General features: G+C 41.2%; 4 protein-coding genes across 12 annotated transcripts in view; 3 read left to right on the forward strand and 1 right to left on the reverse strand.

Moving 5' to 3' along the window:
* The window catches only part of NEK9 (NIMA related kinase 9), a 38,740-nt gene extending 38,137 nt beyond the window's left edge, over nt 1-603 (forward strand). The window contains exon 22 of the mRNA XM_049612460.1: nt 1-603. This exon is cut by the window's left edge and continues 1,888 nt beyond it. The gene's annotated coding sequence lies outside the window, so the exon portion shown is untranslated.
* Nucleotides 1-11,795, reverse strand: part of ZC2HC1C (zinc finger C2HC-type containing 1C) — a 12,955-nt gene extending 1,160 nt beyond the window's left edge. Inside the window, exons 1-5 of one of the 6 annotated variants that reach the window (XM_049612465.1) lie at nt 11,686-11,795; nt 10,910-11,019; nt 9,476-10,820; nt 4,629-4,712; nt 1-1,247 (exon numbers count right to left, since the gene is read on the reverse strand). The exon at nt 1-1,247 is cut by the window's left edge and continues 1,160 nt beyond it. In XM_049612465.1, the coding sequence (XP_049468422.1) occupies nt 1,140-1,247; nt 4,629-4,712; nt 9,476-10,801 (1,518 nt within the window). In that variant the 5' untranslated portion in view covers nt 10,802-10,820; nt 10,910-11,019; nt 11,686-11,795 and the 3' untranslated portion in view covers nt 1-1,139. The other 5 variants (XM_049612466.1, XM_049612463.1, XM_049612461.1 and 2 more) reach the window with 5 other exon arrangements.
* Nucleotides 11,796-12,043: 248 nt separating this feature from the next.
* ACYP1 (acylphosphatase 1) lies at nt 12,044-25,389 on the forward strand. Of its 2 annotated transcripts, XM_049612467.1 has the most exons (4): nt 12,044-12,225; nt 16,767-16,823; nt 17,616-17,713; nt 24,976-25,389. In XM_049612467.1, exons 1-4 carry the CDS (start codon nt 12,063-12,065, stop codon nt 25,189-25,191), a joined length of 534 nt encoding a protein of 177 aa, XP_049468424.1. In that variant the 5' UTR covers nt 12,044-12,062; the 3' UTR covers nt 25,192-25,389. The 2 variants fall into 2 exon arrangements, with proteins under 2 accessions (XP_049468424.1, XP_049468425.1); XM_049612468.1 differs by lacking the exons at nt 12,044-12,225; nt 16,767-16,823 and adding an exon at nt 17,098-17,195.
* Nucleotides 25,390-27,067: 1,678 nt separating this feature from the next.
* On the forward strand, nt 27,068-54,477 carry MLH3 (mutL homolog 3). 3 transcript variants are annotated; one of them, XM_049612469.1, is made up of 13 exons: nt 27,068-27,099; nt 28,421-31,776; nt 34,935-35,033; nt 35,723-35,808; nt 36,564-36,668; nt 38,034-38,106; nt 43,679-43,750; nt 45,061-45,172; nt 46,172-46,331; nt 51,541-51,564; nt 51,675-51,753; nt 52,978-53,129; nt 54,106-54,477. In XM_049612469.1, exons 2-13 carry the CDS (start codon nt 28,485-28,487, stop codon nt 54,226-54,228), a joined length of 4,377 nt encoding a protein of 1,458 aa, XP_049468426.1. In that variant the 5' UTR covers nt 27,068-27,099; nt 28,421-28,484; the 3' UTR covers nt 54,229-54,477. The 3 variants fall into 3 exon arrangements, with proteins under 3 accessions (XP_049468426.1, XP_049468429.1, XP_049468427.1); XM_049612470.1 differs by lacking the exon at nt 34,935-35,033 and having other exon boundaries at nt 27,078-31,776; XM_049612472.1 differs by lacking the exons at nt 38,034-38,106; nt 45,061-45,172; nt 46,172-46,331; ... (2 more) ...; nt 52,978-53,129; nt 54,106-54,477 and having other exon boundaries at nt 27,077-31,776.
* Nucleotides 54,478-60,948: the final 6,471 nt, after the last annotated feature.

Here is a 60,948-nt window from a genome sequence, read left to right on the forward strand (position 1 = left end):
AGTTTGGGTGTTAATCCTGAGTATTGGTTCTGCTGTGGAACGGAGGAACAGGGACACATTGCTGAGACAGGGATGAAAGTAAGCATCAGAGGGAGGGGGAGAGCCCTGCTCTTGTTCCAGAGGGGAGCCATTCTCTAGCAGGGGAACACTGGTCATTTTCTCTAGCATGTTCCCTTGGGAAGTCTAGTTTGCTGGTAATCTGGCTGAGAATCTGAGTTCTGTGCCTTAGAGACAATTTGCACTTTCCCAAATTGTGCCTGGGACAGCCATATGATTTTTCCCACCAAATAGCTATGCAAGTAGAAACCAGTTCAAAGGTGGCAGCCATGCATTAGATAAAAAGCGAAAGGTTAGGCAGCAGAAATGCCTTTGAATGGTTTTTTTTATAGCTAATTCTCTTCAAGTTTGTCCTGCCGTTCTTTCTGCAGCGCTAGGTGTTTTCAGTTTTCGAGTAGTATTGCTTTTGAGTTACAATATAACCTGAGTTACTCCGCTGCTCTGACATTGTTGCTGAAGAACTAGCTTATTGTTAGCCAGATGTTTGAAAGGTTGAGGGTGGAGTGGTTTGGCATTTCTGTTTTAAATAAACATTTAAACTCTCAATCAGTGCTATGCCTGCTCACGGACCTTAGTCACTGGGGATGAAACACCCAGATTCTAGGCCTTCATGAATCTTTGATTCCATGAGTCTTTATATAAATAAATAAATGACCTTGTAATAGAAACAACACAAGGGACATTTGCACAAATAATCTTTCGCTTTTTTCCAGTTTCTTTTTCTTGCTAATAGAATCGTTTCTGCTGCTACAACTTTTTTCCCCAAACTTCTCAAGTGCTTAAAATGCAGACGGAAGGGAAAAAATGAGCCACTGAAAGAGGAAGGATCATTTCTTATACTTACCCCTCAGTCACAGTGGACTTTTTCAAGTGATAATGTGTGTCTATGTTTATAAATCTGTTTTCCGTCAAAGAGGGTGAACTGTATTTGGTCTCCCTGGCATAGCCAAGTTATCACTTCTCTTGGCTGAGCATGTCATTAAAGTTTAAAGCAAAAGCAGCCTTAAACTCAAATTTCATTTGATTTGCCATATATTTGGAAACATTCATAAGAGAAAGAACAGCTCTGGAGCGAGGATGTATTATAAATAAATTCTTTCAGATGAGTATCCCTGGGCCTCCAAAGTAGTATTATTCATTAGTGTCAAGGCAGGCTGGGCTGTAGTCAGGACTACAAAACATGTTCCTTCCTGCCACAAAGCCAAAAATCATTTATTACTTCAATGATTAACTATGGAAATAAACATGCTGATCACTAAACCTCACAGAATCAGGAACATTAGAGAGAAAAACACTTTATCACATCTGCGCTACCTCCTTTGTAGTTGGGAAGAACGATAAGTTAATGACCAAAAGCAAATGTTGGCCACAAGGTACTAGGCTGCATTAAATACACTGCTGTTAGGAAATACTCTCTCAGCACGTCTGCGTATACTTTTATATGAAGTGAGTTTCACCATGAGATTTTTTTCCCCATTGTTTATTAACCTTTTGAACTTTAAAATTCATAACATTTGCATGTACTGAAGTTTCTTGGATAAAGTAGTATAACACATGGACATTAACAAGCAGCATTTATTTATCCACTATTCTCTGCTATCCAGGAATGGACTTAGATAGAAAAAGGGTTCTGACCTCTTCCCAAAGATCAGATCAAGCTAAATTTAAAAGACTAATAGATATTCCTAATATAAGCAAGGCCTAAACATGTTGAGAGTGGAGGGAACACTAAGGCATTGACTATTGTTTTATTTCTCTAGCAATGTAAGAATGAATAACTGCTTCCTGTGTCTAAAGACAGCACTCCCCACACATACATTTGTTCCCCCGGAGGACCCTGATCTGTGAACTTAATAACATCATTCAGGGATCCCAAACCCAAGTGCCTGTTGAGCCAGGCAGATAAGGCAGATAAGGCAAATAAGTGAAGCAGGCCAGGAGGGGCTGTGGTTATCTGAGTGGTGAGCCTGTCTGAAGGACACTCAGTGGTGCTATGCAGGGTTGCTGGCCTGGTGTTTCCAGAACTTCTGCCTTTTCAAGAGATTCTCCATATCCCAATTTTTATTTTTATTTATTTTTAATTTTTTTTTTTTAACACTTATTTTTGAGAGAGAGAGAGCACGGGGAGGAGCAGAGAGAGGGAGGCACAGAATCTGAAGCTGGCTGTGTAGGCTCTGAGTTGTCAGCACAGAGCCCGACATGGGGCTTGAAACCCACAAACCATGAGATCATGACCTAAGTTGTAGTTGGACACAGAACTGACTGAGTCACCCAGCTGCCCCTCCATATCCCAATTTTTAAATGTCAATCCAGTTTCAGTTCCGTACCAGCCAAATAAAACACATCTGTAGGACAAAGCAGTCCATAAGCTACCACTTTGCGGCCTTGGCCACAGCTCATTCTTGCCATCTATTGCTTTTACCATCAAGTGTGAAACTTACAATTTGTACCTCACTAGGCTTGCCTGGGGAATGAATGTATATATCGGTTTAAATATCCACTGTGTGTGAGGGTTCTTCAAGTGGCCAACCTAAAGCTCCATTATGTGATCCCTCTTTGCAACAATTAGGAAGAACATAAAGCAATTTAATATGTACTGTTTTTTAAGTATGTAAATTTTTTTCAGCTTCACAGCTAAAATTTTAAATTCATATTTCATATTGGTCTGATCTGTTAGCCCAATCAGCAGAAGCTGCAGAGGAAATGGAACAAGAGTGAGTGGCCATTTATTGTTTAGTAAAATATGGCTTTATTGTCTGCCTAGTCACATTGGCCCAGGTCAGGTTGGGTGTTTTTTTTCCAGTATTTTTTTTTAATGTTTATTTATTTTTGAGAGGGAGAAAGAGTGTGAGTGGGGGAGGGGCAGAAAGAGAGGGAGACACAGAATCCAAAGCAGGCTCCAGGCTCCGAGCTGTCAGCACAGAGCCCGACGCAGGGCTCGAACTCACGGACCGTGAGATCATGACCCGAGCTGAAGTCGGACGCTTAACCGACTGAGCCACCCAGGCACCCCATTCTTTTTCTTTTCTTTTAAGTTTATTTATTTTTGAAAAAGTATGAACGGAGAAGGGGCAGAGGGAGAGGTGGACAGAGGATCAGAAGCAGGCTCCAGGCTCTGAGCTGTCAGCACAGAGCCCGATGTGGGTCTTGAACCCGCAAACCGTGAGATCGTGACCTGAGCCGAAGTGGGATGCTCAACTGACTGTGCCACTGAGGCACCCCTCTAATATTTGAAACTAACAATTTGAGTGATGGTCTCAGGACCATAATCAGATCAGTTATTTCAGATCTGTCGTGCAATCTTCATCCTATCTGAACTGATACTACCCCTGACAGGCATTACCTTATCACTTCTCCCATTTGACCAATCTAGGACTTCCTCTTTTTATTATTTAATTTTAATCTCCAAACCCCATTTATTGAAGGTCTATTTATGAAGGTTACTTGCAGTATGCACAATTCTGCATAGGGAAAATTAAAAAGATCTGGTATCTTTTTCATCTGTTTACTTGCTAAGATAGATGTTTGCTGTGGTGTAATGGGAGAGGGACGTGTGCCACGGGAATGTCTCAGCTTGCTTTGATGGTAGATTTTGTTCTCATTTGAAAAAGCCATACAAGCAAACTGATTTCAAAGCAGAATGCTAGCAGTGGCTGAAACTGAAGTTTCTTCATTTTTTTTTTTTTTGACATGAAATCCATTAGAAAAGAACAACTACTGAGACATACTGGGTCCTCCCCCCCCCCCCTTACCCTGTAAAGCACATAAAGATGAGTTTCCCTTTAGTACACAGTAACCACAGGAGGATTTAGGATATACTGGCACCCTAACCTTACCGACTTGTATTAGCTTTTGGCAGGACCATGCATCAGGGAGGTCAAGGATAAATTTCCATTTGCCTTATGGCAAAATCGTATTATCTTTCATAAGATACCACCTGGGTGATCATGATCCTCTGACCCAACTCAATGTAATGAACCAACTTCCTGCAAGAGAAGAGTTAACTGGAACCACAGACATACATGCAGAGGCAGTGGCAAGAAGGCAGTGCGAATGCAGGCACTTAACCAGCACACATCACAAGTCGGGCTTGCGAGAAGAGAGCTTTAATGTAGCCCGCTCGCCTCTCGAGTGTCTTCCTTCAGCCATCCGTTCTTAGGGCAATAACAAGGCACTCCAGCCTGAGCTGGTAATTTAGTGGGAAGCTGAGGCTTCCTTTTGCCTCCTGCTGCTTAGCAAAGGGTCTCTCCTCACTGATTGAAGCTCTGCAGGCAGATGGGGGAGGTATAAAACTTTTAGTTCTGTTTTCCATCAAATTATTCTACTCCCATTTACTGCTGACGAGAAGCAGAGCCTTCTGAATTATCAAGGAGGCTTCCACTGTTGTCCGCTCAACTGGGATGCTTCCTTGGAGGTGGAGGCCGGTTCTTGATGGTCTTACACTTGGGAATGTGCCGCTCAGCCACGTTGGGGGCAAAGCGGCGACTACAGTGAGGACACTGAATATAATCTGGATTTTCTGCAGGCAGGATAGGAGGCAAGTCTGAGGGGTTTCCACCTTTGGCAATTACCTGCTGGACTTCTCGAGCCTGACGGAGGGTATAGATGAAAGACTCATGCTTCTGTCTCCAGTTGCTCTTCCGAGGAGGTTCAGCCTGTAAGGAGGAAGGCTGGTCATTCACCTTGGAGTTTACCTCATCTCCTGAGTCGTCATCAGAAAGACAGCAAGGAAATGTAAAGGGTGTTCACCCATAAGGTCAAAGAGAACAGGAAAGGGCAGCAGAGCTGACTTGCCAGAGTGGAGGCACTTAAGCTAAGGGCCTGCCAAGGAGGATAGTACTGGGAGGCTCGGTGCTCACGAGAATGTGCATGGCAAGAATAAACTGGATCCCGGGGCCCCTCTGCCATCTTGCACAACCAAGTTTTCATCACTTCCAGCACCCTCACAGGAGAACAGGGCTTTATTCTCTGGAGAAACTGAACCAGACAGGTTGTGGACTCAGGAAGTCCGGGCACAGTGGCGAACAGGGTTAATATTGGGACTGAGAATTGGGATTAAGTGCAAGTGTACATGGCAAATTACGGAACTGTTGGTCTGTTTCCCCCACTCTGCTCCCAGGATATCAAACACATTGGCACCCTTGTAGGAGACAAGAGTTCTCCGGATGCACCAAGCAGTTGAGAGAAAAGCCATTAGATGCTGACCCTGAGTGACCCCAATGCAAAGGTTCACTGTTTGATAACCCTAATATGAACAAGCCTCACTTAAATATGAATGGACAGCCTAGGATCACCAGATATTTGAGTAAAGCTCTAACAAGAGAGAAAAAACAACAAGTACATGAACTCGTTCCTCCTCCCTCAGGAAACAGCAACAAAGCAGGTAAAAGAAAACTTACAACCAGAGAACCAGAAGGAACTATTATAAATTAAAACTATGATATGGGAATGCAAGCTGGTGCAGCCACTCTGGAAAACAGTATGGAGGTTCCTCAAAAAACTAAAAACAGAACTACGACCCAGCAATTGCACTGCTAGGCATTTATCCAGGGGATACAGGTGTGCTGTTTCGAAGGGACACATGCACCCCCATGTTTATAGCAGCACTATGAACAATAGCCAAAGTGTGGAAAGAGCCCAAATGTCCATCGATGGATGAATGGATAAAGAAGATGTGGTATATATATACAATGAAGTATTACTCGACAATCAAAAAGAATGAAATCTTGCCATTTGCAACTACGTGAGTGCAACTGGAGGGTATTATGCTAAGTGAAATTAGTCAGAGAAAGACAAAAATCATATGACTTCACTCATGTGAGGACTTTAAGAGACAAAACAGATGAACATAAGGGAAGGGAAACAAAAATAATATAAAAACAGGGAGGGAGACAAAACAGAAGAGACTCATAAATATGGAGAATAAACTGAGGGTTACTGGAGGGGTTGTGGGGGGCGGGGAATGGGCTAAATGGGTGAGGGGCGTTAAGGAATCTACTCCAGAAATCATTGTTTCACTATATGCTAACTAATTTGTATGTAAATTTTTAAAAATTAAAAAAAAAAACTGTGATAGCTAAAAATAAAAACAAATGTTGTAAAATACTGTCATGAAAACTACTCCAAATGAGAAAAAAGATCAAGATAGAAAGTAGATAAGATTACAAAATTAAAAAGCCAATCCAAGAAATCCAACACCTGACCAATAGGAGTTTCAAAAAGAACAGAAAAAGCACAAGGAGGAAATTATTAAAGAAATAATAACAATAAACATTCCTAGAATTAAGGTGACTGCTCATGAAATTGAAATGGCCTACCAAGTATCCAACGCAATCATTGTAAAATTTCAGAATTTCAGAATAGAGAATCCTGTAAGCTTTCGGAAAAAGAGAAACACCAAAAGAGGTTTCATATTGGGCAGTGGAAGCAAAACAGCATCGGATTTCTCAAAAGTAACATTGGAGGCTAAAAGCTAGTGGAAAAAATGCCTTAGAAGTTCAAATAGAAATTCATTTTCTACCTAGAATTCTATACCTGGCCAAGTCATCCATCAAATATAATGCTATTATATAGATATTTTCATTCATTCCGAGACAAAAAAACATGCCTCCCAAGCACATTTCTTGAAAGCTTCAGCAACGCAAAGAGTAAGGCAAGAGAAGGAAGACATAAGAAGCTGGAAATGGGACCCAACACACAAGAGGAACAAATAGAAATCCTAAAACAATAGGTCTGCACCAGGTCTAGAGAATAACCAGTCCAGACTGGTACAGGAGGAAAAAGAGTGGTGGGAGGGAGGTTTCCAAAATTAAAAAAAAAAAAAAAATCAAATTGATGGATTATAAGAGGTGTTTGAACATTTACAAAAACATTAACAGGCGTCTGACATCAGATGGATCATTTAGGGGAAAAAACTAGAGACCGGTATGCAAGAAACCAAGCAAATGAAAACATGAGTCAACTACTAATTCCAGGTGCATGTGGGCAGAGGCAGAATTTGTTCACTGATGAGTGAACAACATTTATGTGGTTATTATAATGGAAAAGCTGATTACTGGTTTAACGCAAAATTGTGATTCCACTACAATGGAAGGAGAAGGGAAAGAGAAAAGTAAGAAGAGAGGAGATGTGAGAGAAAGCTTTACCCACAGCACTCATAAGAGGAAGTCAACAGATGATGTGTAAAATGGGTTAATCAAGAAAATAAGCATATTGAGAAATATGGAAATACATATCGAAAAAGTCATCTTTCAGAACTGAAGGCTGCTGCTGGGGGCCAGTTTAGGATGGAGGGGTGAAGCAGGATCCTGCTTATCTACCTTATACGTCACTCAGTACGTGATTTTTAAAATGTATTCAAGTATGATTTAGATTAATGTAAAATTCTTCAGAAGAAAGAAGGCAAGTAGCCGCTTGGTGATCTGACATCATTAATGATGAATAACAGGAAGAGATATTATCAAGGGAAAAGGATCCTTCAGGAGAGAGCCTTACTGAATGAAACAGACAAGAAGACAAGAGAATCTGAGTGTTAGAGATGGAATCCAGGAACTTTAAAGAGAATTGAATTAGGGAGAAGTTCCTCAACTATATGATAGTTACACTGAATTCATCATATTGAAATTTTATTCAGTTAACACTCATCAATCACAAAGCACAAAGATGTTGGCCTTGTGCTCAAATGCTTAAGGTCCAGTGGAGAGACTGGAGAGTCTCCAGACTGGAGACTGGAAGTTATGGGAACATTAAAGGACACAAGGAAAATCACCTACTCTCATGAGTACACCAGACGAGTAAGAGGGAGATACAAACCACTCAGCTTCCAAAGGCATAAAGCTTTCGAATAAGACTTGGGACATTCCAAGGAGCGGAGCGCATCTCAATCTAGACCCTTTCTGCTTTGGTGTCCTCAGTGCAACATACTGCCCCAAATGAGTTTCCACAAAGCTAGGGGGTCTGATCTCAGAAACTCAATTCTTTTGCTTCACTCACTCCTAATGTATTTAGGAATTTAAGAAACACAAGATTCTTTTAGGTGCTGGCCAGAAATAACCGCTATAGTGGGACAGAGAAGACCCCAGTGGGTTATTGGGTTGACCAGAAAGAAAACAGGAAAGAGCAGGAAAACTGGTGATCATATCATTATCTGCAAGAGCAAAATGTTGGAAACTGGGCCTCAGGCAGATTATCTCTGAACCCAGAAGGGACTTTCTTGTGGTGATCTTCCAAATAGTACTGAAAGAAATAACTACCAATGACTTCTCCTAACAGCCACCACATAAGTTTGAGTTTTCAAAGGCCCCAGCAATATGCATGGAAACTGTAAAGTGCTTACAGACAAGACGTGCTAGTGCAGCAAAGGGAGTGTTGAAAAGAAATGAAAACAGAATATGCTCTCATATTTTTTTAGAAAAGTAGAGTTGGATGGAGCTTTGAGGTCATATGGTCTAGGCTTTCCCAAACTTTGATCATTTGCCTACCACTTTCATTTTATTCCCCTTACTATAGATCACTTCATATTTTTCTTTTAAGTTCATGATTCCTAGACACCACGGGCTTCATACGATGTTATATTTTTCTAATGCACACTAAAACTACTAAAATAAAAAGCGTTTGCCAGCACGCCACACTTTGGCAAACACTCATTGAAAAACCAAGGGGCATAACCTTGGCGGTGTGGTGGACTGATCCATGAGACAGACAATCTTCTCCAGATCTGACTGTCCAGATGTGCCTGTGAGGTACCCCTAACCTTACCACGGAAGTGTCTCATGGTTTTTTTACAACCTAGTTTTTCTGCAGTTGGAATGTTAACCAAAAGTGCAAATTTAATTGTGTTTTATATACTTACTAAGAAGGTATATCAAAATTGAGCTAATCTTGGAAAAGTAGATATGGTTATAGGAGTTAGTAACAAATCCTAATCTTGGGAGCTGGCAGAACATATATTGCAAAGAGCAAGGAATTCTCTCGGGGCGGGGGGCGGGGGGGTTGAACAGCTGCATGGTTTTTCCTTATATTTTTCCCATCTTTTACATTTTCTGTAGTAAACATTTATTACTTTTATAATCGATAGGACATAATATTTTTTAAGTCTAGATTTTGAAGTCATTCCAACCCAGATTTATAGGCTGACTCAGCCATTTAAAGCCTTTTGTGATCTCAAGTAAGTAAAATTCTCTGAGACTTGATTTTTGAATTGATAAAATAAGAGACCGTGAAACCCCCAAAGGGGTGTGGTGGGGGTCTTATGAAAAGCTCCCATTACAGTGCCTGGCACGCGGTTGTAATCAATAAATGTTCATTCTCACTCTCTCCCTATATGACACATGAACTTTTTCTAAAGAAAACTGATATAACAGTCCCTTTACAATGATCCCCACTCAAAGTCAAATCCATAAGGCCCTGCCCTTGTTACCTGGACTGAGGCCGATCCCTTCCAGTTCAAGTACTGCTCTAGTTCTGTGCCCTTGGCCCGGGCCTTGGAGGAGTCAAACACTTTCCTCTTGGAACTCTGCATCCTGCTGCAGGCGTTGGAGTGTCTCTCCAGTCTGAGCAACAGGAACTTGCGTCCACAATGGCTACATTCGCCAAGTTCTGGCTCCTCGGTAGAACAGCTGGAAACTGAGGAGTCTGGTGCCCTAGACAGACTAGAATTGCTGGTGGATCCCCGTGAAGCACGGCCTGGCACTCCTGAAGACTGAGAGAACTCTTTTGGTGGCCCTGAGACTAAGTCTCGGATTTTGTTATTGCTCGCCACCAGTCTTTCCCTTTTGAGCTTCTGTATTCCATAATCAGAGAACTGGAGTGGACTAGAATTTTCTTGAGGCCATCCTCTAGTTTCATCCTCTCCCCTCTGTCTGCTGAAGACCTCCTCAGCCCCCAGTTCTGGGGAGAAGGTAGATTTGTATGTGGTGTTGCTGTTACCTTTAACTCTCCTCCTGGGGAGTGTCATTCTCTGTAGCTCTCTTTTTTCATTTTCCTTAGCCTGTTCCTTTTCTTTCTGGATCCTTCTGAGTTCCTCCTCTGTCTTCTTCAGCTTTTCCCTTAGGAGGGTCTCTTTTCTTCGGATTTCCTCCCGTAAGCTCTCCCCTGCAGCTTCTAGTCTTTGGATCTGCACCCGTTCAGTCCTGTTGGGATGTGCCACGGCCCTCTCCTCCTGTGTGGCAGCAACAGCACAAACCCCAGATGAATTCTCCCAGTTCCTTGAACCAGCGCTGCTGTATGGAAACCCTCTTGGTTCAGGGGGTCTTGGAGAGACATTCTGGTCCCCATCAATGGCAGCCTCACTCATACTATGAGACTTCCTGTGGAACACAGGTTTCAGTGGGTATGCCCGGTCCACCCCAACTCGCTTCTTTGTAAAGGGGATGAATTCCTGGTTATCTGCTTTGGGATACCAGGACTGAGGATCTGATGAGTAAAACAAACCCTTTGCTTGGCCCTGGGGACTGCTTCTGGAATCCTGCTGGCTGATTCCAACACACTGGGGATAGGAGTAGCTCCAAGCTTTGCTGTACGTGTTCCATTTGGAGGGAGTGTAGAGATTCTCCGGCATCAGCTCTTTGTTGCTCAAAAACTTCTGCTGGAAATTGTTCCTCGGGTGCCCCATTGAGGACCGCTGAGAAGAGTCACCTTTTTCACAGGGCTCTTGCTTAGCTGAGAGGAGCCCTGGAGCTTCCGCTTTATTATATGGGAGCATAACGCCCACAGGCAGATGTGGCGCCAACTGGAGACCAGCCATTCAGGGACTGGACTGAAGCCTAGGGGAGATTTAAACCAGATATCTGTAAGGAGTTTGTCTGAGGTTCACCCCAGCTGCTAAAGTAAACTGTTTCCACATTTGTCCTACCTACATATTCTCTCGAACTTCTTAGGAACAGTGGTGTTGGGTATGCCAGAGCTTTCCTCCAATAAGCATTTGGTGAATGCTTATTATTTCCTGTGGGTACTTACTAGGTCCTGAGAATAGAAAAACGAACGTGACACGGGTGTTCCTGCCACCTAGCTTTATTCCAGTACCAGCCTCTGCCATACACAGTGATGCTCCTGCCATACGCAGTATGGATGGGTGGAAAGATTTAATGGCAAGAGCTATCGAATTGAAAGTCAAGGTTTAGGCCTGTGACACAGCACAAGCAGCTTCCCCTTGCTGGCTCGGTTCTTCACCCATAAACCGAACGTTTCGCTCAGTTACGTGACTGGCATTTAGGGACCTTAGGACTCTGAATCCAGCCCTATCATTTCACAGGTGGGTAAACTAAGGCCCAGAGGTAAGTGGCTGGCACAAGAGAGCTCTCAGGGCTTGGCTCTTGCTGGCACCGTGCTTGACTCCAAACACAGAGGCCGCTCAGGGCCTGCAGCAGGTGCCTGGCTGCCAAACTCTCACCCAAGAAGTCCCGGCGGTGCGGACGGCGGAAGGTCTGTAACCTGAGAGCTGGGGGCCACCTGACCTGGCCGCTGCAGCTTTTAGATCCGGAATGCCGAAGTCACGCTCTGTGCTACGAGGTCAGCCGGGGCGCCCCCGCTGGGGATTCCGCTGTGGGAACAAGCCCTCGCTCTTCTGTCCATGGAGCCCTTGGGGGGGTCGAGGCGCTGACCCCATGTCTGTCCCCCCCTTCCGCGTACCTGAGTCACTGGCGACCGTTCCTGCTCAGGGGAAGCACCAGGACTTAGTTTTCCAGACCAGACCCCCACCTCAACCGACCGCCGCGCAGGCGCTCTCAGGTGGCCTCTGTTATTCCCGTTGCCTGGAGACGGGAGCGCGTGCGCGCCCCTCCCCTTCTCTAGCCGCGAACGCAGCCCGGCCAGCGCGCGCAGGCGCAGTCCGCATGCGGTCGGGAGCCGCCCGCGGGGGGAGGGGGGTGTGGTCAGTTTGAGTGTCACTTGACCCGCTGTCCCGCCAACTCTGCAGCTCTGTCCCGCCCTGCCCTTGGGGAACGGGAGAGGGGGTGGGAGAGGCTCTTCTGGGGCTCCATCAAAGAACTTGTATTTTTCTGAGAACGATGCTCCCAGACCCTGGGGTGTGCCCTTCTCTGGCAAAAGACAGAGCCCCTAGATGTGCCTTGGAGTCGTTCTGCCGCAGGATTCCGGTGTCCGCCCACTTAGCGGGAGTGGGCCTGCTGATAGCCTTTCTTAGCACGCTCGGCTGCTTTGTACGGGCCCCAGGTATGGCTGTCCATCTGTGCTTTTCTTCCCCACTAGTGTGGAACTTGCGGTCAAATTTTAGCAACTTGGCTAGGTTTTGCTAGTCAGTATCTCTCCGAGGTAGTTTTTGTAGCCAAGCTAATTATTTTGATATAATGTTTTACTCTCACGTGGTAACTCTGGCTGTCTCTCTGTGGGGCCCAACAGTGACTCAGCCAAGTGTAATGATAATAAAGTGAACTACCAGATCGAAAATAATCTGTATAACTTGGTTTCAACACTAAATGATATTCTATAACTTGTTAACATTAGAAGAGCGTTTATTTGTCTTCATGCTTCAGTTCATTTGTGTAAGCTGTTTGAAACAGGCAGTTTACTTTTTTCCTGTAACTACTCAAAAGATTAATGCACATGGGAAATAAAATGGACAGCAGTAGTCGGTGTTAATGCTTCAACATGTCATATTACAGCTTTATATGTTTCAGAGAAATTCCTTGGTGGGCCCTCCAGGGCAGTCCTTTCTGATTCCTTCTTTTCTTTCCTAGCTGATTCTACTGCCTTCTCTATATATGCAGTTTCAGGCATTTCCCGCTACTCCGACGGTCCCAGTTATCTCAGCATCTGGCCTGCCTGTCATCAACTCCTACAGCTCCCCTCCAGTCTGCCAGAATTTCCCAGGGTGCCCCCCTCCATCTTGCATTCCTTCCCTCTTGTTTCTGAGGGAAAAGAATCTTTCTCTTCGCATGAGTTCTGTTGAATTAGTCCCTTCCAGTACCCTCCAGGAATTGCCTCCATCACTTTATCCCTCCATCTTGTTTACTTCAAGTTGTATCTACCCCCACACTCCTTCTCTTTGGTTTTAACCTATGTTTAACTTTCCCCTGCAAAACAAACCTCACTTCCCCTGACCTGCTGCTTCTCATCTTAGGTTCCCCTTCATTTCTCCTCTTCTCCACAAGACTTCTTAATAGATAGCTGTACATTTGCGGTCCCCATTCTCTCATCTGCCCTCATTGTCCAGTCCTTTGTGGTCTGGCTTCCACCATTTCCATTTTCTTTAACTGCCAGGCTGCCAGTGACTTCCCGATAGCCAAAGACAAAAGCTATTTATTTCTTCAGCCTATTCATCAGCCATCATTGATTTTTCCCTCCCTTGGAACTCTCTTCTCACTTGCTCTGGTGCCTTCTTGGTTTCTTCTTTCATGTGTTTCCTCCATCTTCTTCCAGGTCTCTGACGTTTATGTCTTTTCCTCACCTGCCTCCCAAATTTGGTGTTCTCCAAAGCCCTCTCGTTTCTCATATATATGCAGTTCCAGAAATTCTCTTCCTTAATGATTTCAACCAAATGCTGACATTTCTGGTCTCACCTAGGTTTAAGTGATATCCACCTTAACACTCTCTCCTTAGTTACAGACTCAAATTTCCAACAGCCCGTGTATCACCTGCACATGAGCGTTCCTCAGGAACCTCAAACTCGGTATGACAGAAAACAAACTCATGATCATCTCCCCATTTCCCCATCTACTTCTTGTCCAGGGTTCTCCTTCATGCTGATAGCGTGTCGTCTTCCACTCCTTCCCTTTTGGTCCCCCCTTCTGTTTAACTAGTCAGCAGGTTCTGTTGAATTTATTCTGCAATGTCTCATACATGACTGTTTCTTTCTTGTCTGTTTGGTTTTTTTTTTACATGTATTTATTTTGAGAGAGTGTGTGTGTGCGCAGCAGAGAAAGAGGGGGAGCGAAAGAATGCCAAACAGGCTCAAACACCGCAGAACCCAATGCAGGGCTCAAACTCACGAACCATGAGATCGTGACCTGAGCCGAAACCTAGAGTCGGTTGCTAAACCAAATGAGCTGTCCTGGCGCCCCTGTGACTGTTCCTTTATATTTCTACTGTCCTTGGTGAGTTCTTCCTCAGTTTTCATTCAGACAGCATCACTCTCCTAACTGCTATTCTTGCTTGCAACATCTGTTCCCAAAGCTCATTTTTTATGCTGCTGCCAGAGCAGTTATCCTACTACCTCTGACCCCCATCATTCTCCTACCTAGTGGCTTCTTCTTTACCTATATCTTTACTTATACCTTCTTTATCTTTCCCCTTCAAGTTGGAACACATAATTTAACGTGGTTTTTGGATCTGCCAGATGAGGTCCAGTCTACCTTTCCAGCCCTGCCTCTCCAGAGTCTAGCCCAGTGGATAGCAGCCCTGGCTGAGCTTTAGGACTCCCCCTGGAAAGCGATTTCTGGGGTGAGACCTGGGTATTGGTATTTTGAAAAGCTTCCCCCAATGTCCTATTGTTCAGCCAGGGTTGAGATTCCCCTGGTCCAGCCACACCTGACTACTTGCACTCCCCGCCCCCCCCCCCCCCCCCCCCTTCTTATCTCAGCAGTACTAACTTGCCTCAAGTTCCATGCACTGGAAGGTGGGAGAGCGTAACATTTCTGGGAGTGGGCTCTGTACTCAGACTGCTGGAAGTAAATCCCAGCTCTATCACTTACTGGTCGTGGTTGTGTAACCTTGGATGATGTACTGCTTCCTTCAAGAACACTTTCCCAATCTTCCCAGTCAAAATGAATCTTTTTGCTCCTTTGTGCTCTCAGATATTTTCTGTCCTTGTGGCAGGACAGGGCTGACTCATGATGAGCTCTCAGTGGACGGTCGTGGAATTGATGAGCATGTTGTACGCTTTATTTGCATGCATATTCATCCCTTATACTAAATAAACCCTTTAAAAATTTTTTTAAGTGTTTTATTCATTATTTTTGAGAGTGAGAGTGCGAGAGGGGGAGGGACAGAGAGAGAGGGGAATAGAAGATCTGAAGTGGGCTCTGTGCTGACAGCAGCAAGCCCAATGCGGGGCACAAACTCACAAACTGTGAGATCATGACCTGAACTGATGTCAGACATTCACCCAACTGAGCCACTCAGGCACCCCCTAAATAAATTCTTTGAGGACAAAATTATATATCATTCATCTTTGTATATTTCTTTGTATATTCTACGTATGTCCCATATGTAGTAGACCATAGTTTTGTTTTTTTTTTTTAATTCTATAGAGAAACTAGTTTTTTGTTTTGTTTTGCTTTGGGATTTTTTTGTCTTTTTTTTTTTTTAATGAATTTTAGAGGGGCGCCTGGGTGGCTCTGTCAGTTAAGCGTCCAACTTCAGCTCAGGTCATGATCTCACAGTTTATGAGTTCGAGCCTCACACTGGGCTCTGTGCTGACAGCTCAGAGCCTGGAGCCTGCTTCAGATTTTGTGTCTCCCTCTCTCTCTCTGCCCCTCTCCTGCTTGTTCTCTCTCTCTCTCTCTCTCTCTCTCTCTCAAAAATAAACATTAAAAATGAATTTTAGAGAAAGAAATAACATCAGTCAGGCACTCTGTTTAGCATTATTTTCAAATATTCCAAGTATACCATTCAATCCTGCTTCCCACCCCACCTTCACCCCCACTAAGGTTATATGATTCCTCAGGATCTGGATCCTCACTTTTCAGTGGGGGAACAAGCAAAATGGTTAATCTTTATGACTTCTGTTGCAAATCCACCTCACCTCGCCAAGTCTGCCTTCCTGGAATAATCACATATGGAGTCTTATATTATGAAAGGATGTAATGTATACAAGCAATCCAAAGAGGAACAGTAAACACCACAGTTTTCCTTCACACGCATTCTTAATCATAAGGATAGCTGTACTCAAATGCCTGCAAGATGACTGTGCTTTTAACAATCATCAGCCACGACCCCCTTGACAATTCCCTTTTCTGGAAAGAAATTCATGCATTGTGGTCATTTGGCTTAGATTGATTGATTCGATTGTGATTCCAGGGCCATGGGTTATTTTGCTTGTGTTTGTGATTGGTTGATTTAGATAAGCATTATTTGGAGTTTTCATAGTAAGATAGCATTTCATGGGCAGCTTCCAGAAGCAGAGAAGGAAAAATAACTGCCGTTGGGACCTCTCTATTCACTTATCTCCCTTGCTACCAATTCCAGACTTGGGCATGGCCCAAAATTTGAAGAGAACTGAAAGAAAAAGGGCAGAAAGGTACCAGGCATACCTCAGAGACATCATGGGCTCTGTTCCAGATCACTGCAATAAAGTGAAGGTTGCGATAAAGTGAATCAAATAGAAATATAACTTTTATATGCATTGCTTTCCCAGTGTATTATATTGTAGTCTATTAAGTATGCAATTGCATTATGTCTTTAAAAAGTGCCCATACCTTAATTTGAAAAATACTTTGCTAAAAAATGCTAACCATTATCTGAGCTTTCAGTGAGTCATAATCACTGATCATAGATCACCATAACAAATATGATAATGATTAAAAAGTTTGATGTATTGTGAGAATTACCAAAGGGTAACTCAGAGACACAAAGTGAGCAAATGCTGCTGGAAAAAAAAAAAAAAATGATGCTGTTAGACTTAATCAATGCAGGATTGCCAATGTGTCCTATTCAATTTATTTGTTTATGGTATTTAATGTCTATCATCTATCTCCCACTTCCACAATTTAAGTTCCTCCCGACCAGTCAGTGATCCTTTTTGTCCTCTAATGTAGGTCAACCACCTAGAAATGTGCCTGGGACACAGAACGCTTTCAGTAAATATTCACTGAGTGAATAAATTTATCTCAAGTGCTTCTTCACGTGTGTCTTTCTCCCCACGAGAAAAATGAGAAAAGGGGTGCGCTTAGACACCGAGGTGGGGGGAGGCCTGTGTCTGTAGAATCAGAGCTAAGACTCTGGACAGATCCCGGACCCAAGGTTTACCGGCGCTCCCAGACTAGCCCGATGGAAATCCCGCCTTCTGGGCGGGCCCTGGACCGAGGGCGCCGTTTCTGATTGGTCATACGAGGTGATGGGCATGGAAGACAGCGAAGGAGGAGCCGTTCTCTAGGCTTCCGGGCGCCGAGGTTACCGGACTGTGGGAACCGTTGGGGTGCGGGTCGCCGGTGTAGTCCCTTGCGCCTGACAAGAGGACGTGGAGGGTGAGCTGGGACAGGGCCCCGTGGCGTGCTCATAGTTTGATTACCCCTAAAATGTTGGTAGGAGGTGATTCTGGTGGCCGAGGGGACCAGGTCCGTGGGAAGAGGAAGGGATGGAGAGGGAGCCAGGTGAGAGATGGGTTTAGGAAGGTAGTTGGATAAGCAGGTAATTGCCCAAACAGGGGCCTCTGTGGGCATTTGTGACCCAAAGCTCTTTGGCCTGGGTGATTTCCTGTCACTTACAATATCCGCGCTTGCACGTATTCGCTTCTGTGCTCTGAAGTTCGAGGATCATGATGTCAGGGAGAGGTCGCAGGGGTTACAGATGGAGACGTGTGGGTATGGCCCTTTCTTCTTCAGGATTTGGGGTCCTGGAATAAGATACCGAGCCCTTTACTTTTCTGCTTTTCTGGTCCCTGACAGGTATGAGCATGAACATGGCAGAAGGGGACACCCTGATATCAGTGGATTATGAGATTTTTGGGAAGGTCCAAGGGGTGTTTTTCCGCAAATACACTCAGGTATGTGGCCTACAAGCTTTGGGAACATAGCTAGGCTATGTGTATGGGAACAAGAGACAGTGTTCCTAACAAATGTGTTTTGGGAGACGCTGGCTGTCTGGTAGCCGCATGGTATTTTGTAGAGCAATGGGTATGAAAATGCTTTGTAGTGAGTGAAATACAATGTAAATGGCAGAATCATCTGCTGTTACTATCAGTCTTTCCTGACAATGGTGCCAGAGTACCTAAACACTTACTAATGAGCGTCTCTCTTCCCCAGGGGAATTGAGGGCTTTCCCAGTTCTCCCTATTGTGGCCTCATCAAACGAGATCACAATTCTTGTAGGAAAGCTAACATTGGTCAGATGGCATTTAGATGAACTATTGGTAAATTATGCAGTTTATGTAATTGTTTCCTCTGCAGCTGCTGCATGTTCTTCAGACCTCTTTTATTTCTTCCATCTACCCCATTCCCCCACTTGATTCCTGCCTACTCATTATGGCTTTGAAAGAAGAGTTACCTTTTCTTTCTTTCTTTTTTTTTTTTTTTTAAATTTTTTTTTTTTCAACGTTTTTTTATTTATTTTTGGGACAGAGAGAGACAGAGCATGAATGGGGGAGGGGCAGAGAGAGAGGGAGACACAGAATCGGAAACAGGCTCCAGGCTCCGAGCCATCAGCCCAGAGCCTGACGCGGGGCTCGAACTCACGGACCGCAAGATCGTGACCTGGCTGAAGTCGGACGCTTAACCGACTGCGCCACCCAGGCGCCCCGAAGAGTTACCTTTTCAAGCTAAAGCTTTTCTAATAAAAATACCTTATGTATCCCAGGGTAAGTAATGGTAACATTGAACATGGAGTCTAGTATTCCTACTAGAGTAATAGAGAGTAATTGTGGACATGAACAAACCATTGACAGCCAGACTCTACCTCTGCCTTAATGTCACTCACCTACCCTCAACTTGCACACACAGCTGCAATCTCAGTTTGCTTTCTGTCTGTGTAAGAGGATATCAGGCCTTCCCACTGTATTGCCAACCCCAAAGATAATGAGTTAAGACTGAAGAACAAGAAGTGTCACAGTCCTGGTACTGTGGGACAGAAAATTCAATGCTGCATCTTCAAAATATGAATGGTATGTGTCATACCTCTTTTTCCAATCACTTGCAGATCAGTTCCCCCTGTTTCATACTCATACATGAAGTGCTTGTTGAAAAAGAGAACTGCTGAAAAGTTAAAGCAAGAGCTATGTTCCAATTAGCTTTGGTACCAAGTATGCAGTGTAAATTCCTGTGTCTTAGTAAATTGAGGTGATAGCCTCAAAGATTAAAGTTGTTGAGGGAAAGGACCCAGCAGTATTATAGCCCATCTTTCTCTACTGTCCCCTCACCCCTTATGTCAGTGCCATGGTGTCTTGATTATTGTAGCTTTGAAGTAAATTTTGAAATTGGGATGTGTGAGTCCTTCAGATTTGTTCTTCCTTTTCACGATTATTTTTGTCTATTCTGGGTCCTTTATGTTTCCATGTGAATCTTACAATTAATTTGTCAATTTCTACAAGAAGGCAGCTGGGATTTTAATAGAGACTGCTTAAAATCTGTAGATCATGGGGCGCCTGCGTGGCTCGGTTGATTAAGTGTCTGACTTCGGCTCAGGTCATGATCTCTCAGTTCGTGGGTTCAAGCCCTGCATTGGGCTCTGTGCGGACAACTCAGAACCTGCTTCAGATTCTGTGTTTCCCTCTCTCTCTGCCCCTACCCTGCTTGCACTCTATCTCTCGTTCTCTCAAAAATAAATAAGCATTTTAAAAAATTTCTAAAAATCTGTAGATCAATTTAGGAAGTATTGTCATCTTAACAATATTGTCTTCCATTTTTGAGCATGGGATGTCTTTCCATTTATTTACATCTTCTTTAATTTCTTTCAACAATATTTTATAGTTGTTCATAAGTAAATCTGGTATTTCTTTTGTTAAATTTAGTCCTAAGAAATGTATTATATTCGGGGCACCTGGGAGGCTCAGTCGGTTGAGCGGCCGACTTCGGCTCAGGTCATGATCTCACGGTCCGTGAGTTCGAGCCCCGCATCGGGCTCTGTGCTGACAGCTCAGAGCCTGGAGACTGTTTCGGATTCTGTGTCTCCCTCTCTCTGACCCTTCCCCGTTCATGCTCTGTCTCTCTCTGTCTCAAAAATAAATAAACGTTAAAAAAAATTTTTTTTAAATAAAAAAAAAAAGAAATGTATTATATTCAATGCTATTATAAATGGAACTGTTCCCTTAGTTTCATTTTTGATTGTTCGTTGACAGTGTATAGAAATACAATTGATTTTTGCATATTGATCTTATATCCTGCAATCTTGTGAACTTGTTTACTAGTTCTAATTTGTGTGTGTGAGTTTATCCCCTAAGATTTTTCTGTATATGAGATATGTCATCTGTGAGTAAAGGTAGTTTTACATCTTCCTTTCCACTTTGAATGCCTTTTATTTCTTTTTCCCTGCCCTGGCTAGAACCTCCAGTATAATATTAAGTAGATGTGGCAAGGGCCACTTGTCTTGTTCCTGATCACAGGAGAAAGTGTTCAACCTTCCACTATTAGTTATGTTAGCTGTGGGTTTTTCACAGATGCCTTTTTATTAGGCTGAGGATGTTCCCTTCTATTCCGAGTTTGAGTGTTCAATTTTGTCAAATGCTTTTCCTTCATCTATGACGTGATCATCTGGTTTCATCCGGTTTCTGTTTTATTTGCTAATATGGTATGTTGCATTGTTTTATTAATATCATGCTTATTAATATGATTTTTTAAGCTATAGTGTATTGATTTTTCTATGTTGAACCAACCTTGCATTGCTAGGATAAACCCCAATTTTTCTTTGGTGTGCCATCCTTTTTATATGTTGCTGTATTTGGTTTGTTCGTGTTTTGTTGAGTTTTGCATCCATATTCACAAGTAATATTAGCTTATAGTTTTTGGGTTTTTGTTTTTTTTTTTTCTTGTGATGTCTTTGCCCAGTTTTGATGTGAGGGTAATACTGGCTTGATAGAATGATTTGGGAAGAGTTTTCTTTTGTTTTGTGGAAGAATTTGTGAAGGGTTGGTGAAAGAGTCTTTTTTAAACATTTGATATAATTCACCTCTGAAGCCATTTAGTCCTGGGCTTTTCTTTGTGGGAAGTTTTAAATTACTAAGTCAGTCTCTTTGTTTAGTACAGGTCTATTCAGATTGTCTATTTCTTCTTTTTTTTTTTTTTTTTAAATTTTTTTTCAACATTTTTTATTTATTTTTGGGACAGAGAGAGACCGAGCATGAACGGGGGAGGGGCAGAGAGAGAGGGAGACACAGAATCGGAAACAGGCTCCAGGCTCCAAGCCATCAGCCCAGAGCCTGACGCGGGGCTCGAACTCACGGACCGCGAGATCGTGACCTGGCTGAAGTCGGACGCTTAACCGACTGCGCCACCCAGGCGCCCCAGATTGTCTATTTCTTCTTGAGCCAGTTTCAGTAGTTTGAGTCTTTCTAAGAATCTTCCCTTTTCATCTAAGTTATGTAATTTGTTGCTACCCAATTGTTTATGATATTCCCTTATAGTCCTTTTTATTTTTGTAAGCTTGATGGTGATGTCCCCTCTTTAATTACTGATTTTAGTAATTTGAGACTTCTCTCTCTTTTTCTTTATCAGTCTAGCTAAAGGTTTGGCAATTTTTGTTGATCTTTCTAAAGAACCAACTTTTTGTTTCATTGATTTTTCTCTTTTTTTCCATTCTCTATTTTATTAGCCCCTACTCTAATCTTTATTATTTTTATCTTTCTGCTTGTTTTGAATTTTGGCTTGATCTTCGTTTTCTAGTTTCCTAAGATGGAAGTCTAGGTTATTGATCTGAAAGGACTTTCTATTTATTTATTTATTTATTTATTTATTTACATTTATTTATTTTTGAGAGACAGAGCATGAGCAGGGGAGGGGCAGAGAGAGAGGGAGACACAGAATCGGAAGCAGGCTCCAGGCTCTGAGCTGTCAGCACAGAGCCCGGCACGGGGCTCAAACCCACAAACCGCTAGATCATGACCTGAGCCGAAGTCGGACGCTCAACTGACCGAGCCACCCAGGTGCCCCTGCGAGGACTTTCTTTTTAGATTGAGACTGGAGTTGGTGATTATATTCCTTAAAATAATGTTTTCAGAATATGGTTATGAGGAAGAATTAGCTTCCTGTAATTTTCTTAGGAACAAATACTGTTCATTTATTTAGATAGATATTCAAAACTGAACATGATTCAGCAACATTATGCTATCACTTAAAAATATACTATCATTTAAAAATAAGAACAGAATAGGGGAACCTAGTGGCTCAGTCGGTTAAGCGTCCAACTCTTGATAGCAACTCAGGTTGTGGTCTTACTTCTGTGAGATCAAGCCCTATGTTGGGCTCTGTGGTAAGCAGAGCCTGCTTGGGATTCTCTCCCTCTCTCTCTCTTTTTTATTTTTATTTATTTATTTTTTTAAAACGTTTATTTTATTTTTTTGAGACAGAGAGAGACAGAGCATGAACGGGGGAGGGTCAGAGAGAAGGAGACACAGAATCTGAAACAGGCTCCAGGCTCTGAGCTGTCAGCACAGAGCCCAATGTGGGGCTCGAACTCACGGACCGTGAGATCATGACCTGAGCTGAAGTCGGCCGCTTAACCGACTGAGCCACCCAGGCGCCCCATCTCTCTTTCTTTTTTAAAAAAGGTTTTTAAGTATGTATGTATGTATTTATAGTGTATTTATTTTGAGAGAGAGAGAGAAAGCGCACACACAAAAGCCAGGGAGAGAGAAAGAGAAAATCCCAGGCAGGCTCTGAGCTGTCAGTACAGAGCCCAACACAGGGCTTGATCCCACAAACGGTGAGATCATAACTTGAGTGGAAATCAAGAGTCAGATGCTCAACCAACTGAGCCACCCAGGTGCCCCTCCCTTTCACTCTCTGACTCTCCCCTGTTTTCTCTCTCAAAATAAATAAATAGACTTTAAAAATAAAAATAAGAACAGGGGCACATGGGTGGCTCAGTTGGTTAAGCATCCAACTCTTGGTTTTGGCTCAGGTCATGATCTCAGGCTTTTGTGGGTTCAAGCCCTGTGTTGGGCTCTGCACTGACAGCCTACTTGGGATTCTCTCTCTCTTCCTCCCTCTCTGCCCCTCCCCCACTTGTGCTGTCTCTGCCTCTCTCAAAACAAATAAATAAATTTTTGAAAAAATAAAAATGGGGCGCCTGAGTGGCTTGGTCGATTAAGCGTCCGACTTCGGCTCACGTCATGATCTCACGGTCCGTGAGTTCGAGCCCCGCGTCAGGCTCTGTGCTGACAGCTCAGAGCCCGGGGCCTGTTTCAGATTCTGTGTCTCCCTCTCTCTCTGCCCCTCCCCTGTTCATGCTCTGTCTCTCTCTGTCTCAAAAATAAATAAACGTCAAAAAAAAATTGAAAAAATAAAAATTAAAAAAAAATAAGAACAGAATCAAATGCACAAATAAAACCCACAGGAAACTCCTATAGGAAATTCCCATTCTCAACACCAATCAAACTTGGGAGTGTTTTTTTCCGCTCTCAGGAGTTCAGATAAATCACATTGCAATTTAAAGATTATTGTGACTTTATAAACTCCTGCTCAAAACTTAATATAATTATATCTAGTTACCATATAAGGTAACTTCTAAGATCTAAGGATATCGAACCCTCTTAGGTTAATTTGAAGCAGAAGAGTGCAATTGTTATACAAAGTCAATTGGATGTAGTCCTTCCTTGAAATCCATTCTCTGTGTTTTTGTTCTTTTTTTTTTTTTTTTTTTTATGCCACCATTTTGGCACTTAATGCGTGCTGTAGGTATCTTCTATTTTTCTTCATTCCTTAATTTTCTCTGTATCCCTTAAATTGGTTATTTATTTGACGGCAGCCTCTTTGTTCATTATACAAACATGTCTTTGCTTTGAACATAACTGATATGATAGATACTTTAGTTTCTCATCAAACATGGTTTTGCTGTGCATAACATTTTCTTTGGCCTACTGCAGCAATTTCCCATATTTATTAGATCACTACTCTGGCATTTGGGCACGCAATCATGTTAACTCCCATTTTCTTTTGTAACCCAATTCCTTCCATTTACATAGGTTACTTTAACAATAAATTTTATAATATCTCTGCTTGCAAATTTTACCAAAAAAAAAAAATTACCTGTAAACATTGCTACCTTTCCCAGTTTTTCAGTCATTCCACAGTTTAATGACTTAAAGGAAAGAACATTGGAAAGGCTAAGAGAAAAGCAACTACAATGATTAGATGGTCTTCATAAACTTATTCAATTTAAAGGTGCTGTGATTATTTAGACAGAAGAAAAGAAAATCAAATAAAAACCTAATAGTTATATAGTCTCATGAAACTTTGATGTTCAGAGGCTAATCACTATATGATTTTTCCTGCCCTAGGAGGAGGATAGAAAGTAGGCTTTGGATGTAACATAAAGACTTTGGGTTAGACAGTTTTTCTATAGTGAGAACACAGGAATGAGTTGCCCAGGAAATAATGATTTAAACAAAAAATTTTTTTTAACGTTTATTTATTTTTGAGACAGAGAGAGACAGAGCATGAACAGGGGAGGGGCAGAGAGAGAGGGAGACACAGAATCTGAAACAGGCTCCGGGCTCTGAGCTGTCAGCACAGAGCCTGACGCGGGGCTCGAACTCACGGACCGTGAGATCATGACGTGAGCCGAAGTCGGACGCTTAACCCACCGAGCCACCCAGGCACCCCGATTTTTAAAGATATAATGGACACTCGTTCATCTGGATTTGTTTAGGTGTGGTCCTGGCTAAAGACAAAGAGAAGGATCAGATAACTTCATGCTTTTTCTGTTTAATATACCCACCAGATTCTTGATTAGGAGAAAGGAAAATGAGCAAGATACAGCCCAGTATCCTAACAACAATCAGCCTTAGGGAATCATTTTGAAAGCATCTGATTTGCTTTAGTACTTAAGTCTTTAGTACTTAACCAAACTGATTACATAATGAAAATTTCTAGTGCCTGGGTTTTATAGGGTAGAAGAAGGAAATGGCGTCAAGTGGCCAACTCTTCATGTTAAGGTCAATGAGATTCTCCTTGCTGTAGTTCTGTTTTGACTGTTCTGGACAATATCAAATTAGTTTCAGTGGCTTGATTCTAGGCCAAGATTCTGGCAACAGATTGTAGTCGCACTGTTTTCAATCTCACTGGATTTTTCTCTCTCTCATATTTTTCTTTCCCTTAGGCTGAGGGTAAAAAGCTGGGATTGGTTGGCTGGGTCCAGAACACTGACCAGGGCACAGTGCAAGGACAATTGCAAGGTCCCATCTCTAAAGTTCGTCATATGCAGGAATGGCTTGAGACAAGAGGAAGTCCCAAATCACATATTGATAGAGCAAACTTCAGGAATGAGAAAGTCATCGTAAAGTTGGATTACTCAGATTTCCAGATTGTGAAATAATGGCCCGAATTTAAATTTTCTAAGATAAACGCACTGGTTTTGTTTTTATTGTTAATATAGAACTATTCTGTGTTCAGTATTAGAATTTGTCAGTAAGTTATGTTAGTATCAGATATTTGAATATCACTGTATATGTATGATAGAAGGATGACAACTAACTATTCACAATTCTAATAAATAAAAACACATTAGAACCTTTTGTGTAGGGTACTTTCTTTGGTGAACTTCATTTTGGGCAAAATAAGAGGTATTTACTCAGCAAACATCTATGGGAAGAGAGTTTTGAGGTAATTTAAAGAGAGCTGAAAGAAAAAGAAATTACTTTGAATCATTTTAAAAAATTGTTTTCATGAAGTTTTCTTCAGGAAATTGTACACCTATTAAGGTTAGCTGTTTAAATGGCATTTTGGACTAATTACTTTTACTTTTCTGGAGTTCCCGCTGTCATTCCTTTCCTCTGGGCAAGGATTTCATATAAAGCAATGTTATGGGATAAATTATGTCACCCTATCCCAAATTCATATGTTTAAGTCCTAACCTCAAAATGTGACTATCTGGAGATAGAGTCTTTCAAGAGGTACTCAAGGTTAAATGAGGACATTAGAGTAAGCCCCAATCCAATATGCCCCAGTGTCCTTAAAAAAAAAAAAGGAAATTGGACACAGACATGTACGTGCACTGAGGAAAGAACATGTGACGACAGAGGGAGAAGACTGCCATCTACAAGCCAAGAAGAGAGGTCTCAGAAGAAATCAACCTGTCAACACCTTGATCTCAGCCTTCTGGCCGCCAGAACTGAGACAAAATAAACTTCTATTGTTTAAGCCCCTCGATCTGTGGCATTTTGTTATGGCAGCCCTACAAGCAATACTCAGGATTTTGCCTCATCATCCAGCCTTTCACATGTGTCGATTAGTCTCGGTCAGTCATTAAACAGGTGGATCGCAAATGCCTACTGAGTTTAACATGTCTGTCATAAATTACAATTTTTGGAAATACTAGATTGCTCTGAAAATGAGACAGCAAAAACTGAGGATTGGTTAGTCATTCCCCAAATATCGGGATCCCTGGGTGGCTCAGTAGGTTGAGTGTCAGACTTAGGCTCAGGTCATGATCTTGCAGTTCACAGGTTCGAGCCTGCCATGGGGCTTGCTGCTGTTGGCCCATAGCCTGCTTTGGATCTTCTGTCCCCCTCTCTCTGCTCCTGCCCCGCTTGTGCTGGCTCGCTCTCTCTCAAAACTAAATCACCATTAAAAAAAAATAATTCCCCAAACATCTATTCGCACAGGGTTCTTAACGTTCTTATTCAGTTTGAAAATAAGCTGCAGTGGCATTAGGAACACAACGAAAAAGTCAATGAAAGGAGTCTCGGGGTCCTCATCCGTACATTAAGAGGGTGGAGCTAGTTTCTCAGTGTTTTCCAGCTCTGAAATGCTGTCATTCTGTAAGATGGAAGGGTGTGGATTTATTCACCCATTGAGTGCCTCACCGTCCAGGCACTGTTTTTGGCCAGCGGGATACAGCAGTAAACAGAATAGATAAAATCCCTACCTTCAAATAGTTTACATTATAGTGAGAGAAGATATAAACACAAATAAAATATAATTGAATTAAATGGTAGTAGGTGCAAAGGAGGAAAGGGGGAAGGAAAACGACAGAAACAGAGAAAACTGCTTGAAACGGCTTTTCACACCATGCGAAAGGGGGATAAGGATTGAGAACTAGGGGTACCAGTGTGAAGAGACCCCGCCTAGTCTCCCAGTCAGACAACAGCTGGTACGCACGCGCATTTGGGTGTCACCGACGAAAGCGCGTTCCCAGAAGCGCAAGCGCGTTCCCAGAAGCGCATGCTCGTGGCGCGTGCGCGAGCCTCGCGAGCGAACGTGCGCGTGCCCGGCGTCCGAGGCGGTGGGTAACTGGGAGTTGGTGAAGCGCGGTTCGAGGTGACTTGGGGGAAAAGCACGCGTCGAAAGGATGATTCCGGGAGCCCTTCTAATAGCGGAAAGGCCGTGACGACCGCCGCGAGCGTTTCTCGGACCCGGCTGTGCAGGGGCTCCGGGAGGCCTCTTGCGTCGGGCAGCAGGGGTTCGGCCTGCGAGTTGGGGGAGGGGACGGGGTGGAGCCTGAGCCTGGGGGGCCCGCGGCGGCTGTCCTGTCCCCCCGCCCCCGACCCGGAGCTCTCGCAGCTCGAGACCCGGGCCGAATCATCCCCTTTGACTGTGGCCCTGAAAAGACCGGGTTGTAGTAAGGAAATCGTGAAGTTGGGTAACAGTCTCAGAATACCTCTCATTTGCTGCCGGCTGCAAAGTTCCTTATATAAAAAAACATCAGCTCTGCGATTATAACTGTGATGTCCGGGCTTGAAGAACTAGCCCTACCACCTTCGAGAGGTCCAGCCCATGCTGCTCTCTCCCCTATGAAGGGAGACCTTTAATGGCACTATAATCTTCATATTTTTTACCTGAAGGGAAAACTTAAAATCAAGTTCAGGTAGCCCCTGACCATCACTATTCTTGTGAAGGTAGTTTGTAGCCGCCATGTGTAAATACCCAAAGAATGGTAATACAGGGACCTTCTGAAAACTTTTTGTGAAAGTAATATGTGGACAAGATCTAAAAATCAAATGATACAGAAAAGTTCATAATGAAAATTCCTGCCTTATCGTTTTGCATTCCCGGTCTTTTCCCCCCGGAGACAACATTTAACCAAGAATAATAATCTCTTGACCCCCATCTCTTCTTGATACAAAGATTTGATTTTTTAAATTTCTTCTGTCTTAACCGTTCATTACAAGTTTTTACTAAAAGTCATGGTTATTGTGTAATGTATAAATATTATGAAACTAGCTTGGACATTTTTTTTCATGAATTTCTAGCTGAATTTAATTTAGACATCTGTTTTTGGTGAAGTGATTAGAATTGTGAACACTGTCTTATGGGTCAACTTCAAGCGTGATTATGATTTCACTTTAGGGCATGTGGGATTTAGAAAGGAGCAGTGAAAATTATGAAATTGCGAATGCTGCTTTGGATATTAAATCCATTGCACTAAACATGAGCTGTGTGATCTGTGTAGAGATCAAAGCTATAATTTGTTTTGTTTTTTACAGTGTGGTTTAATAAGAGATTTAATTTACCTCAAATGGCATTTCTCCCTTATGCTTGAGAGCAATGGATAATGCTCCGTAGCTCTGAGGGTTTGATTGTGTGTGTGTGTTTTCCTCCCATAGGCAATTATTTCCGGTCAGAGAAGGAAGCCAGTGCCTGGCCTTCTTAACCAGCTTTCTACCTGCCATGATCAAGTGCTTGTCAGTTGAAGTACAAGCCAGATTGCGTTCTGGTTTGGCTATATGCTCCTTAGGCCAGTGTGTTGAGGAACTTGCCCTCAATAGCATTGATGCTGAAGCAAAATGTGTGGCTGTCAGGGTGAATATGGAGACTTTCCAAGTTCAAGTGATAGACAATGGATTTGGGATGGGGAGGGATGATATAGACAAGGTGGGAAATCGTTATTTCACTAGTAAATGCAACTCGCTACAGGACTTGGAGAATCCCAGGTTTTATGGTTTCCGAGGGGAGGCCTTGGCAAGTATAGCTGACATGGCCAGTGCTGTGGAAATTTCATCCAAGAAAAACAAGACAATGAAAACTTTTGTGAAACTGTTTCAGAATGGAAAAGCCCTGAAAGCTTGTGAAGCTGACCTGACTAGACCAAGTGCCGGGACAACAGTAACAGTATATAACCTATTTTACCAGTTACCTGTAAGGAGGAAATGCATGGATCCTAGACTGGAGTTTGAGAAGGTCAGGCAGAGGATAGAAGCTCTTTCGCTCATGCACCCTTCCATTTCTTTCTCTTTGAGGAATGATGTTTCTGGTTCCATGGTTCTTCAGCTTCCTAAAACCAAAGACATATGTTCCCGATTTTGTCAAATTTATGGACTGGGTAAGTCCCAAAAATTAAGAGAAATAAAATTTAAATACAAGGAGTTTGAGCTCAGCGGCTATATCAGCTCTGAAGCACATTACAATAAGAATATGCAATTTTTGTTTGTGAACAAAAGACTGGTTTTAAGGACAAAGTTGCATAAATTCATTGACTTTTTATTGAGGAAAGAAAGTATTATATGCAAGCCAAAGAATGGTTCTGCCACTAGACAAATGAATTCAAGTCCTCGGCATCGGTCTAACCCAGAACTCCATGGGATATATGTAATCAATGTGCAGTGTCAGTTCTGTGAATATGATGTGTGCCTGGAGCCAGCAAAAACGCTGATTGAATTTCAGAACTGGGATACTATTTTGGTTTGCATTCAGGAAGGAGTGAAAATGTTTTTAAAGAAAGAAAAACTATTTGTGGAATTATCAGGTGAGGACATTAAAGAATTTAGTGAAGATAACGATTTTAGTTTATTTAGTGCTACTCTTCAGAAGCATGTGTCTTCTGATGAGAAGGGTGACCAGGTCAGTTTCCAAGAAGCATGTAATAGCATTTTGGATTCCTATGAAATGTTTAATTTTCAATCAAAAGCGGTGAAAAGAAAAGCTACTGTAGAAAACAGAAGAAACACACAGAATTCTAGAGATTCAGAAGCTACCAGAAAAAACACAAATGATTCATTCTTGTACATTTGTGAATCAGATGGCCCAGGCCATGGTAAAGTGACAGAGTCATCTTTACAAAACAAAGATAGCTCTTGCTCAGAATCAGGGATCTTACAACAACAGACAGCTGAAGCATCAGAATGGGGAGAAAATGGGAAACATAAAAAACTTTGCTTAGAACGTAACTCTTCAGAAAGTCCATGTGGAACCAGTTCAGAAATGTTTGTAAACCCTTTTCAGACATCATACTGCTTTGAGAAGAATAGAGAAGATCTAGAAATACAGAAAGCAAGTGCTATTGTTAATGGCATGGCTGCCAGTATCCTGAAAAATAATGGAGTTCAGAATCAATTAGAGAGATTTAAAGACGCTACCAAAATGGGATCCCAACCTCTGCCTTTTGAGACAACGTTATTGAGAGTACGTGGTGCTCAGAGAGAGGAAGAGAAAGAAAAACAACCTAGTAATTGTGGAAGAGTAAACATTTTTAGTTATGGACAAGTTAAATTATGCTCCACTGGCTTTATAACTCATGTGGTACAAAATGAGCAAACTAAATCAACTGAAAGAGAACACTTACTTAAAAACTGTATTCAACCTGGTCCCGTGAGTGCCCGAGAAACATTTGTAAACAGAGCATGCCATTCAGTTGAGACTCCAAACATCGAAGATCCAACCAGCACTTTAAGTAAAGACTTTGCTCAACTGTCTGACAAGAAATTGTGCAGAACAAATACAAGTTATGGGCTAGAGAACAAACCTATAGCAACTTGTGAACACATTGCTGTTTCTCAGGAAGGTACTAAAGAATCACACATGGATTGCTTATTACTTGACACATCCTCTTCCCCTTGGTGTAGATATGTTTCAAATGGTAGTAAGAAAATAGATAAATTGATTGGTTTCTCCAAACCCATAGCCCGTAAGAAGCTAAGCTTAAGGTCACAACTGGGATCTTTAGAGAAGTTTAAGAGGCAATATGGGAAGGTTAAAAGTCCTCTGAATACAGAGGTGGAAGAAAATAATAATTCTGAAATCTCTACCAATCTCGGTCCTCAAGTTGAATCTGACATTCCATGGAAAGAGAAGAATCACTTAGACAACTCAGGCATTTGTAAAATCACTACTATGAAACATAATGATTCAAATAACAGTTGTCTGCCAGTAAGTCACATCTTTTACTCAAAGAAGTTTCCATTCTCTAGTGAAGAAGATTGTTTGGAACAACAGACTCCTTGCTTAAGAGAAAGTCCTGTAACTCTAAAGGAATTATCTGATTTTAACAGAAAACCTTTGGATGCCAAGCAGTCTCCTAAATCTTTAGCCTCTAAATTATCCAGAATGAAAGGTTCCGAAAGAGAGACTCAAGCATTGGAAATGATGAGTCATTTTAATGAACTTCCACAATCAGATTCTAGTAGGAAAGACCATGACTTGTGCAGTGGGTTAATCCTGGATTCTTGCAAGTTATTTAAAAATGAGTATAAAAAAATAGACAGTGGCATCATTCCAGTGTTGGACTCTGTCACACAGGATAATCCCTTCAATAAAGATAGTAAAACATACTCTAACAACAACACAACAGGGAACTCCGTGATACCAGAAACGCCTTTGGTATTACCCCGTAGTCATTCTAAAGTCATCAGTGAAGATACGGATGTTCTTATAGCTTCAGACCCACAGACAGGAAGTCCTGACTCTCCCAGTAAAATGTTAATGAGTCACATAGAAGATGGCACAGCTGACAGAAAACGAACTCGTTTTCAGAGTGAAGAATCTATAGCAAGAACTTGTTTTGAAAATGAAGAGTCAAACACATGTTCTTTGGATTGGCAGCAGCATTTTGATGTAGCCCTGGGAAGAATGGTTTACATCAACAAAATAACTGGACTGAGTACATTCATTGCTCCTACTGAGGATGTTCAGACTGCTTGTACTAAAGACCTGACAACTGTAGCTGTGGATGTCATACTTGAGAATGGTAAGTATATATATATATATATATAATGCTATATACTATACTATAGTATAGTATACTATACTATATATATAGTGCTCACTGGCATGGAATGCTTTTGAAGGTGGTAATAATGGCCAAAGAGTAAGATAATCATTGTCCAAAGAGATTATCTCAGCTGATAGATCATTTTCAAGTTTAATTATAAAACATGTGTTTTATGGTATATAAAGATTCTCTAGGTCCAATACTATTTACATCTAGAAATACAATGAAAGACATAATAGAATGGAAGTGTTTGTATATGGATGTGTGGATGTGTAGGAGGGTGAGACCATTTTTCATGAAAATGGCACTATTAATAGTTGAGAAGATCCACAGTGCTTCCCTAGCCTCCTTTCTTCTCTCTCCCAAACATAAAACTCTCCTAGAAATTTGTCTTTAAAGATACCTGCAATGCCAGTGTGATATTTTTCTGGAAGTTGCTCTCTGCAGCTCTCAGGTGAAAAGCCAGAATGATCCTGTAATCATCCTGGGTTTCCCCAGAAGTCTGTGGCTCAGTACAGTACTATATTTTTGAACTGTTTTTGTGTTTTTAGAAAAAAGGACTTGACCATGAATTTTTTGGAATGTAGGTTAAGTGTGTATTTTCCCAACTATACTTTTCAGACATGGTTTATTATAATACATATGCTAATCCATTTGATCTGTTTATGCTATAAGTAGCCGTTATTCAGGAAGACAGTAATGTGGCTTTGAAATCATACCACAAGGCTACAACAGAGCCTAGATTGGGACTCTTGAGTTCTCATGTCTCAGTCAACATTAAAAGTGACATTGTTTTGGCAGTGTGTTGAGAGCCAGATGTTGGGAGATGGTAAAACTGATTTCCATCTGGCTATAATCTTGGTTTCGCATCAGGAGGATAAACATTAAATGTGCATACATATTAAAAGTCTTGAATGTTGCAAAAGAATGTAAACTGTATGAATGTAACTGTAAATTGACTTGTAATTCTCCTTAGCATGAATATCTCTGGTAGGAGGCTCTGATTTATCTAAGGTTAAATAAGGCCTTTATTTTTCAGTGGTTTCCAGTTTTTTCCTCATGAAAAAATAATCACTGTAGTAACTTTCAAAGTTTTAAGTAGGAGAACTGTCTTTCAGCACTGCTCCTGAGACTCTCAGGTGGCTCTTAAAGACATACGTGATTTTCAGTTGATGTAGTTTTATGTCCTGTTTTATACGACTGCTTATCGGAAGTAAACCTAAAGCACTGGCACCTCATCTTCCTGAAATGCAACTGCTTTTAAATGGAGACAAAAAAGGCAGCGATTACATTAACCTGAGATGGTTGCTGCTGAACCAAAGCGGGAACGTCAGCTGCCGCACACAACATGAACATCTGCTTCCGTTGAGCCGATCTAGATGTTTAAAACACTTCAACCTATTTAACTTTCTGCATTAGCAAGTCTTGTAGCAAGTCTCTGAAGTGTCCTGTTAACTCAATTCCATAAGAAAAATGAAAATAAAAAAGTATGTTGGGTATAGAAATGAGTTTCATGGAAAGATGGCTCCCCCATTCACAGTGCATGTCACACCTTCTGTAAAGGGCTAACGTGTGGTAGGACGTTGGGACACTGCTGAACCATACAGAAAAACGTTACTTAGGATGAATTGTTAAGAGGCAAATTAAATCGTACACAAGAGAATATCTATACAGGTAATTTTAAGGAGTGGTGTAAGTCTCCAAGCCTTGACAGTTTTTTTCTTTAAAATGCCTTTAATTCTGGGGTGCCTGGGTGGCTCAGTCGGTTAAGCATCTCACCTGGGCTCAGGTCATGACCTCACTGTTCTTGAGTTCGAGCCCCCGCTGGGGCTCTGTGCTGACAGCTCAGAGCCTAGAGCCTGCTTCCGATTCAGTGTTTCTATCTCTGCCCCTCCCTGGCTCGTGCTCTGTCTCTCTCTGCCTCTCAAAAATAATATATAAAAACATTAAAAAAATTTTTTTGAAGGAAGAAACATTAATTTAAAAAAATTAAAATGCCTCTAATTCTGTCCTTTCTATTACCAATAACACAACCTAATTTCACCTTACCCTTTCATTTTATCATTCTGAATTCATCTCTCCAGTTCTTGTCCAATGGATTTATTGTTTTGAAATAATAGTTCCATCATGTTTTGGCCCCTATTCAAAAACTGTCAAATGCAGGCATTGTTTCTAAAACTCAATCATCCTTTAGAGAGGACGGCAGAATTTAGGCCAGATATTACTGGACTTTGGAGTTTATTTTTTTAATGTATGTTTTTTTATTTTTGAGAGAGAGAGAGAGCAGAGAGGGATAGAGAGAGAGAAGAGGAGAGAATCCCAGGCAGGCTCCATGCTATCAGCACCGAGCCCAATGTGGGGATTGAACTCAACAAACCGTGAGATCACAACCTGAGCTGAAATCAAAAGTCTGATGCCTTACTGACTGAGCCACCCAGGCACCCCTGGACTTTGGAGTTTAAATTGAGAACTTTTCATTCATTTATCTGTCCATGTATTCATTTATTGTTCACACTGCTAGGTTGCACATTCACTGGCTTGGCTTTCAGGAGTTCACAATCAATTAGGGAAGACAGCTATGTAAACGTAATATCAGATAAATGTTATAATAGCAACACATTTTGAGTATAAGAGACATAAACCTGGGGACTTGTGAAGGTTGCACCAAGTAGTGAAGGCTAACAATTAAGTACCAGTATATGTCAAATACCAGCTATATCAACCGTGACACTTGACATTTTGGACTCCTAACTCTTTGTCGTAGGGTTCGTCCTATACATGTAGAATATTTGGCAGTCCCTAGCCTCTATCTCTGCTAGATACCAGTAGCACCCCTTACCCAGGTTGTGACAACCACATGTTGCCAAATGTCTCTCATACAAAATTGTGCCCATTGAGAATCAGTGATCTGTTTTAGTGCTCATTCTGTCTGGTATATGTGGATAACGGGACTAAGCATTAATGTAGGTTCCTAAATTAGCAGCATAACTCATTAAAGAACTCTGACTCTCAATCTCGTGCTTGGTAGTCTGCTTCGGGTCTCAACTCCATTTGTGCAGAAAGATTTTAATGTAACTTGATTTTTTAATTTATATTTTGAGTTCAAATGTCTAGGTTTTCTTTTTTACATTTAGGATCTCAGTACAAGTGTCATCCTTTTAGAAGCGACCTTGTTCTTCCCTTCCTTCCTAGAGCTCGGGAAGAGAGGACTGTGATGAGACAGAATAACAGAGGTAGGGGCAAAAACAGAGGTTGCCGGGACATCTAGTACATACTGTACCACCTAACTAAAAAAATTTTTTTAAAAAGCAGGGTTGTGTTATTAAGCTTGATCAAGGCCAGCTGTGCCTTCCTGGAACCAGTAATTCCCCACGGTCCTATTTAACAGCAGAACTAAGTAATTCAGTGCATGCATTTAGATCAGAAATTACTTTTCCAGACTTGAAGTCAATACTGGGTGATTATGCACAGTCTGTGGTGTCTTGTGATTGAGAGAATATCTCTTATTTTTAAAGATTGGAGTTGCACTCCGTATTGTAGTAGGTTTATGTAAGCAAAATCCTTATTTAAAAAAAAAAGGCTACAGATTCTTTGTTTCTAAAAATAGGTAAGGTATATTTTTATCTAAAGGAAGTGAGACTACTAATTTGAACCAGTTTCTTCTGGATTTGTATTCTGAAATATCTCTTGAAAATAGTTTGGAGAAAAAGCTATAATGCCAAAAGATACAGTCATCAACTCTAACTTAAAAAGTAACAGATCAGAACAATTTAGAGATCCAGCAAACACTAAACTTTTGTAGAATATTGGGACAATATGTCTGATCTTTGGTCTTGCCGCTGCACCACAGCAAACAGGAGTGCCACTCACCTTTTTTTCTGTGGCTGTCGATGCCAACTTGATCTGTTTCCTTTTGCCTTAGATGCTGTGGATGATACTGTTGGTAGAGAATCACTTCAGTCTTTGTTCTCAGAGTGGGAAAATCCAGTATTTGCCCGTTATCCAGAGGTGGGTCTGTAGCAAATTTTCTTTGCTTGTTATTTTAAAATTTGTACTTCATTTAAGCTGGATATGAACATGAATGGCTATATTAATTTTTAATTACAAGCGGAAAGTGGGCATGTTTCCAAATAATTTATTTGGAAATACCATTTAATATAGAGAGGAGAAATCAGAATCCATAGAATTTGGGAGCTCAGACATTCTGGATTAAACATGTGTAGTCAGTGTGTGATGAGTTGAATGTGTTTACCACTCTTACAAACCCTATCTTGCAGCTTTGGCAGGGTATTTAGGGTGGTGATAATTAAAACAAAACAAAACAAAACAAAAAGCACTGTTACATCATCAGATAAAATAGCGAGTCTTCTACTGGAGGAACAATTCATCATTGGACGTGAGTGTATGTGTTCTCAGTGGGTTATCACAGAAGGTACTTTGTGTGTTGTGATAAAGGTGTAGAATAAATGAGCACTTGATTACTGATTTTTCAGTTAAGATGTGTTTAAGGACTTGATCATGGAGCATAAACGAATTGTTATTCTGAAACAACATTGGTTTTTGTTAGTAATTTTGTTTATACCCCCAAATTATTATTTAAGACTAATAATTCACAGAGCTTTTTGAATTTCTCTAAGTTCCCTGAATTCAACCCACTTCTAATAGGTTCTGTGAAAATGATAAAGCAGTTTGGGATCTTTGGTAAAACAGTTCTGCAGATATAAAGAATTAAAAATTTAAATGATGTTTGTGCTGCTTTCTAGGTTGCTGTTGATGTAAGCAGTGGCCAGGCCAAAAGCCTCGCGGTTAAAATTCACAATGTCTTATATCCTTATCGTTTCACCAAAGAAATGATTCATTCAATGCAGGTAAGAGATTGACTTTGAAATCTCATAAAAATATATATAAGACCTAAGCTGGACTAACTCTTGTGAAATTGGATTTATTTAATGATCTAGACCACCTTGGTCAAGGCACGTGTGTTTTTTTAAATCTTACTAGAACTTTTATTATAAGAAAAAGCAGGGACCAATTTTAATTACAAAGGAAAAAATGTCTTTAGTAGTGTGAGCAGGTTGGAGGGATGAATTAAGGATTGAGGCTCACAGTTTCAAGGATTATATATTGACTTTATATTTTGACAATAATTTATAAATCAACTAAATCCTGTACAGACATTGTCCTTAAATGTACAACAGTGCCCCTTTGTAAATGACCCTCTATTGTGTGAGGCGACAAATGACATGGCTTAGGAGACTCCAGATTGAGGAGCAGTCTTAACAAAAGGGACCCCTTGTCTCATCTGCTTTGCTAGTTTGCCCTCTCCTTACACCACTCAGGCTGTCTTCATCTCCTTATTTTCAGTATGGAAACAAATTAGGTTAGATAGATCTAGGTAAATCCCTCACATGGCACTGACCTGGTACCAGAGCAAAGCAAGCTCTTGATCACCCAAAGTGGGGCATGAGCTCACCTGATGTGGGACTTGAAGTCACGAACCGTGAGATCATGACCTGAGTTGAAGTCAGATGCTTAATGACTGAGCTGCTCAGGCGCTGAAACAACAGTTTTAGTTAAACGATAGGGACCGAGGCAGGGAAGGGCAATGAGAACCTTGTCTGTACCTGGACAGAGAGGAGTCCCCAAGGGTTAAAGCCCCTGGTGGCTATTAACTTACTACTTTAAGGGATTAGCTCCTCTGAAACGGTTTTCCTTACCTTTGCAAAATGCAAAATTTATTTCAGCCCCATTTGTTAGCAGTCTCTGGCCATGAGTAGGGAAGGAGCAGAGAGAGAGGGAAACACAGAATCTGAAGCAGGCCCCAGGCTCTGAGGTGACAGCACAGAGTCCCACGCAGGGCTCGAACTCACAAGTCATGAGATCATGACCTGAGCCGAAGTCGGATACTTAACCGACCAAGCCACTTGGGCGCCCCTGGTCATAGTTACCTATGAGTAAGAGTCCTGTTGGGAGAATCTCAGGTGTGCTCTGTAGAGTTTTGTTGCTTGTGTGTCCTTTTTAGAATCCTTAGCCTGTAGTCTCCTTCCTTTTATGCCTTCTGATAGCTCTGCTTATTTTTTTAATCCTTCCTAATGACTCCCTTACCATAGTCTTAGATATGAAGATTGTAATGCAAATAACTCTTAATTAAGTGCAGTTTTATCTCTTTGTATACAGATGAGGCTTTGTTAACTTTTATTTAGTGTTATACCACTTATTTGAATATATGGCAGGTTCTACAGCAAGTGGATAACAAGTTTATTGCCTGTTTAATGAGCACCAAGACTGAAGAGAATGGTGAGGCAGGTAAGAATGGAGTTTAGCCTTGATTAATAACCAGCTGGTCTCCTAATAGCCTCCTTTTAAGTTTTTTTTTTAGTGTTTATTTATTTATTTTGAGAGAGAGCATGTGTGTGTGCAAGCGTAAGCAGGGGAGGGGCAGAGAGAGGGAGAGAATCCCAAGCTAACAGCACAGAGCCCAGTGTGGGGCTGGAACTCACAACCATGAGATCATGACCTGAGCCGAAATCAAGAGTGGGATGCTTAACCGACTGAAACACGCAAGCACTTCTTAAGATATTTTTTATATATAATATAGTTGCAATGATTTGGACAGATTAAAGCCAATTAGGAAAACCAATCTAAATTTATATGAAAGAACATTGTTTTTTTGTTTTGTTTTTTGTTTTTGAGGGGGGGCACAAGTGAGTGATGGGCAGACGGAGAGGGGGCGGAGAGAGAGAGACTATCCCATAAGGGGAAGAGAGAGAAAGAGAAAAGCTGGGCTCACCCAGAGTGGGGCTCATGCTCACCTGAAGTGGGGCTTGTGCTCACCCAAAGCAGAGCTCACCCGAAGTAGGGCATGAACTCACCTGATGTGAGACTAGAACTCAGGAACCGTGAAGTTATGACCTGAGCCGAAGTCAGATGCTTAAGGACTGAGCTACCCAGGCATTGAAACAACAGTTTTAATGTGCATTAGTTCTGTATACATATACAGAGACATATGTATGTAAGATACATTTCAAACTATTAATAGTAGTTGCCTTTGGAGTGACAATGAGAGTGGGCAAAGGGGAAATTTCATCTTTTATTCTTTAAAATATGTTATATTGTTTGACTTTCTGAGGCTTCACGTATTCCCTTTGTAATAATAGAAAGTTCATATAATGAACCCTGCTAAGTTTATCAAGAATTACATACAATATCTCGGTGACCTACTTTAATAAAGCAGTAATAGTTTGTAAATAACAACATTAACTCATCCAACAAGCATTGATTGACTGCCTGTTGCATGCCAGAGACTGTACTAGGCCCTAGCCCATAATGGTGGCAAAAAATTCACATGTAAGAGAAACAGATAAGGACATAAACGTTAAAGTTTTAATTCTAGCTAACATTACGGGAGAAACAAGATGCTGTAAGAAACTGTACAGAGAGATTTGAATTAGGGAGGTCTGGAAAGGTTTTTTTTGGTAAAGTGAGGATGAGTATGAGCATTTAACTAAGTAAAGAAGGGAGGGAGGAGTATTCTGGGCTGAGGGAATGACATACACAATTTGTGTTTCCTCTCCTTGAGTGAGAGGAAGCAGGACAAGTACAGCTGGAGTGAGAGTGCAGAGATGAGGCCAGAGAAGTAGGTCAAAGCCAGATCTTAAGTGCCAGTTACAAGCTTTGTATTTGTCCCGACACCAATTGGAAACAACGGGAAGCTTTCTGTTTTCTTTTTTTATTGTTTTTACAGTGGTACATGTCACATTCCATTTGTACTTTGAAAATATTGCTCTGGTTGCAGTGTGGAGAATGGATTGGGGGTGGGGTGGAGTCCCAGTACCTGCAAAAGGATTGGTAGGAAGGATATTTCAGTATCTAAAAATGATAGTTGGTGAAGCCTAGCGAGTGCATTGGGAGGATATGTAGGAGAGAAAGTCAGCAGGGTTTAGTGATGCATTGGCAATGGGAAGGGAGATCAAAGATGACTCCTGATTTTCTGACCTCTGTAACTGAGTGGATGATGTTCCTGGACCAGGTGACAGAGATCACAAGGAGAGCCTTAGAAATCTGTGACATGGAAGAGAAGGACTGAAGGAGGGTGAGGGTGAAAGAAGACTTGTTTTTGTTTTTGTTTTTTTCCAATCGGAAGACTCTTGAGCACATTTATGAGGCATGCGTGATAGTGCAGGTGGCTGAGAGCCCTGAGCACCAGTGGAGGGTTTGGGCCCAGACCAGTAGACCGGCAGGCGAATGCTTCTAAAGTTTGAAAGCAGCTTATTCTCTTTGTATTTCAAAATATTCCCTTTTACCTTGCTTACATTGTAGATTTATTTAGTAAATGTCATAATAGGTCAGAATTGTCATAAATATGGATTCAGTGAAAGTCAAATTCTAGTAGTTTGTTTTGGAAAAATGAATAGATTTTTTTTCTAAGGTTTTTATGACCTAGAATTCTTTGTTGTTTAATACCAAAATCTCTACTAATGGCACCTAGGATGGGGTTACTAAGAAAATCTAAAGAAGAGAAAATACATTACAGTACTGTACTGGTCTTTTTTAATGTTTTATTTATTTTTGAGACAGAGACAGAGCATGAGTGGGGAGGGGCAGAGAGAGAGGGAGACACAGAATCTGAAGCAAGCGCCAAGCTCCGAGCTGTCAGCACAGAGCCCGACGCGGGGCTCGAACTCACGAACTGTGAGATCATGACCTGAGGTGAAGTTGGACTCTTAACCAACAGAGTCACCCAAGCATCCCAGTACTGTACTGTATTTATCGAAAAAAATGTACACATAAGTGGACCTGTGCCATTCACACCCATGTCGTTCAATAGTCAACTTTAGTCAGATACCACCAAAGAGTACTCTTAGATAAATACATTTTTTAAATAAAAATGTAAGTGCTTTTACTGTCACTCATTAGTACTAAAAGCAACCTGTTCCTATAATCGACTTATTTTAATATGTGCACATAATTTTGTAATTGACAAATATATTATTGTTTTAAAACTTTTTTTTTTTTTTTTTTAAGTAGGCTTCACACTGAGCACAGCACCCAACACAGGGCTTGAACTCATGACCCTGAAATCAAAGCCTGAGCTGAGATCAGCCGGACACTTAGAGAACTGAGCCCCCCAGGAGCCTCTATTACTGTTTTTAAATTAAGGTGAAATTAATGCCATATATTGGCATTTTGTATTGCATGTTTCCACCTATGATAAAATACAGTTGTTCAATTATGATACCCCAAAGAAAAGGATTCGTTCATTTATTCTGTAAATATTTGAGTACCTATTATGTGCCTGGTACCATTATACATGCTGGGAGTACAACAGATAAAATTCCTTGCCCTTGACACCTGGGTGGCTCAGTCGGTTGAACGTCCAACTCTTGATTTCAGCTTAGGTCATGATTCCAGGGTTGTGGGCTTGAGCCCTGCATTGGGCTCCACACTGAGCATGGCACCTGCTTAAGATTCTCTCTCTCTCTCTCTCTCTCTCTCTCTCTCTTTCTCTGTCTGTCTTCTGCCCCTCTCCCCTGCTCATACTCTCTCTCTAAAATAAATAAATGAAAATAAATAAAGGGAAAAAAGAATCCCTTGCCCTTATGAAACTTCTATTGTGTTAGAATATCAAAAATACAGCTTCTGATGTGATTAAATTACTTTCATATATTCTGCTTCATTCAAGGAATAGAAAATGTTGTGAGCCCTATGTAGACTATGAATCATTCTGCCACCATCACGTACAGGATTGATTTCTTAGGGTTCCTGACTCTTGGTAATTCACACTGACTCCAATTTCAAGTTTGAGGTTACTCCCTCACAATTTATTATTTATTCCATTGTTTTGCCCAATACAGGATGTTCAGTATTCATCACAACCAGCTGCAACTCCTCCTATCCTCAAAGGAATTTAAAATTCAATATTTTGGGGCCTATTCCTGTGGTTGAACATACTGTCAGAAAAATTAGTTCCTTTTTTTTCCTGAAGTCTTAAGCTCTCATGCCATGAATTTGATGGTGTCATAAAAACATTATATCCTTTAGTAGAAATGGAAAAAACAGGTATTACCTATTTTGTTCAAATTCAGGAGGAGAGCTTTTATTTCAAAACAAATGATAGCAATAGACCTCAACCTTTGGACCAGATTAATAAAATGACAAGATAAAAAGATGTACTAATGTAATTGAGAATCAGTCCTCCTGTCAGCGAGAAAGGGATTTCCCTGTAGGTTTGGTTTTTTGGGTCAGGACATTCTGCCTTCTTTCTTGTACTTGAGAGTCCAAAGCCTTTCTACTCAAATGCGTGGTCTGTAAATAGCATCAGTTGGGAGTTTGTTAAAATTGCAGAATCTCGTGTGTCGTCTGTAACCTACTGAATCAGAATCTGCACTTTAATAAGATCCACAGGCGATCTGTATGCCCATCAAAGTTTGAGAAACCTGGGTCTAAAACAAGGCAAGCTGTGGCTGTGGGTCAAATCCAACCATCACCTGCTTTTGTGCACCCAGGGAGATGAGAATGGTTTTTACAGTTCTAAATGATTGAAAAAGCAAAAGAAGAATATTATTTCTTGACACATTAAAATTATATGAAATTAATATTTCAGTATCCATAAATAAAGTTTTATTGGAACACAGCTACAATGTTCACATACTGTCTATGGCTGCTTTGGTTCAAAAGGAATAGTGAGTAGTTGTGACAAACTATATGTCCTAAAAAGCCTAAAATATTTACTGTCTGGCCCTTCACAGAAAAATTTTCTGACCTCTGATCTAAAGTAGACTAGATCTGGGGTACCTGGGTGGCTCAGTTGGTTAAGCACCCAACCTCGGCTGAGGCCATGATCTCTCCATTCCCGAGTTGAGCCCTGCGTTGGGCTCTGTGTTGATAGTTGGGAGCCTGGACTCTGTTTCAGATTCTGTGTCTCCCTCTCTCTCTCTGCCCCTACCCCACTTGCACTTTGTCTCTCTCTCCCAAAAATAAATACATATTAAAAAAAGAAAAAAATTTTTTAAATGGACTGCATCTGGCCTGCACCTTTTTAATATGTAAATGGTTTGTGAGAAAAGTTTAAATTGGCCAGAAGCAGCCTGTCTTTAAAAAAAATTCTAATTACACTTACATTTAAAATACATAATTATTATATAATGTAAATCAACAAATTGAATTTATATGTTTGGTTATAATGTTTCTTAAAGTGAATCACATCTGTCATTTATTAAAAGTGTACTCTCTGGAAATAAAAAGTGTACTAGAATTACATTCTCTGTGGGCTCCAGAGTAGCTTGCAAATCAAAGTCAGCTGATTTTGATAATGTGTTTAAGGCCCTTCATTGTATCAACCTGAATTAATAAAGCAAAATCAGTTTTTTTTTTTTTTTTTAAAGATTTTTTTTTAACGTTTATTTATTTTTTGATACAGAGAGAGACAGAGCATGAATGGGGGAGGGTCAGAGAGAGAGGGAGACACAGAGTCCGGAGCAGGCTCCAGGCTCTGAGCTGTCAGCACAGAGCCCGACGCGGGGCTGGAACTCACGGAGTGTGAGATCATGACCTGATCCGAAGTCGGACGCTCAACCGACTGAGCCACCCAGGCGCCCCGCAAAATCAGTATTTAAACATTAGGAATATAGGGCTTTAACCTTGTTTTGTAAATGAAATACCAATGTATTAAAAAGTTTCTCATTAGGGATAAATTTATAGTTTTCCCCATAATTTCAATTTTTTAAGAAATGAAAGGATACATACTAAGTATGTATGTCTTTCTTATGCTTATGTCATTAGCTAGTTTGAATTAACCTTTTTTTCCCTCCACACAACATGATTATTTTAATCTTGATCTGAGAATTTGATACTCCAGTAATCCTTGCTCATGTTCTAGGTGGAAACCTGCTAGTCTTAGTGGATCAGCATGCCGCCCATGAGCGTGTCCGTTTAGAGCAGCTGATTGTTGGTAAGGATCTGTTTGGAACTAGAAAATATGTGAAACTGCCCTGCACAGTTAGTATACTGAAAGAGTTTTTCTAACTGTGGCTGTCATGAGGAAAGATGAATTGTATGTTTAAAAAAAGTAATCTGAAGCCTTCTGGTTTGGCTTCTTGTTTAACTGAAAGAATATAGTGATTCACTTTACGGATTCGAATTTGGTGGTCTTACATGGTCAAAGACATATTTGCCATACATTTGTCATCAACCCTAAGGGTTGGGTACCTAAGGATTAGGCTACTTTATCGTGACATCCATCACAAAGATACGCCCCTCTGTGTGCCCATATGATCTTGGTATACCTTCTTCACAGTTCGTCAGGCAGAGACCACCACCAGCTCAGAAGGCCCAATATATTGTTTGTACTTTAAAATTTGTTTTGGAATAGGTGGTATGAGTTCAAGTCTGAAAGGTACAAAATGGAATATGATCAAGTCTCCTTTTTACCCTTGTTCCCCATCCCACTTAGTTTCTCTCCCCAGAGACAACCAATATCACTAATTTGTTATATGTTTCTCCAAAGCCAATATGTGTTTTTTGCTGTGCAGCGTTGGTGGTATAGTGGTGAGCATAGCTGCCTTCCAAAGCCAATACGTGCTTTTTAATCTTTGCTACGCTCTTTTCTTATCATGAGGCAGTGTTCTCCAAGTGGTAAAATCCCAGGAAAATCTTTACCCCTGTAGTCAAATAATGGAAAACTATGTCAAAGAGGTAGGTGAGGACCTAAGGAGATAGTTCATGGGCTAGAATGGCAATGATATTACTTCCATGTTCACTTTTCCGTATGAAATGAAGACCTAATTGTTGAGAAAGATATGGTAAAAGCAGTGTTAGAAAAACTGTCTATAGGCTTGAGACCATTCATTTGAGAATAGTACTGACAAATTCTCTTCAGAGACTGGGAAACCTTTCTGAAGGAATGGGAAACTGTCTTGAACCACAGGATTGTATAGTAAACCAATTTTATTTCTTAAGTAATCAACATTATTCACCCCATTATTAAAATCACATTTATTGACTATCTACAGGAACATTGCATTGTTCATTTGAATGTAAGACTGAAGTCTTAGACATCTTACTTTGGAAATACTGCTGAAATGAATAAATGGTCTGGATACTTACTCGTTTGACTATAATAATGGAAACTCAAAGCCTCAACCGGTTTGAACACACTGCTGAGCACAATAATAGTTAACATGGCTGTGCCTTCTCATGCTCTTCTTGAAGTCTAGAAGACTTCATTTCCTACTCTGAACCCATTCGTTTCTTTTCCAATAGATTCCTATGAGAAGCAACAGCCACAAGGCTCTGGTCGGAAGAAATTACTGTCTTCCATTGTAAGCCCTCCACTAGAGATAACAGTGACAGAAGAACAAAGCAGACTCTTACGGTTAGTACTACCATGAGGACATGATATCTATAGTATAAACTCTCACAGTAATTCTGCGCAGTACAAGCATACCTGTTGTTCCTTTTTTCAGATGAGACCCTGAGGCCAAGAGAGGTTACATGACTTGTTCAAGGTCATAACAACTCTTGAATGGTGTAGCAGGCTTTCAGATGCGGGTCTTCTGACTTCAAATGCTGTTCTTTCCACTATATCACAGCTGTTGAGTATAGGATAGAGTTTCCTTGATAATTTTTTCCAGCAGTTGGCTTAGAATCCTCTTACCATTTCTTGGAAAAGTCCGTGTTTATGCTGTGCTGTTTCTGAAAGCAAAGTTACTGCAGTAATTGCTTCCATTCTGCTTTGCCTCGGTGCATTCTAGATTCTTAGTTTTCATTACCATAATCATACTGGGAAGAAAGTAAAACACTGGGCCGCAAGGAAGGGGCAAATCATATGGTGAGTCATAAGATAGGACGTTTTCCCACTTTTGGGTGGCACAAATTATTGGAAATAAAGAATTGTCTCTGAATTCATGTCAGGTTTGGGAATATGCTACTGCCAATAAATCTTTTTCCCTGGGGCATGATGTGTAGTAGAGGCAGATCCATTTATTTACATCCAGTTAATCAGGACTTCTCAGTTCCTAGGGCTGTAAATTACCTCCCTGCTTTAATGCTGATTCAAAACATTCTCAGCCCTTCTATTTGTGCCAAACTCCTTGAAGTGCCAGCAGCGAGAAGTTAGCAGTTCCTCGGTGAAGAATAAAAACTTAGGAACAAGACTTAGAAACAAATTGATTCTCTTAATGGAAAAGAGAAAAAAAATGAAAGTTACTGTAATTCAAACAGGAAATTTGATAATAAAATCCTAAACAAATGTATGAGAAAAGCAGTACAATTTTTAAAATTTGTGGCATCTTGTGAGAAACCCTCCAGTGCTTGGGACTGGTGCTGAAATGCGAATGAAGTAATAGTTTTGTAATTGAGGCTCTCTCTTTAGGTGCTACCACAAAAATCTGGAAGATCTGGGCCTTGAAATTATATTTCCAGACAATAGTGATTCCCTGGTCCTTGTAGGAAAAGTACCACTCTGTTTTGTACAAAGAGAAGCCAATGAACTTCGAAGAGGAAGATCTCCTGTGACCAAGAGTATTGTGGAGGTAAGACTGCTTCAGATGTTGAGGAAATTGCTAACTGAGGGTAACCTCCTGTTTTCTTTAGAAATTCTGTGTTCATCTTTCATCCAACAAGTATCAATACCTGCTGTGTACCAGGTGCTAGAAATTAAAAGATGAATTAGCTCAAGGTGAAGAAGGACATCTAAATAATTACAAATACAATGAAATTTGGCCAGTTAGAGGGATGTTCAAAGTGCTATGAAAATACAAAATGATTACTATGCCCAGGGGGGTGGAGTTCAAGGAAACTGTCACAGAAAAGCTAATTTTTTCCTTGGGAAAAATCTGGTAGAACAGTAGGAGCCTGCCGAGTGCAGAAGAGAGAACGGCGTTCTAGACAGAACAACAGGTATCAGAGACTTGGAGCAGATCCTGTGTTTAGGGAACTACCAGTATATATGGCTCGAATTAAGATATATACGTAGTGGTGAGCTAGATGAGGCTAGATAGGTCATCAATACGAAATCATAAAGGAATTTAGCATATTCTGCTGAGTAGTTTTCATTTCACCCTCTACATTTGTGTTTTGGTAAACGTCTGGAAAACTGCTTTTGGGATACGACATTGGAGGTGTTGAAGAGAACTAGAACTTCTTTACTTATGTGTTTCGCTTTTTTTTTTTTAACAACAAACAGTTTATTTTGTCTTTGTTGCCTTTTCTTTGCTCCTTTCTGTTTTTCTATTAGAGTTTTCTTTATTTCTCCTTGTTTTCCTCTGCTAGTGTAGAAGTTACATATTCCATGGTCACCTGGATGGCTCAGTCGGTTAAGCATCCAACTTCGGCTTAGGTCATGATCTCATGGCTTTGTGAGTTCGAGCCCTGCATCGCGCTCTGTGCTGACAGCTCAGAGCCTGGAGCCTGCTTTGGATTCTGTGTCTCCCTCTCTCACTGCCCCTTCCCCACTCGTGCTCTGTCTCTGGCTCTCAAAAATGAATAAATGTTAAAAATTTTCTTTAAGTTGTTACATATTCCATTTGTATTACTTCAGATTAGCCTTGAATTTTAGCCTTAACAAAGTTTAAGGTAATTTGCTTCTCTATTCTCTTCCTAAACTGTACAAAAGCCTTACAACCCTTTATCTTCCAGCATTCCCCTCCCATCTTCCATGTTGTGGCTCAGTATTTTAACTTGACCTTTTTTTTTTTTTTTAATTGTTTTGTTTTAATGTTTATTTTTAAGAGAGAGAGAGAGACAGAGTGTGGGCAGGGGAGGGGCAGAGAGAGAGGGAGACACAGAATCCAAAGCAGGCTCCAGGCTCTGAGCTTCAGCACAGAGCCTAACGTGGGGCTCGAACTCACAGACCACGAGATCATGACCTGAACCTAAGTTGGACTGAGCCACCCAGGCACTCCAACTCGACCTGTTTTAATCTCCCTGGTAGTCATTAATTTTATAGAGTCAATGTTTATTTAGATTAACGAAAGTATTTACCAGTGTCTTTGTTCAGTGTTGCTCCTTGCATCCGATTATTCATTCTGTGTTGAGCTTTCTTTTTGCTGAAAGCTTTTAAATGTTCTTTTATTAAGAGTCCGTAAATGATAAACCATCTTTGAAAATGTCTTTATTTTGCCTTCACAATTGCATGATTGTTGAGCTAAGCAGGGAATTTCCACATTGTCAGTCATCCCTCAGTGTTTTGAGAACTTTGACGTTCTCTATGCCATTGAAGTCCATTGTCAATCTAGTTATCATTACTTTGTAGGTAATCTGATTTTCTCTCTGGTGGCTTTTAAGACTTTCTCTGTCTTTGGTGTTCTGCAGTTTCCCTATGATCTATCTTTGTTTTCATTTCCTTCTTCAGATTCATCATGCTTCTTCCACTTGGAAAATGTACAGTTATTGTCGCTTCAAGCACTGCTCTTCTGCCATTCTCTCTCATTTCCTAGAAATCCTGTCAGATGTCTACTGGACCTACCTTTTTAACTTCTCTGTCGTATTTCCCATTGTTTTACCCCTTCGTGATACATTATCTTCTAGTGAGTTGAATTCTCTCTTCACCTACTATTTAACCAGATGTTTACCTGATCCACTGAGCTTTTTATTTCCATGACTACATGTTTTACATTCAGAATGCTGGTTAGGTTTTTTTCTCATATCTGTCTGTTCTTTTTTCATGGTGTCCTATTTAATTCATTGTGGCTTCTACTCCTTATTCATCTCTAACTCTTTCTGTTTGGAGCACAGGTAAATCCACATGAAGTAAGTCTACAATTTTCCCAGAAGTCTGAGTTACTTTAGTCATATCTAAAAATAAAAATTAGAAGATAGATTTAGTAGATAAATTGTATGCTACATTGATATGGGAAATGTTTGAGGCAGGGAGCACAGTTGAGAAGCTATTGATTGCACTGGTTCAAATAGGAAAGGATGAGGACCTAAGTCAACAGCATTGGGAATTGAAAGGAGAGACATATTTGAAACATAAGTTGGAAAGTAGAATTAAGAGGACTTGGTGAACAATAATAGAAAGTATAAAAGGGATTAAAGGAGAAAAGATAAGATAGGATTCTGAAGGTTCTAGCATAGATGACTGGAAGGATGGTAATGCCATCAACAGAAAAAGGAAGTAGAGGAGGAGGGGTATACCTGCCTGGGGAGTTAGATTATGAGCCTGGGTTTAGTTGCATTGAATGTGCCATCACATGGGGATGTCTAGTGGATAGGCAGGCTTACACATCTGTGCTTGGGAGAGAAACCCGGGCTGTATGTATGTTTGAGGTAGTTAATAGTATATATATTTTTATAACATCAGAAGCTGGAGAAGAGCCTAGAGGAAGTGTGACTGCCTAGGAAGAATATGAAGAATAAAAAGAGAGGAGAGCAAAGGGTGGAGTTGGTGGCACACCAGCGTTCAGGGTGCATATATTTTGGCAGCGGTCTGGAAAGCTGCTGCTGAAAAGAAGAAACTGTAAAGGATGATTGAAAATATTTAGTCAGAGAGAGGAAGAAAATCAGGAAAAAGTAATATTACTAAAACCAATGAAAGTTTTAAGCAAGAAGGGAATGGTCAACAATAGCCATCAAGCCTAAAAAGTTGGATTTGGCTATCATGAGGACGGTGTTCCTTGGTGGCGTCTGCTCCTAGGGGTGGGGGCGGGGGCGCCCAACCAGGTTGCTATGGGTCAGGGAGGGAGTGGAGGGAGAAGAGGTAGAGCTAAGTAGCCTGCTCTTTCAAGAGTTTTCAGAAGAAGAGAGAGAAGGTGAGAGCTAAAGGTGGTCTGCAGTGTGGGGCAGGACATGGGGTAGAAGAAAGATTTTGGTGTGTTTTCAGATGGGAGAGACTTAAGCATGTCTGTAGGCTAAGGGTGAGAAGACATTTGAGAGAGAAAGGCAGTTAATAGTGCCAGTGCTTGGACCATCATGAGTTTGGCCCTTCCAGAATTGCTCTCTGATCAGACAGCCTTTGCTTTGCTTTCAGCGGTGCTCTTTTTCCCAACACAGCCTTTTTTCTCCAGGGCTCCTCCTCCAAACTGTCTTAAATCCAAAAGATAAAATCTGTTAGAATCTTTTATTGTAATTCAATCCCTAAGTATTTAACCAGAAAATTATAATAACAACTTTTCCCAAAGAGACTTCAAAGACTGCTGGTAAGGAGTTTACTTCAAATTGAAATACAGCTTATGGCTTCAGAAAATCTTGACTATGTTAAGTCACACTGCTCAGGAGAGATTTGTTAATTCTGGAAGAAGCTGGAACAGTTTTGGTATCTTGAAAAGGAGTAGCTACTTGGATCCTGACAGTTGAAAGATCACAAATATTTTCTATAAAGTTCTGTCCTTTAGCCTGATGAGTGCGCCTTTTTAATATTAAGTTATCTGGTATTAATTAAACCATTGAAATATGACATGAACAGAGATACGATCTTTCTCCCTTTCACCAGGCTTAAAAAATGATGTGTCACAAGTCCCAGATGACCAAGCACAAGAGAGAATGGCAAAGAGGTTAGGTTTGATCTCTGTCCACGCTAAGCTTTTTAATGGGTCAGGTATTCTGAAACATCTTTCTGTGTAGGTTTGTTTGGGAACGTATGCAGCTTTTAAAAAATATATGGTATCTACCACCCAGTGCTTGGAGCTGTACTCATTTGTAAGCATGGTGGACTAGGGTGTCTTTGAGGAAAGGGGAGAATTTTCTGAGTCTGGTTTAACAAGAAGATCTACCATTTTGTAATCTTAGGAAGGTGATTTATACATAGCCAATTCTAGGAGTAAAAAAATCTTGGGTTTTCTTATAAAGAAATTATTAAATGTGCTGTATCTCAAAACAGTTTTTTTTAGCTCCAGAGGTTAAACAAATTGGTAGCATGAAAAATAGCGTCTGCTTTAAATTTCTCTGAAGTCCTTTTGTAAATATTAACATCTGCAGGGATAACTATTGAAAAGGCTACTTGAGGGACAGAAATATATTAGTGAGGAGAAACTCAACAAAATGCCCCCCAAAATAAGCTTTTCGACCCCGAATGGAATTGTCAAAAAAAAAAAAATGCTGTGGGAACTAAAGTGACTACTTATGTTTACTATATATCTAAGCGAATGTCCCACTCAGTGCTCCATTGTGTTGATGATCGTTGTGTATTTATTCCGTTTGTGTGTGGCATTACACTTGCTCTGGCTAAGATCGTAAATACACGCAGCCTCTTAGTGAGAAGCCTCCCTGAGAGTTAGACTCTGGAATCATCAAAGCTGCTCTCAGCAGTTACATAACTTCATGAGTTATGAGCTGTCTCTGGAGGAAGCTTCAGTAGCTAAATATATTCTCTCTTCAGTAGGAGTTCTATTAAATTGTCTTGGTATTTCATATTCAGAGTGCCTCACAACAAATAAATTATTTGCACCTAAGTGCTATATTGCTGGAACTCTCTCCTTTATGAGGTGTATTTTTTTTTAATATTCCTTTATTTATTTTGAGAGAAAGAGAGAGAGAGAGAGAAGAAGAAGAAGAAGAAGGAGGAGGAGGAGGAGGGGCTGAGAGAGAGGGGGAGAGAGAGAATCCCAAGCAGGCTCCATGCTGTCAGCTCTGAGCCCGACACAGGGCTCAATCCCACCACCACAAGATCATGACCCGAGCCGAAATCAAGAGTCAGACACTCAACTGACTGAGCCACCCAGGCGCCCCAGGAAGTGTATTTTTAAACTATAAAAGAAGAATTACAACAATGGATTAATGCCTGTTTTCCTTTCTGCTTTGTAGGAATTTATTCGAGAACAAGTAGAGGTAAGCCTCTTATTTTGGGGTTTCACACAGAGGCACCACACACAAAAGGCTCTATTGTCGCATTTCCTTTTCCCTTCATTTTCTTAATGAAGAATGTGTTTATGCATTAGCTACTCCAGACCACAGGAGGCATCCAAGGGACTTTGCCACTGACTGTCCAGAAGGTGTTGGCATCCCAAGCTTGCCACGGTAAGACTCAGCACACCAGATAATGAGTGCTTCTGTATGCTAAGCCCCGGCAGGAGTACAGAAGTTATGAAAGAGATAGAAGGCACATTTACTACTCACTTCTTGGAGGGTACAGTTTATTATTTATTTTTTAAAGTTTATTTATTTTGAGAGAGAGAGAGAGAGAGCATGAGCTGTCAGTGTGGAGCCCAACATGGGGCTCAGTCTCACAAACCGTGAGATCAGGACCTGATCCAAAATCAAGAGTCAGACGCTTGACTGACTGAGCCACCCAGGTGCCCCATGGAGGGTACGGTTTAGATCAAGAAACTGAATACACGAAGAGTGAACACTAAAAAATTGCTTTTACAAAGCAAAACACCAACACATACATTTGACCATAATTCAGACTGACACGGATGAGTGGAGCGGTAACTCATAGAGGAGATGCATTGTAAGTCAAGCCTTGAACAAACTGAGGGACATGGATTCATAGGATGGAAGAGAAGGTTTGCCACAAGGGGTAGAAATAGCCTATGCACAGATCGAAAGGCAGAAAGAAATTAGTTATATGAGGAGCAGCAAAGGATACCAAGAAATTAGGCTGGTAAGAAAGAATAGAAGCCTACAACAAAAATTTATAATTATTGTATAATTATTTGTTTCATGTTTGTCTCGCCTGTTGGACCCATTGGATCATAAGCCCCCTAAAGGCAGAGACCATCTGTCTCATTCACTGCCTGACATAGCTCCTGCTGCACAAAGTACATACTTACAAATATTTGGTGACCGAGTGAATTAATGTATCAATGTCTGCATAAAGGCAGGAAGATTATTATGGAAATAGAAAAAAGCAAATAAAATGGACATTGTGGGAAAAACAAGTAGAGATCTTTGTGATAGACTGGCTAAAAGATGATCTTGATTTTACAATCTGTAAGAAGTAAGCAAAATGTTGCCCTTGTCTCTTTGAGAAAAACTCTGAAAGCAGAATCCCAACAAGTGAAGGAATGCCTCCCCTAGGGATTAGAAAGACCATGATTCCATAAGGAAGAGCTGAGACACAGGTGCATCATGAACCCTTAGTTTCATCCACGTGTCGATAAGTGCCAATTTCAAGCAGTATTGGTCACATGAAAGAAGCCTAAGACACATTTTACTTTTCCCAGATATCTGGCGCTGGCCCAGGGTCAGCACTGTTTTCCTACTATACACACCATAACCTTGTTTCTGTCTTTCGTGTAGGGGCCATCAAGTTTAATGATGGCCTGAGCCCGGAGGAGAGCTATCGCCTTATTGAAGCCCTGTCGTGGTGCCAGCTGCCATTCCAGTGTGCTCACGGGAGACCTTCTATGCTGCCGCTGGCTGACATAGACCACTTGGAGCAGGAAAAGCAGGTACAGTAATGACTAACAGGAGAAGAGGAGCAAGGTTTATCTTCTCTTTCTTCTCCCGCTCCTATCAGCCAAATGTAGCCTGTCTTAATCCTTTCCAAAATACCCGAGTTTTGAAAAGTATGCATTGAAAGTTTATTTATATAAAATCCCACCACTTCATCTTCTAGCTCAAATTCACCATGGAGCTCAGGCTGCACTGTCAGATTACACACGTGATGCCTTTGTATTTTTTAAGCTTAACACATGTACGGACTGATGTATCCTGGACATCTGTTGCCTACTAGCTCTAGGTTTGATAGGATGTAGAAGGTCTCTCTGGGGCTACAGAAAGTTGGTAGAAACACAGCAAATTTACTGCTAACAAATACAACCTGAACAGCCAGTTTCTTGATGGTGCCTTTGCTGGAAATGGTAGCCATTTCTAAGGATCTCTAGAGTTATGATTTGGGGATCATCCGGCAGGAAACCAAGCTTAGGAGATTTTCACATTATGGTTTGGCCTTGATTACTCAGCAGTCCAGGAACAATGATGTGGATAATGCAATAAAGACACAGAGTGGTTTAAATTAAAGACATTTTCTGTTCTTGTTATAATCTTAAATGAAACAGAACACAAAAGCATAATAGGAATGTCCATGTTGCTGCTTTCCAAAATCTTTTCTTTTGCTTGCCTTTCCTTGTAAGGGCTATAAAGTCTTTACTTGCATGGAGTTTTCTGATGCATCCAATAGGCTTTACTCCGTTAAAATCTTACTGTTTCATAGGACAATGAAAACAAACTTTTGTCCTCATTCCTGAAGAGATGGGAGTCTAGACTTAAAGTTGGCAGTCCCGCTTATCCTAAGGAAATCTCTAATCTTTTCTGAATCCAGAAATTAGAAATCCGAACAGATTGGAATAGCCGTAATTAGGAAATTTTTATTTGGTACTTGGCTTTTCAAGCTGCATATGGGAGTTATTCTCTTTCTTCCCACAGATTAAACCCAATCTTGCTAAACTTCGCAAAATGGCCCAGGCCTGGCATCTCTTTGGAAAAGCGGAAAGATGTGAAACAGGGCAAAGCCAGAGGGCATCCATGCCTCCTTGTGAGCCACCATGAGAACAGAATTACTGATCTGTAAGGAGCCAAAGGGATGCTAACTGCCTCTGAGCAGATAGCATGGGCTGCAGGTACCAGCAGAGTCTGAGGCCACCAGTGTCTCCAAGCAACGTGATCAATCAGTCTTGAGCAGATGATCCCTCCAAGCTAAAGACAGTTCATTCATCTGCAGCTGTGGACTCAGGAGGTTGCCCTATGATATCTACTTTTTTTTAACTTATTTAGAGATAAAATTTAATGACTAATTGATTCATTTGTGGGTTTGATTTTGTTTTGTTTTGTTTTGGTGGGGGGAGGTGGGAGGAGGGGTTGCTTGGTTTTGGCTTTGCAATTTTTTCCAGCCTCATAGTTTGCATTGATGTAATTTACCTATGCTGAACTCCCTGGGATCCATTCTGCCTTCCTAAACAGCCCATAGCCCCGCTCCATTGGTCTCCTCCTTCCCCCCGTCTTCTTGATCTCTCACTGCTGCTGCTGTAATTTACATTCTAAATCTCAGACTTAAAGAGTTCTCTACACTCAATAAAAAATGTCCCCTGTAGTCTTCCATCAGGCCTATAGTTAGATTATTTTAGGGATTAAAAAACTATTGATAAAAGAGAAACAAGGACAGGGGCACTTGGGTGGCTCAGCCAGTTAAGCGTCCAACTTCGGCTCAGGTCATGATCTCTCAGTTCGTGAATTCGAGCCCCGAGTCGGGCTCTGTGCTGACAGCTCAGAGCCTGGAGCCTGCTTCGGATTCTGTGTCTCCCTCTCTCTCTGCCCCTCCCCTGCTCACACTCTGTCTCTGTCTTGCAAAAATAAATAAAACATTAAAAAAAAAGAGAGAGGGAGAGAAACAAAGACAAGGATAGAATAGAGACAATTAAACTCCTGTCCTGGTTGGTTGTCTTCTTTCCCCTGCAAGATCTCATTCAGCATCTGATATTGTTCATACTCCAACTGGGAAAATGGTGAAAGTACTAGGACTTGTAAAACTATGATTTTTTTGGTACTTTAAAAGTGTCTCTTTATGTGAGAGCAAGTTTCATATCAAAATGCAGAATTTATTCTTTCAACCTAACCAGACCTGTTCTCTACAGTTTTCCAGGAGACAACAGTTCTTTTGATCCCTTTCAAATTATATCTTAGTTTTATTACAGTATGCCTATCTAATGGCCTCATAATTTCATTTGGGACCAGGACTGATCTTTGTGGCAAATGCTTGTTATGCCATCCTTAATCTGTATTTCCTCTACCTTTTTAGAATGTTTGATTTCTGGTTAATAAGACTCAATAGACTAAAGGTTTATAGAAAGACAAAAAGAAAAGCAAAAAACCCCAGCTGGTAATGTTTATTGCAACTGGGATCCCATACAATGAGAAAGACGTTGCAGTGAGAATTTCCACTTTTGTATTTTGCAGCCTGCTGAAACTGGCCTTTGTATCATCAACGGAATGATTTTTCTCATTTTTTAATACAGGAAACACATTTGTACTCATGGAAGAAAACTTTGTTTGCCAGCAGCCCTGCAGTGAATCTTACAGGAGCAATGAAGTATTGCATTCATTAGTGTGTGTCTCAGAGAAGGTTCAGGAAAAGCCTTCACTGGTTTTCAAGGGGATCCTTGTAGAATTACGTAATTGGAACTCTGAAGAATAGGCACCACTGTCTAAAAATGGCCTTTATTCTTCTTAATACATATAAGCGGTTTCATAGACTGGGAGACATGACCTTCAAAAGGAGGGTGTTTTCAGGGGATTTGCAAGGCTGTCAGGGTCTCTGCCTCCAGGCCCAGTGGGGTGTTGTGGCCTCTGGACCTCTGCCTCCACTCTCCAGAGCTATATGGAGGCCAGCTGTCCTGGGAGTTTAAAATATTTTTCAGGTTAGACCAATTTGTGGGATTAAAAAAAGTGTTATGATACTTCTTATATTAGGATGAGGTGCAGTTTCAAAATGTTTTGCTACAATCTCAGACCACCGTTTTTTTGAGAATAGCAGAGATTAGAAAAAGTTCTCCATAAATAATGTAATAATCTTCCTGGCTAGCCTGACTCAAGCAATGAAGAGATGATTATCCTTTTTCATAATTTATAAACCCAGTTGCATGCATCAACATAAAACCAACCTATTAGCCAAAAATATCTAACATTACTTTTGTTGCCTGTTTGGATTTTGTTTTGTTCTGTTTGTTTTTAACTTTACTTGCCATAGAGTAAAAACAGACTTAATTTTCTAACACATGATAGTAGTCATTAACACCTTTGTGGTGCTTTAAGGTTTACAACATGATTTTTGCATGTCTTATTTGAATTTTCTTGGCAACCCACCAGATAAGATGGTGTTAGGCTCCCCAGTTTACAAAGGCTGAAATATATTAAGTGATTTGTCTAAGATCACACAGGTACTAAGTGGCAGACTAATGGTAAACAAGTTTTCTGGCTCCAGTCAAGAGAATGAATGTTACCATTTACTAAGGGCCTACTATATATACCCAATGTTTTGTGTACATTATTACTAGCCTTACAGCAGTTCTGTTAGCAAGCTAATGTCTCTTTTTTTTTTTAAGTTTTATTTATTTATTTGAGAGAGTGAGCCAGCGAGAGCGTCAGTAGGGGAGGGACAGAGAGAGAGGGAGAAAGAGAACCCCAAGCAGGCTGTGTCCAGTCAGCAGAGTGGGGCATGAACTCACGAACCGAACTGTGAGATCATGACCTGAGCCCAAACCAAGAGTCAGACGCTTAACTGACTGAGCCACCCAGGCGCCCTGCCGATGTCTCTTTAACAGTGAGACTGCTAAGCCTCAGAGATGTTACCCCATTTGCTAAAAGAGCCAGAATTCAGACCCAGATCTGGGTGGCTTCACGTTGCACACTCCTTCCCATTGTTACCCTGTGCTTGCCATATATTTTTAATTTATTAGGGACTTACCAGTTTGTAAACTTAGTGGTTCAACTTTATTAGATTCTGGTTAGTGGAGACTTCACCAACTTCACTAACTTCAGAGTAAAAAAAAAAGATACGATGTGCGATGAAGCCATTCTAGAGAGTGCCTTTTTGGGGAATGTTCATCACAATTATATTTGAAATAAGGGTGCATGTCTTTAAGAAGCTTAGCTTTAGTCAGGACAAGGAAACTGATGATGGAATGTGGTAACTTCCTCTAGTTTAGAGGTCACTGAGTTATAGCTATGTCGTTTTTACTGGGATACGAGGAGATGACAGTTCTGTCAGAAATAAAATCTATAGATGATAATAGGGGCTAGACTCAGAAAAGCTTAAAAGCAAAGCTTAGAGTGTAGGCTAGAAGGGAGGGAAGAGACAGGGGAGAGGGCTAGGGAAAGGTCCAGAACCTAGCTGGTGATCTGGAACCCCATGAGCAGCTGAGAATGGAGAGGTTCAAGCAATCACACATCAGAGTGAGGCAAAGAAAAGGTCAGACACAAATGAACAGATGGGATCTGAACCTAACAGTGGAAAAAAACAAGGCGGCCAACACAGGGGCAGAGCAGGAGGGGGCCCAAGACCAAGTTCTAGAGATGTGTAGGGGCCTGAGGAGCCATGCCAAGCGAGAACAGATGCAGTGGTCAGCTCCTAGAGAGCAAGGACAACTGTGCTTGGATGAAGCTTTAAGTGGGAGCCAGTGGTAGCAAGTCCAAATGAAGGGAAGAGCAGTTTCTGGCACAAAGAGTCAGACTCGTTCTACCTGTTTTCCATCTGAAGTGCCACCAGGTTCCATCAGAACCTTTACGAAAGCAGGCTACCAAGGAGAACTGACTGCTGCGTTTGCTGTTACCTGTCCTGCCTTTTCACACTTTCTCAACTGAAGTTGCTTATCAGCACTGAGATAGCAACAAGGTGGACTCAGAAAAGAAGGACGTCTGGGAAACCAAAAATCTAGATAATCTCACCAAACAAACCCTTGCTTCTCTTTCTCCATTTATTCATCACTCAGTAACTCCATGTATGTGTCCCTTCTAAATGTATCAGAAGTTGCAGGCATATAAAGAAAAAAAGAGGCTATCCTATGGCTTAGGATCTTTCAGACCCTTGGGTCATTGTCATCCTGTGCCCATTTGTCAGCACCCTGTGCTTTGAAACATAAAGTTCAGGCAACCTGATCAAAGTCTGGAGGATCCAAGCGTCTTACGTACCTGAATCTATGGAGCTTACTGGAGCCCGTAAGCTAGCGTGCCCCAGGTAGCAATCTGAAGAAGCTAATTTGGCCTGACCTTACCCTCACAACTTGCCTAACAACTTGTTCTTATTTACCACAAAAGTAAGGCATATGCAGTGGTGGTTGCCACCCACCCCTACCCTGGCCAAAAAAAAAAAAAAAAAAAGATGGTTTGGAGTTGGAGTTAGCTACTGCTATATTAGTGTATCGTTATTATTCAAGGTATTTTATCACCTCTCTTTTATAGTAAACTGCAGAGTTTTGCATAGAAGTTACGAATTTTAGGAATCTTGTCAAGTTTTTAAGCAGCTTCCTTCTTCTCTAGGCAGGTCTTAATTCTAAATGTAACATGCCTGAAAAAACACTACTGAAAGTCTCCTCTTCAGCTTGGTATTTAATATAAACATCAAGCAATCACTGTTGCCAGTGTGGTTAGGCTCAAAGGCTGCCCTCCATTGTGTGAGTGTTGTGCAGAAGACTGAAAGCTTAGACTATAAGCTCTTTATTAATAATAATTGCTTAGCCATTGCACAATAACCTGGAACAGCTGTTTGGTGAATGAAAGAATAATTCAAAGCAAAGTAGGCCAGATAGAAAACACTTCCAAACCACATTTCAGAATAGCTCCTTTGTGTCAACTAGGTGCATGTCTGCAGAGGGAGTTTTTGCGAGGACAGGTGGATAGTATGGGGCCTTTACAATAATTACGTCACCATCTGGTACCATATAGCAAAAACAGTTCTGATGTCCTGAGTTCCACATGTTATAGAATCACGTAGCCCGATGATGGAGCCACAGGACTGGCGGCCTTCGTTAACCCAGAGACTGAGCCAACAGATTGCCTTGAGAAATGGTTGTGAAGCACATCTGTGAAACGTACGATCCTACCCATACCCGCATTTATTTCTTTGAGGTATCACTTTACACTTAAGTTTTCCTTGGTGGAGTGTTTTTCAGAGACTTCTGAGGCTAAATTAGGAATTTCTGTTCCTGATTTGAGTTCCAAGAATTGTGCCTCTCCTGCCCTCCGCCTAAATTGGAAGATATAAACCGTGGGAAAAGTGTCTTTACAAACTGTATTGAGTAAGTTATCTAACTTGGTTTATTTGGCGTATTCAGGAGGACTTTCACATCCATGGAATCCTCTTTCTATTAATTCTTTTCAAGCTACAGCTACAAGTTTTTGTCCTTAGCTTCCGGGTCCTGCTGGCAAAGGCAGACAGACACAAAGGCCGAGAGGTAGGAAGTTGACATGGGGCTTGTCTCTCCCTGTTCAGATAAGGTTCTCCCCTTTCCAATATTTACTCCTCCTCCAGTCAAAGAGAGGAGAGAGAGAAATAGAAAAATGAGGCATATAAATAGCTTTGTGGGACTTGCTTAATTGAGGTCCTAAAGAGCCCGAAGAGCATGCATTGGTGCAGTTCTTCTGTCCCAGGCACTTTAAAAGTTGACCAAAACTACCCTTGGAACCTTCATCCATCTCACTTATGCCTGGGAAGAATGTGGGTGCTAATTTTAGACCCAGAGACTAGGACGCACAAAGGACAAGTATCATAAAGCATTTTTAGACCAGAAACAGATTTAAGTTCCTTGACTCACTCCTTTTACTCCAGACCACACAGTTGTATGTACCCAAGTGGATTGCTGTTAGAATTGGTGCCTTCAGAGGAGACAATTGCTCGTAATTGGTAGCTATAAGCCACTTCACTGAGAAAGCGCGGGGTCTTAGATGCTTTAAGGAAAAGAACTGACAGACTGAGGCCTGAGTGAGTCAGCCTCTTCTGAGTCAGAGCTTTTAGGCCGGTCTTTCAGACTAAACCTCTTCAATCTTGTTTTCTCCCTCTTTCAGGGAAGACAAGAGCCCTAAGGCAAAGATCTATCTCAAGTTGATGCAGAGGCCTTCCCCTCATAACCTACCTCTGGCCAGTGTTTACCGAAGTGTGGTTATCAAATCACCTGTTCAGATCCTTAGGGTGCTTGTTAAACATGCAGACTCCTGGTGCTCCCTCCCTCCACCCCACAGACAGTGCCGCAGGAGACAGGAAGCTGGCCTGGGACCAGCATCTCGGGGGGTTCCGCGGTATGCTCAAGTCTGCCCGGGACCTCTGCTCTGGGCCAGTGGTTCCCAAACATGGCGGATCATCTGGATTACCTGGGGAGACTTTCTGAAAAGGTAAGTACTAAAGTAGAACACATAAAAAATGGAAATAATATATGAACCTACTAAAAATTAGAAGATATCCTTCAGCTTGCCACTGTTTGGTAGTATTCTTCCAGACTTTTATCCTATTGCATGTACATATTGTTTTGTTTTAATGAAGTAAAAGGTCATATTATGCATACTGCTCGGCAGCTTGACTTTTCCCCAGCTTGTCTTTAATTAACAACATTAAATGGACTTCCTTCCGAATCTGTCCCATTCTTTTAACACAAGGCTCACGGATCAAATGCCTCTAGGGGTCAGGCAGATAACATGAGTTACACGGACCGGGGAGGAACTGCAGAAAAGGAGGTTTTCCATTTAATGGAGTCAGAAGCTGCTCAAGTGTAGCCAACTGCTGCC

This window comes from Panthera uncia (assembly GCF_023721935.1).
Source record: "Panthera uncia isolate 11264 chromosome B3 unlocalized genomic scaffold, Puncia_PCG_1.0 HiC_scaffold_1, whole genome shotgun sequence".
Classification (NCBI taxonomy): Eukaryota; Metazoa; Chordata; class Mammalia; order Carnivora; family Felidae; genus Panthera; species Panthera uncia.

Bases quoted from the DNA above. Each gene is read 5' to 3' on its own strand.
- MLH3 (XM_049612469.1), top strand. From the start codon at position 28,485: ATGATCAAGTGCTTGTCAGTTGAAGTACAAGCCAGATTGCGTTCTGGT. The intron at 46,332-51,540 runs GTAAGACTGCTT...TCTGCTTTGTAG, and splicing joins TGACCAAGAGTATTGTGGAG to GAATTTATTCGAGAACAAGT. The intron at 53,130-54,105 runs GTACAGTAATGA...TTCTTCCCACAG, and splicing joins ACTTGGAGCAGGAAAAGCAG to ATTAAACCCAATCTTGCTAA.
- ACYP1 (XM_049612467.1), top strand. From the start codon at position 12,063: ATGCTCCCAGACCCTGGGGTGTGCCCTTCTCTGGCAAAAGACAGAGCC. The intron at 12,226-16,766 runs GTATGGCTGTCC...CCTCTAATGTAG, and splicing joins CTGCTTTGTACGGGCCCCAG to GTCAACCACCTAGAAATGTG. The intron at 17,714-24,975 runs GTATGTGGCCTA...TCTTTCCCTTAG, and splicing joins TTTTCCGCAAATACACTCAG to GCTGAGGGTAAAAAGCTGGG.